Here is a 72,089-nt window from a genome sequence, read left to right as displayed (position 1 = left end):
ATGTTCATAAAATGTTTGTAGGTATGTATGAATTGACAGCGAATAAATGTTCGCAAAATGTTTGTAGGTATGTATGAATTCACAGCGAATGAATGTTCGCAAAATGTTTGTAGGTATGTATGAATTGACAATGAATGAATGTTCGTAAAATTTTTGCAGGTATCTATTAATTGACAAGGAAGGAATGTTCGTAAAATGTTTGTAAGTATGTATGAATTGACGAGAAATGAATGTTCGTAAAATGTTTGTAGGTATGTATGAATTGACAACGAATGAATGTTCGTAAAATGTTTGTAGGTATGTATGAATTGACAACGAATGAATGTTCGTAAAATGTTTGTCGGTATGTATGAATTGACAAGGAATGAATGTTCGTAAAATGTTTGTAGGTATGTATGAATTGACAAGGAATGAATGTTCGTAAAATGTTTGTAGGTATGTATGAATTGACAAGGAATGAATGTTCGTAAAATGTTTGTAGGTATGTATGAATTGACAACGAATGAATGTTCGTAAAATGTTTGTAGGTATGTATGAATTGACAAGGAATGAATGTTCGTAAAATGTTTGTAGGTATGTATGAATTGACAACGAATGAATGTTCGCAAAATGTTTGTAGGTATGTATGAATTGAAAAAGGAATGAATGTTCGCAAAATGTTTGTAGGTATGTATGAATTGACAACGAATGAATGGTCGTAAAATGTTTGTAGGTATGTATGAATTGACAAGGAATGAATGTTCGTAAAATGTTTGTAGGTATGTATGAATTGACAACGAATGAATGTTCGTAAAATGTTTGTAGGTATGTATGAATTGACAACGAATGAATGTTCGTAAAATGTTTGTAGGTATGTATGAATTGACAACGAATGAATGTTCGTAAAATGTTTGTAGGTATGTATGAATTGACAACGAATGAATGTTCGTAAAATGTTTGTAGGTATGTATGAATTGACAAGGAATGAATGTTCGTAAAATGTTTGTAGGTATGTATGAATTGACAAGGAATGAATGTTCGTAAAATATTTGTAGGTATGTATGAATTGACAACGAATGATGTTCGTAAAATGTTTGTAGGTATGTATGAATTGACAAGGAATGAATGTTCGTAAAATGTTTGTAGGTATGTATGAATTGACAAGGAATGAATGTTCGTAAAATGTTTGTAGGTATGTATGAATTGACAACGAATGAATGTTCGTAAAATGTTTGTAGGTATGTATGAATTGACAAGGAATGAATGTTCGTAAAATGTTTGTAGGTATGTATGAATTGACAGCGAATGAATGTTCGCAAAATGTTTGTAGGTATGTATGAATTGACAAGGAATGAATGTTCGTAAAATGTTTGTAGGTATGTATGAATTGACAACGAATGAATGTTCGTAAAATGTTTGTAGGTATGTATGAATTGACAACGAATGAATGTTCGTAAAATGTTTGTAGGTATGTATGAATTGACAACGAATGAATGTTCGTAAAATGTTTGTAGGTATGTATGAATTGACAACGAATGAATGTTCGTAAAATGTTTGTAGGTATGTATGAATTGACAACGAATGAATGTTCGTAAAATGTTTGTAGGTATGTATGAATTGACAAGGAATGAATGTTCGTAAATTGTTTGTAGGTATGTATGAATTGACAACGAATGAATGTTCGTAAAATGTTTGTAGGTATGTATGAATTGACAACGAATGAATGTTCGTAAAATGTTTGTAGGTATGTATGAATTGACAACGAATGAATGTTCGTAAAATGTTTGTAGGTATGTATGAATTGACAACGAATGAATGTTCGCAAAATGTTTGTAGGTATGTATGAATTGACAATGAATGAATGTTCGTAAAATGTTTGTAGTTATGTATGAATTGACAACGAATGAATGTTCGTAAAATGTTTGTAGGTATGTATGAATTGACAACGAATGAATGTTCGTAAAATATTTGTAGGTATGTATGAATTGACAACGAATGATGTTCGTAAAATGTTTGTAGATATGTATGAATTGACAACGAATGAATTTTCGTAAAATGTTTGTAGGTATGTATGAATTGACAACGAATGAATGTTCGTAAAATGTTTGTAGGTATGTATGAATTGACAACGAATGAATGTTCGTAAAATGTTTGTAGGTATGTATGAATTGACAGCGAATGAATGTTCGCAAAATGTTTGTAGGTATGTATGAATTGACAACGAATGAATGTTCGTAAAATGTTTGTAGATATGTATGAATTGACAACGAATGAATGTTCGTAAAATGTTTGTAGGTATGTATGAATTGACAGCGAATGAATGTTCGTAAAGTGTTTGTAGGTATGTATGAATTGACAACGAATGAATGTTCGTAAAATGTTTGTAGGTATGTATGAATTGACAACGAATGAATGTTCGTAAAATGTTTGTAGGTATGTATGAATTGACAACGAATGATGTTCGTAAAATGTTTGTAGGTATGTATTAATTGACAGCGAATGAATGTTCGCAAAATGTTTGTAGGTATGTATGAATTGACAACGAATGAATGTTCGCAAAATGTTTGTAGGTTTGTATGAATTGACAAGGAATGAATGTTCGTAAAATGTTTGTAGGTATGTATGAATTGACAACGAATGAATGTTCGTAAAATGTTTGTAGGTATGTATGAATTGACAAGGAATGAATGTTCGTAAAATGTTTGTAGGTATGTATGAATTGAAAAAGGAATTAATGTTCGTAAAATGTTTGTAGGTATGTATGAATTGACAAGGAATGAATGTTCGTAAAATGTTTGTAGGTATGTATGAATTGACAACGAATGAATGTTCATAAAATGTTTGTAGGTATGTATGAATTGACAGCGAATGAATGTTCGCAAAATGTTTGTAGGTATGTATGAATTGACAGCGAATGAATGTTCGCAAAATGTTTGTAGGTATGTATGAATTGACAATGAATGAATGTTCGTAAAATTTTTGCAGGTATCTATTAATTGACAAGGAAGGAATGTTCGTAAAATGTTTGTAAGTATGTATGAATTGACGAGAAATGAATGTTCGTAAAATGTTTGTAGGTATGTATGAATTGACAACGAATGAATGTTCGTAAAATGTTTGTAGGTATGTATGAATTGACAACGAATGAATGTTCGTAAAATGTTTGTCGGTATGTATGAATTGACAACGAATGAATGTTCGTAAAATGTTTGTAGGTATGTATGAATTGACAAGGAATGAATGTTCGTAAAATGTTTGTAGGTATGTATGAATTGACAACGAATGAATGTTCGTAAAATGTTTGTAGGTATGTATGAATTGACAACGAATGAATGTTCGTAAAATGTTTGTAGGTATGTATGAATTGACAACGAATGAATGTTCGTAAAATGTTTGTAGGTATGTATGAATTGACAACGAATGAATGTTCGTAAAATATTTGTAGGTATGTATGAATTGACAACGAATGATGTTCGTAAAATGTTTGTAGGTATGTATGAATTGACAAGGAATGAATGTTCGTAAAATGTTTGTAGGTATGTATGAATTGACAAGGAATGAATGTTCGTAAAATGTTTGTAGGTATGTATGAATTGACAACGAATGAATGTTCGCAAAATGTTTGTAGGTATGTATGAATTGAAAAAGGAATGAATGTTCGTAAAATGTTTGTAGGTATGTATGAATTGACAACGAATGAATGTTCGTAAAATGTTTGTAGGTATGTATGAATTGACAACGAATGAATGTTCGTAAAATGTTTGTAGGTATGTATGAATTGACAACGAATGAATGTTCGTAAAATGTTTGTAGGTATGTATGAATTGACAACGAATGAATGTTCGTAAAATGTTTGTAGGTATGTATGAATTGACAACGAATGAATGTTCGTAAAATGTTTGTAAGTATGTATGAATTGACAACGAATGAATGTTCGTAAAATGTTTGTAGGTATGTATGAATTGACAACGAATGAATGTTCGTAAAATGTTTGTAGGTATGTATGAATTGACAACGAATGAATGTTCGTAAAATATTTGTAGGTATGTATGAATTGACAACGAATGATGTTCGTAAAATGTTTGTAGGTATGTATGAATTGACAAGGAATGAATGTTCGTAAAATGTTTGTAGGTATGTATGAATTGACAAGGAATGAATGTTCGTAAAATGTTTGTAGGTATGTATGAATTGACAACGAATGAATGTTCGCAAAATGTTTGTAGGTATGTATGAATTGAAAAAGGAATGAATGTTCGTAAAATGTTTGTAGGTATGTATGAATTGACAACGAATGAATGTTCGTAAAATGTTTGTAGGTATGTATGAATTGACAAGGAATGAATGTTCGTAAAATGTTTGTAGGTATGTATGAATTGACAACGAATGAATGTTCGTAAAATGTTTGTAGGTATGTATGAATTGACAAGGAATGAATGTTCGTAAAATGTTTGTAGGTATGTATGAATTGACAGCGAATGAATGTTCGCAAAATGTTTGTAGGTATGTATGAATTGACAAGGAATGAATGTTCGTAAAATGTTTGTAGGTATGTATGAATTGACAAGAATGAATGTTCATAAAATGTTTGTAGGTATGTATGAATTGACAGCGAATAAATGTTCGCAAAATGTTTGTAGGTATGTATGAATTCACAGCGAATGAATGTTCGCAAAATGTTTGTAGGTATGTATGAATTGACAATGAATGAATGTTCGTAAAACTTTTGTAGGTATCTATTAATTGACAAGGAAGGAATGTTCGTAAAATGTTTGTAAGTATGTATGAATTGACAAGAAATGAATGTTCGTAAAATGTTTGTAGGTATGTATGAATTGACAAGGAATGAATGTTCGTAAAATGTTTGTAGGTATGTATGAATTGACAACGAATGAATGTTCGTAAAATGTTTGTCGGTATGTATGAATTGACAAGGAATGAATGTTCGTAAAATGTTTGTAGGTATGTATGAATTGACAAGGAATGAATGTTCGTAAAATGTTTGTAGGTATGTATGAATTGACAAGGAATGAATGTTCGTAAAATGTTTGTAGGTATGTATGAATTGACAACGAATGAATGTTCGTAAAATGTTTGTAGGTATGTATGAATTGACAAGGAATGAATGTTCGTAAAATGTTTGTAGGTATGTATGAATTGACAACGAATGAATGTTCGCAAAATGTTTGTAGGTATGTATGAATTGAAAAAGGAATGAATGTTCGCAAAATGTTTGTAGGTATGTATGAATTGACAACGAATGAATGGTCGTAAAATGTTTGTAGGTATGTATGAATTGACAAGGAATGAATGTTCGTAAAATGTTTGTAGGTATGTATGAATTGACAACGAATGAATGTTCGTAAAATGTTTGTAGGTATGTATGAATTGACAACGAATGAATGTTCGTAAAATGTTTGTAGGTATGTATGAATTGACAAGGAATGAATGTTCGTAAAATGTTTGTAGGTATGTATGAATTGACAAGGAATGAATGTTCGTAAAATATTTGTAGGTATGTATGAATTGACAACGAATGATGTTCGTAAAATGTTTGTAGGTATGTATGAATTGACAAGGAATGAATGTTCGTAAAATGTTTGTAGGTATGTATGAATTGACAAGGAATGAATGTTCGTAAAATGTTTGTAGGTATGTATGAATTGACAACGAATGAATGTTCGTAAAATGTTTGTAGGTATGTATGAATTGACAAGGAATTAATGTTCGTAAAATGTTTGTAGGTATGTATGAATTGACAGCGAATGAATGGTCGCAAAATGTTTGTAGGTATGTATGAATTGACAAGGAATGAATGTTCGTAAAATGTTTGTAGGTATGTATGAATTGACAACGAATGAATGTTCGTAAAATGTTTGTAGGTATGTATGAATTGACAACGAATGAATGTTCGTAAAATGTTTGTAGGTATGTATGAATTGACAACGAATGAATGTTCGTAAAATGTTTGTAGGTATGTATGAATTGACAACGAATGAATGTTCGTAAAATGTTTGTAGGTATGTATGAATTGACAACGAATGAATGTTCGTAAAATGTTTGTAGGTATGTATGAATTGACAAGGAATGAATGTTCGTAAATTGTTTGTAGGTATGTATGAATTGACAACGAATGAATGTTCGTAAAATGTTTGTAGGTATGTATGAATTGACAACGAATGAATGTTCGTAAAATGTTTGTAGGTATGTATGAATTGACAGCGAATGAATGTTCGCAAAATGTTTGTAGGTATGTATGAATTGACAACGAATGAATGTTCGTAAAATGTTTGTAGGTATGTATGAATTGACAACGAATGAATGTTCGTAAAATGTTTGTAGGTATGTATGAATTGACAACGAATGAATGTTCGCAAAATGTTTGTAGGTATGTATGAATTGACAATGAATGAATGTTCGTAAAATGTTTGTAGTTATGTATGAATTGACAACGAATGAATGTTCGTAAAATGTTTGTAGGTATGTATGAATTGACAACGAATGAATGTTCGTAAAATATTTGTAGGTATGTATGAATAGACAACGAATGATGTTCGTAAAATGTTTGTAGGTATGTATGAATTGACAACGAATGAATTTTCGTAAAATGTTTGTAGGTATGTATGAATTGACAACGAATGAATGTTCGTAAAATGTTTGTAGGTATGTATGAATTGACAACGAATGAATGTTCGTAAAATGTTTGTAGGTATGTATGAATTGACAGCGAATGAATGTTCGCAAAATGTTTGTAGGTATGTATGAATTGACAACGAATGAATGTTCGTAAAATGTTTGTAGATATGTATGAATTGACAACGAATGAATGTTCGTAAAATGTTTGTAGGTATGTATGAATTGACAGCGAATGAATGTTCGTAAAGTGTTTGTAGGTATGTATGAATTGACAACGAATGAATGTTCGTAAAATGTTTGTAGGTATGTATGAATTGACAACGAATGAATGTTCGTAAAATGTTTGTAGGTATGTATGAATTGACAACGAATGATGTTCGTAAAATGTTTGTAGGTATGTATGAATTGACAGCGAATGAATGTTCGCAAAATGTTTGTAGGTATGTATGAATTGACAACGAATGAATGTTCGCAAAATGTTTGTAGGTTTGTATGAATTGACAAGGAATGAATGTTCGTAAAATGTTTGTAGGTATGTATGAATTGACAACGAATGAATGTTCGTAAAATGTTTGTAGGTATGTATGAATTGACAAGGAATGAATGTTCGTAAAATGTTTGTAGGTATGTATGAATTGAAAAAGGAATTAATGTTCGTAAAATGTTTGTAGGTATGTATGAATTGACAAGGAATGAATGTTCGTAAAATGTTTGTAGGTATGTATGAATTGACAACGAATGAGTGTTCATAAAATGTTTGTAGGTATGTATGAATTGACAGCGAATGAATGTTCGCAAAATGTTTGTAGGTATGTATGAATTGACAGCGAATGAATGTTCGCAAAATGTTTGTAGGTATGTATGAATTGACAATGAATGAATGTTCGTAAAATTTTTGCAGGTATCTATTAATTGACAAGGAAGGAATGTTCGTAAAATGTTTGTAAGTATGTATGAATTGACGAGAAATGAATGTTCGTAAAATGTTTGTAGGTATGTATGAATTGACAACGAATGAATGTTCGTAAAATGTTTGTAGGTATGTATGAATTGACAACGAATGAATGTTCGTAAAATGTTTGTAGGTATGTATGAATTGACAACGAATGAATGTTCGTAAAATGTTTGTAGGTATGTATGAATTGACAAGGAATGAATGTTCGTAAAATGTTTGTAGGTATGTATGAATTGACAACGAATGAATGTTCGTAAAATGTTTGTAGGTATGTATGAATTGACAACGAATGAATGTTCGTAAAATGTTTGTAGGTATGTATGAATTGACAAGGAATGAATGTTCGTAAAATGTTTGTAGGTATGTATGAATTGACAACGAATGAATGTTCGTAAAATATTTGTAGGTATGTATGAATTGACAACGAATGATGTTCGTAAAATGTTTGTAGGTATGTATGAATTGACAAGGAATGAATGTTCGTAAAATGTTTGTAGGTATGTATGAATTGACAAGGAATGAATGTTCGTAAAATGTTTGTAGGTATGTATGAATTGACAACGAATGAATGTTCGCAAAATGTTTGTAGGTATGTATGAATTGAAAAAGGAATGAATGTTCGTAAAATGTTTGTAGGTATGTATGAATTGACAACGAATGAATGTTCGTAAAATGTTTGTAGGTATGTATGAATTGACAACGAATGAATGTTCGTAAAATGTTTGTAGGTATGTATGAATTGACAACGAATGAATGTTCGTAAAATGTTTGTAGGTATGTATGAATTGACAACGAATGAATGTTCGTAAAATGTTTGTAGGTATGTATGAATTGACAACGAATGAATGTTCGTAAAATGTTTGTAAGTATGTATGAATTGACAACGAATGAATGTTCGTAAAATGTTTGTAGGTATGTATGAATTGACAACGAATGAATGTTCGTAAAATGTTTGTAGGTATGTATGAATTGACAACGAATGAATGTTCGTAAAATATTTGTAGGTATGTATGAATTGACAACGAATGATGTTCGTAAAATGTTTGTAGGTATGTATGAATTGACAAGGAATGAATGTTCGTAAAATGTTTGTAGGTATGTATGAATTGACAAGGAATGAATGTTCGTAAAATGTTTGTAGGTATGTATGAATTGACAACGAATGAATGTTCGCAAAATGTTTGTAGGTATGTATGAATTGAAAAAGGAATGAATGTTCGTAAAATGTTTGTAGGTATGTATGAATTGACAACGAATGAATGTTCGTAAAATGTTTGTAGGTATGTATGAATTGACAAGGAATGAATGTTCGTAAAATGTTTGTAGGTATGTATGAATTGACAACGAATGAATGTTCATAAAATGTTTGTAGGTATGTATGAATTGACAGCGAATAAATGTTCGTAAAATGTTTGTAGGTATGTATGAATTGACAAGGAATGAATGTTCGTAAAATGTTTGTAGGTATGTATGAATTGACAACGAATGAATGTTCGCAAAATGTTTGTAGGTATGTATGAATTGAAAAAGGAATGAATGTTCGTAAAATGTTTGTAGGTATGTATGAATTGACAACGAATGAATGTTCGTAAAATGTTTGTAGGTATGTATGAATTGACAACGAATGAATGTTCGTAAAATGTTTGTAGGTATGTATGAATTGACAACGAATGAATGTTCGTAAAATGTTTGTAGGTATGTATGAATTGACAACGAATGAATGTTCGTAAAATGTTTGTAGGTATGTATGAATTGACAACGAATGAATGTTCGTAAAATGTTTGTAAGTATGTATGAATTGACAACGAATGAATGTTCGTAAAATGTTTGTAGGTATGTATGAATTGACAACGAATGAATGTTCGTAAAATGTTTGTAGGTATGTATGAATTGACAACGAATGAATGTTCGTAAAATATTTGTAGGTATGTATGAATTGACAACGAATGATGTTCGTAAAATGTTTGTAGGTATGTATGAATTGACAAGGAATGAATGTTCGTAAAATGTTTGTAGGTATGTATGAATTGACAAGGAATGAATGTTCGTAAAATGTTTGTAGGTATGTATGAATTGACAACGAATGAATGTTCGCAAAATGTTTGTAGGTATGTATGAATTGAAAAAGGAATGAATGTTCGTAAAATGTTTGTAGGTATGTATGAATTGACAACGAATGAATGTTCGTAAAATGTTTGTAGGTATGTATGAATTGACAAGGAATGAATGTTCGTAAAATGTTTGTAGGTATGTATGAATTGACAACGAATGAATGTTCGTAAAATGTTTGTAGGTATGTATGAATTGACAAGGAATGAATGTTCGTAAAATGTTTGTAGGTATGTATGAATTGACAGCGAATGAATGTTCGCAAAATGTTTGTAGGTATGTATGAATTGACAAGGAATGAATGTTCGTAAAATGTTTGTAGGTATGTATGAATTGACAACGAATGAATGTTCGTAAAATGTTTGTAGGTATGTATGAATTGACAACGAATGAATGTTCGTAAAATGTTTGTAGGTATGTATGAATTGACAACGAATGAATGTTCGTAAAATGTTTGTAGGTATGTATGAATTGACAAGGAATGAATGTTCGTAAAATGTTTGTAGGTATGTATGAATTGACAACGAATGAATGTTCGTAAAATGTTTGTAGGTATGTATGAATTGACAAGGAATGAATGTTCGTAAAATGTTTGTAGGTATGTATGAATTGACAACGAATGAATGTTCGCAAAATGTTTGTAGGTATGTATGAATTGAAAAAGGAATGAATGTTCGTAAAATGTTTGTAGGTATGTATGAATTGACAACGAATGAATGTTCGTAAAATGTTTGTAGGTATGTATGAATTGACAAGGAATGAATGTTCGTAAAATGTTTGTAGGTATGTATGAATTGACAACGAATGAATGTTCGTATAATGTGTGTAGGTATGTATGAATTGACAAGCGAATAAATGTTCGCAAAATGTTTGTAGGTATGTATGAATTGACAATGAATGAATGTTCGTATAATTTTTGTAGGTATCTATTAATTGACAAGGAATGAATGTTCGTAAAATGTTTGTAGGTATGTATGAATTGACAAGAAATGAATGTTCGTAAAATGTTTGTAGGTATGTATGAATTGACAAGGAATGAATGTTCGTAAAATGTTTGTAGGTATGTATGAATTGAAAAAGGAATTAATGTTCGTAAAATGTTTGTAGGTATGTATGAATTGACAAGGAATGAATGTTCGTAAAATGTTTGTAGGTATGTATGAATTGACAACGAATGAATGTTCATAAAATGTTTGTAGGTATGTATGAATTGACAGCGAATGAATGTTCGCAAAATGTTTGTAGGTATGTATGAATTGACAGCGAATGAATGTTCGCAAAATGTTTGTAGGTATGTATGAATTGACAATGAATGAATGTTCGTAAAATTTTTGCAGGTATCTATTAATTGACAAGGAAGGAATGTTCGTAAAATGTTTGTAAGTATGTATGAATTGACGAGAAATGAATGTTCGTAAAATGTTTGTAGGTATGTATGAATTGACAACGAATGAATGTTCGTAAAATGTTTGTAGGTATGTATGAATTGACAACGAATGAATGTTCGTAAAATGTTTGTAGGTATGTATGAATTGACAACGAATGAATGTTCGTAAAATGTTTGTAGGTATGTATGAATTGACAACGAATGAATGTTCGTAAAATGTTTGTAGGTATGAATGAATTGACAACGAATGAATGTTCGTAAAATGTTTGTAGGTATGTATGAATTGACAACGAATGAATGTTCGTAAAATGTTTGTAGGTATGTATGAATTGACAACGAATGAATGTTCGTAAAATGTTTGTAGGTATGTATGAATTGACAACGAATGAATGTTCGTAAAATATTTGTAGGTATGTATGAATTGACAACTAATGATGTTCGTAAAATGTTTGTAGGTATGTATGAATTGACAAGGAATGAATGTTCGTAAAATGTTTGTAGGTATGTATGAATTGACAAGGAATGAATGTTCGTAAAATGTTTGTAGGTATGTATGAATTGACAACGAATGAATGTTCGCAAAATGTTTGTAGGTATGTATGAATTGAAAAAGGAATGAATGTTCGTAAAATGTTTGTAGGTATGTATGAATTGACAACGAATGAATGTTCGTAAAATGTTTGTAGGTATGTATGAATTGACAACGAATGAATGTTCGTAAAATGTTTGTAGGTATGTATGAATTGACAACGAATGAATGTTCGTAAAATGTTTGTAGGTATGTATGAATTGACAACGAATGAATGTTCGTAAAATGTTTGTAGGTATGTATGAATTGACAACGAATGAATGTTCGTAAAATGTTTGTAAGTATGTATGAATTGACAACGAATGAATGTTCGTAAAATGTTTGTAGGTATGTATGAATTGACAACGAATGAATGTTCGTAAAATGTTTGTAGGTATGTATGAATTGACAACGAATGAATGTTCGTAAAATATTTGTAGGTATGTATGAATTGACAACGAATGATGTTCGTAAAATGTTTGTAGGTATGTATGAATTGACAAGGAATGAATGTTCGTAAAAGGTTTGTAGGTATGTATGAATTGACAACGAATGAATGTTCGTAAAATGTTTGTAGGTATGTATGAATTGACAACGAATGAATGTTCGCAAAATGTTTGTAGGTATGTATGAATTGAAAAAGGAATGAATGTTCGTAAAATGTTTGTAGGTATGTATGAATTGACAACGAATGAATGTTCGTAAAATGTTTGTAGGTATGTATGAATTGACAAGGAATGAATGTTCGTAAAATGTTTGTAGGTATGTATGAATTGACAACGAATGAATGTTCGTAAAATGTTTGTAGGTATGTATGAATTGACAAGGAATGAATGTTCGTAAAATGTTTGTAGGTATGTATGAATTGACAGCGAATGAATGTTCGCAAAATGTTTGTAGGTATGTATGAATTGACAAGGAATGAATGTTCGTAAAATGTTTGTAGGTATGTATGAATTGACAACGAATGAATGTTCGTAAAATGTTTGTAGGTATGTATGAATTGACAACGAATGAATGTTCGTAAAATGTTTGTAGGTATGTATGAATTGACAACGAATGAATGTTCGTAAAATGTTTGTAGGTATGTATGAATTGACAACGAATGAATGTTCGTAAAATGTTTGTAGGTATGTATGAATTGACAACGAATGAATGTTCGTAAAATGTTTGTAGGTATGTATGAATTGACAACGAATGAATGTTCGTAAAATGTTTGTAGGTATGTATGAATTGACAACGAATGAATGTTCGCAAAATGTTTGTAGGTATGTATGAATTGAAAAAGGAATGAATGTTCGTAAAATGTTTGTAGGTATGTATGAATTGACAACGAATGAATGTTCGTAAAATGTTTGTAGGTATGTATGAATTGACAAGGAATGAATGTTCGTAAAATGTTTGTAGGTATGTATGAATTGACAACGAATGAATGTTCGTAAAATGTGTGTAGGTATGTATGAATTGACAAGCGAATAAATGTTCGCAAAATGTTTGTAGGTATGTATGAATTGACAATGAATGAATGTTCGTATAATTTTTGTAGGTATCTATTAATTGACAAGGAATGAATGTTCGTAAAATGTTTGTAGGTATGTATGAATTGACAAGAAATGAATGTTCGTAAAATGTTTGTAGGTATGTATGAATTGACAAGGAATGAATGTTCGTAAAATGTTTGTAGGTATGTATGAATTTTTTTTTTTTTTTTTTTTTTTTTTTTTACAAAGGCATCACCACATTATCAAGGCCCAGAGGCCACTCAAGGATAAGGGTTAAAGAGTGTACAGTAGAAGTTGGTCAATATAGTAATCATTAGTAATGAAAATTTGGTAAATTTAATAACTTATATGGAACGGCTCATCAAGAACTTATTTACTTTAGACTTGAACAAAACCATATTGTAGTCAGCCGGAAAGCAGGAAAACGGAAGACAATTCCACAGGCGTGCAGTTCTAAGAAAGAAGCTTTGTTCATGGAATCTACGTTTAGGTTTAGGCACAGATAAAGAGTGGGGGAAATTATTGATAGTGTTTACAGCTAGACGAGTGTTTCTTGTGAAAGTTTGGCGAGGGGGGACCATAGATTGAAGCTCAGTTGAACACTTTCCATGAAAATAACGATACATCAGAGACAAACTCGCAACATCTCTTCTGTGAGATAGAGGTTGCAAGGAGGAGAAAAGGACATCTCCTACGAGGCTACGAAGTCTATTTTGAACTCTATCAAGGCAGGACAAGTTCTTTCTAGCAGCTCCTGCCCAGATGTGGCAACAGTATTCCATCCTTGGACGTACCTGGCTCTTATATAGATAGAGAATAGCATCAGCAGTGAGATATCTACTGGATCGATAGAAAGATCCCACCATTTTTCCAGCGGCCTTGGCAACAGATTTGATATACGTGTTCCATTTAAGATCAGGAGTAATGGTCAAGCCCAGAAGCTTGTCAAAACTTGAGGCCTCATGAAGACGAGAGCCATTCATTTCAATTGATGACAAATGTGGATTAGAATGTTGATGATGTAAAGAGAGAAGCTTGGTTTTAGATGCATTAAAAGTAACCAGCCACTCCTTTCCCCATTGTACTACGTGCTCAAGATCAGAGGAGAGAGAATTGGAGAGAACTTGCTCGTTTACTGTCTTAGATGTGGTACCATAAATGGTAGTGTCGTCAGCATAAATGTCTACAAATGATGTAAGGATATGATTTGGAAGATCATTAATGTAGATCAGGAAAAGAGTTGGGCCCAGGATGGATCCCTGAGGGACACCGGCATTAATATTGTGAGCTTCTGATTTTTGCCCCTCAACTACTACTCTTATGAATCTATCAGAAAGAAATGATTTAATAATTGAGAAGACTTTTCCAGCTATACCATAGCTAGCGATCTTATGAAGTAAACCTTTATGCCATACCCTATCAAAGGCTTTAGATATGTCAAGAGCAATTGCCCTAGAAAGATTGCCACCGTCGAGAGATTTGCTAATCCTATGCGATATAACTGTAAGGACATCTGCTGTAGATCTAGCAGAACGGAAACCATATTGAGTGTCACTAAGAAGGTTATTTTTGTTGAGATGTTTGATTACTTCTGTATTTAATACAGATTCTAGCAACTTACTCATGACGCACAGGAGACTTATTGGCCTGTACTGAGAGGGGGATGAGCGATCACCTGAATTCTTAAATACAGGGCATACTGATGAGATTTTCCAGGGAGATGGGAAACTATTCTCCTTAAGACAACGTTTAAACAGTTTTGTAAGTATGGGCGCTAGTTCAGGTTGAAGTTTTTTGAGTACTATAATTGGAATACCATCAGGGCCAGTTGCTTTACTGGAATCAAGGTTTTTGATTAGCTTGGCAACATCACGTACAGATATACGTATATCACATAGCGTGTTTTCTGATACAAGAGGAAATATTGGGGGTTGGCAGTCTTGGTCGCAAAGGGTAGAATTAGCTGCAAAGTTCTTGACAAAGAGTTTGGCTTTGTCTGATGCTGACGAGATTACCTCAGATCCATTGATAATAGTTGGGATGGAGCACACGCTTCTGTTCAGGATTCTGTTTGCTATTTGCCAAAACTGGTGGGAACCAAGCCGCTGCTCAGCTACTTTGGACTTGACAGATTGAGCATACAACTCTCTTGCGTTCCTTATTACTTTCTTACAATGGTTGCTGGCAGTCCTGAAAACGGCTTTAGTTTCCATACATCTATTACGTTTGAAGCAGTGGAAAAAGTGATTTCTGTGCGCAATGGCAGCAGCACATTCTGGAGAGAACCATGGCTGGCTGTTAGGTTTTTGCTGAAACTTTTTAGAGGGTATGAAATGGTCAATACCTACAATTAACCATTCAGTTAGGTCTAATACTATAGAGGACACATCCTTTTTAAACATGGAATGCAGAGGTAGATCAGATATAAATGTACGGAAGCTATCCCAGTCAGCCTTAGTGTATCGATATACTGTACGATGAAGAGGTACGTCTGGGGACTTATTACATTTCATTTTTATCTTAATTGATACAACAGAGTGGTCGGAAGATCCAAGAGGCGACAGAACAGAAACTGAACATAGTTCAGGGCAAGTTGTGAGAAAAAGGTCTAGTAGGCTCGCTTACTGGCCGTCATTATCGGGCACACGGGTAGGTTCCTGAACAATCTGAGTGAGGTCATAGGCAATGGAGAAATCATGACAGAACCTCCCCTCATAATCGGTCATGTTTGAGTGGGTCAACCATTCGACGTTGTGAACATTGAAGTCTCCACATACATGAATGTTAGCTGAAGGATAAGTAGAAAGGACTTGGTCAATTTTCTCAGATATGCTTTGAAAGATAGTAACTCCGCTGTTGTGGGGGCGATAGAGAGTAAATATAAATGCAGTAGTGTGAGCTAAAGCAACCCGGAAGCACATATAAGGTAAGTTAGGATCTTCCCTGGAGATGTCCCTCCCACATGGAAAGCTATCTTTAATATAGGCACATATTCCATGCCCATGGCGATCTTGGGGGTCAGATTTAGAAGTTAAGTTAGAGTATCCTGTAATTGCAAACTCATCAAGGGAAATAGCCTGTCCAATGCCAGTTTCACTTAAAAATAAAAGGTCTGGTTTAGTCTCCTGTAATTGGGTTTCAACCTCTGGAAGGTTAGAACGTAGACCCCTGATGTTGGAGAAGGAGACATGGTAGTAGGGGTCTACGTTGGAAGTTGGAGAACCGGGTTTAATCGAGTATTTTTTCTTGAAACTTGTCATGATGAAATTTTGGAATTTGTGGACTAGGTCGACAGATTTACTTAGAGCAGGACAGAGAGGGGAAACTAAGAGAGAAAAAGAAACGAAGAATTTTTTTTTTTTTTTTTTTTTTTTTTTTTTTTTTTTTTTTTTTTTAATGTTCGTAAAATGTTTGTAGGTATGTATGAATTGACAACGAATGAATGTTCGTAAAATGTTTGTAGGTATGTATGAATTGACAGCAAATGAATGTTCGCAAAATGTTTGTAGGTATGTATGAATTGACAACGAATGAATGTTCGTAAAATGTTTGTAGGTATGTATGAATTGACAACGAATGAATGTTCGTAAAATGTTTGTAGGTATGTATGAATTGACAACGAATGAATGTTCGTAAAATGGTTGTAGGTATGTATGAATTGACAGCAAATGAATGTTCGCAAAATGTTTGTAGGTATGTATGAATTGACAGCGAATGAATGTTCGCAAAATGTTTGTAGGTATGTATGAATTGACAACGAATGAATGTTCGTAAAATGTTTGTAGGTATGTATGAATTGACAACGAATGAATGTTCATAAAATGTTTGTAGGTATGTATGAATTGACAATGAATGAATGTTCGTAAAATGTTTGTAGGTATGTATGAATTGACAACGAATGAATGTTCGTAAAATGTTTGTAGGTATGTATGAATTGACAACGAATGAATGTTCGTAAAATGTTTGTAGGTATGTATGAATTGACAAGGAATGAATGTTCGCAAAATATTTGTAGGTATGTATGAATTGACAAGGAATGAATGTTCGTAAAATGTTTGTAGGTATGTATGAATTGACAAGAAATGAATGTTCGTAAAATGTTTGTAGGTATGTATGAATTGACAACGAATGAATGTTCGTAAAATGTTTGTAGGTATGTATGAATTGACAAGGAATGAATGTTCGTAAAATGTTTGTAGGTATGTATGAATTGACAACGAATGAATGTTCGTAAAATGTTTGTAGGTATGTATGAATTGACAACGAATGAATGTTCGCAAAATGTTTGTAGGTATGTATGAATTAAAAAAGGAATGAATGTTCGTAAAATGTATGTAGGTATGTATGAATTGACAACGAATGAATGTTCGTAAAATGTTTGTAGGTATGTATGAATTGACAAGGAATGAATGTTCGTAAAATGTTTGTAGGTATGTATGAATTGACAACGAATGAATGTTCGTAAAATGTTTGTAGGTATGTATGAATTGACAACGAATGAATGTTCGTAAAATGTTTGTAGGTATGTATGAATTGACAACGAATGAATGTTCGTAAAATGTTTGTAGGTATGTATGAATTGACAACGAATGAATGTTCGTAAAATGTTTGTAGGTATGTATGAATTGACAACGAATGAATGTTCGTAAAATGTTTGTAGGTATGTATGAATTGACAACGAATGAATGTTCGTAAAATATTTGTAGGTATGTATGAATTGACAACAGAATGATGTTCGTAAAATGTTTGTAGGTATGTATGAATTGACAAGGAATGAATGTTCGTAAAATGTTTGTAGGTATGTATGAATTGACAAGGAATGAATGTTCGTAAAATGTTTGTAGGTATGTATGAATTGACAGCAAATGAATGTTCGCAAAATGTTTGTAGGTATGTATGAATTGAAAAAGGAATGAATGTTCGTAAAATGTTTGTAGGTATGTATGAATTGACAACGAATGAATGTTCGTAAAATGTTTGTAGGTATGTATGAATTGACAAGCAATGAATGTTCGTAAAATGTTTGTAGGTATGTATGAATTGACAACGAATGAATGTTCGTAAAATGTTTGTAGGTATGTATGAATTGACAAGGAATGAATGTTCGTAAAATGTTTGTAGGTATGTATGAATTGACAGCGAATGAATGTTCGCAAAATGTTTGTAGGTATGTATGAATTGACAAGGAATGAATGTTCGTAAAATGTTTGTAGGTATGTATGAATTGACAACGAATGAATGTTCGTAAAATGTTTGTAGGTATGTATGAATTGACAACGAATGAATGTTCGTAAAATGTTTGTAGGTATGTATGAATTGACAACGAATGAATGTTCGTAAAATGTTTGTAGGTATGTATGAATTGACAACGAATGAATGTTCGTAAAATGTTTGTAGGTATGTATGAATTGACAACGAATGAATGTTCGTAAAATGTTTGTAGGTATGTATGAATTGACAAGGAATGAATGTTCGTAAAATGTTTGTAGGTATGTATGAATTGACAACGAATGAATGTTCGCAAAATGTTTGTAGGTATGTATGAATTGAAAAAGGAATGAATGTTCGTAAAATGTTTGTAGGTATGTATGAATTGACAACGAATGAATGTTCGTAAAATGTTTGTAGGTATGTATGAATTGACAAGGAATGAATGTTCGTAAAATGTTTGTAGGTATGTATGAATTGACAACGAATGAATGTTCGTAAAATGTTTGTAGGTATGTATGAATTGACAAGCGAATAAATGTTCGCAAAATGTTTGTAGGTATGTATGAATTGACAATGAATGAATGTTCGTAAAATTTTTGTAGGTATCTATTAATTGACAAGGAATGAATGTTCGTAAAATGTTTGTAGGTATGTATGAATTGACAAGAAATGAATGTTCGTAAAATGTTTGTAGGTATGTATGAATTGACAAGGAATGAATGTTCGTAAAATGTTTGTAGGTATGTATGAATTGACAACGAATGAATGTTCGTAAAATGTTTGTAGGTATGTATGAATTGACAACGAATGAATGTTCGTAAAATGTTTGTAGGTATGTATGAATTGACAGCAAATGAATGTTCGCAAAATGTTTGTAGGTATGTATGAATTGACAACGAATGAATGTTCGTAAAATTTTTGTAGGTATGTATGAATTGACAACGAATGAATGTTCGTAAAATGTTTGTAGGTATGTATGAATTGACAACGAATGAATGTTCGTAAAATGGTTGTAGGTATGTATGAATTGACAGCAAATGAATGTTCGCAAAATGTTTGTAGGTATGTATGAATTAACAGCGAATGAATGTTCGCAAAATGTTTGTAGGTATGTATGAATTGACAACGAATGAATGTTCGTAAAATGTTTGTAGGTATGTATGAATTGACAAGGAATGAATGTTCGTAAAATGTTTGTAGGTATGTATGAATTGACAAGGAATGAATGTTCGTAAAATGTTTGTAGGTATGTATGAATTGACAACGAATGAATGTTCGCAAAATGTTTGTAGGTATGTATGAATTGAAAAAGGAATGAATGTTCGTAAAATGTTTGTAGGTATGTATGAATTGACAACGAATGAATGTTCGTAAAATGTTTGTAGGTATGTATGAATTGACAAGCAATGAATGTTCGTAAAATGTTTGTAGGTATGTATGAATTGACAACGAATGAATGTTCGTAAAATGTTTGTAGGTATGTATGAATTGACAAGGAATGAATGTTCGTAAAATGTTTGTAGGTATGTATGAATTGACAGCGAATGAATGTTCGCAAAATGTTTGTAGGTATGTATGAATTGACAAGGAATGAATGTTCGTAAAATGTTTGTAGGTATGTATGAATTGACAACGAATGAATGTTCGTAAAATGTTTGTAGGTATGTATGAATTGACAACGAATGAATGTTCGTAAAATGTTTGTAGGTATGTATGAATTGACAACGAATGAATGTTCGTAAAATGTTTGTAGGTATGTATGAATTGACAACGAATGAATGTTCGTAAAATGTTTGTAGGTATGTATGAGTTGACAACGAATGAATGTTCGTAAAATGTTTGTAGGTATGTATGAATTGACAACGAATGAATGTTCGCAAAATGTTTGTAGGTATGTATGAATTGAAAAAGGAATGAATGTTCGTAAAATGTTTGTAGGTATGTATGAATTGACAACGAATGAATGTTCGTAAAATGTTTGTAGGTATGTATGAATTGACAAGGAATGAATGTTCGTAAAATGTTTGTAGGTATGTATGAATTGACAACGAATGAATGTTCGTAAAATGTTTGTAGGTATGTATGAATTGACAAGCGAATAAATGTTCGCAAAATGTTTGTAGGTATGTATGAATTGACAATGAATGAATGTTCGTAAAATTTTTGTAGGTATCTATTAATTGACAAGGAATGAATGTTCGTAAAATGTTTGTAGGTATGTATGAATTGACAAGAAATGAATGTTCGTAAAATGTTTGTAGGTATGTATGAATTGACAAGGAATGAATGTTCGTAAAATGTTTGTAGGTATGTATGAATTGACAACGAATGAATGTTCGTAAAATGTTTGTAGGTATGTATGAATTGACAACGAATGAATGTTCGTAAAATGTTTGTAGGTATGTATGAATTGACAGCAAATGAATGTTCGCAAAATGTTTGTAGGTATGTATTAATTGACAACGAATGAATGTTCGTAAAATGTTTGTAGGTATGTATGAATTGACAACGAATGAATGTTCGTAAAATGTTTGTAGGTATGTATGAATTGACAACGAATGAATGTTCGTAAAATGGTTGTAGGTATGTATGAATTGACAGCAAATGAATGTTCGCAAAATGTTTGTAGGTATGTATGAATTGACAAGGAATGAATGTTCGTAAAATGTTTGTAGGTATGTATGAATTGACAACGAATGAATGTTCGTAAAATATTTGTAGGTATGTATGAATTGACAACGAATGATGTTCGTAAAATGTTTGTAGGTATGTATGAATTGACAAGGAATGAATGTTCGTAAAATGTTTGTAGGTATGTATGAATTGACAAGGAATGAATGTTCGTAAAATGTTTGTAGGTATGTATGAATTGACAACGAATGAATGTTCGCAAAATGTTTGTAGGTATGTATGAATTTAAAAAGGAATGAATGTTCGTAAAATGTTTGTAGGTATGTATGAATTGACAACGAATGAATGTTCGTAAAATGTTTGTAGGTATGTATGAATTGACAAGGAATGAATGTTCGTAAAATGTTTGTAGGTATGTATGAATTGACAACGAATGAATGTTCGTAAAATGTTTGTAGGTATGTATGAATTGACAAGGAATGAATGTTCGTAAAATGTTTGTAGGTATGTATGAATTGACAGCGAATGAATGTTCGCAAAATGTTTGTAGGTATGTATGAATTGACAAGGAATGAATGTTCGTAAAATGTTTGTAGGTATGTATGAATTGACAACGAATGAATGTTCGTAAAATGTTTGTAGGTATGTATGAATTGACAACGAATGAATGTTCGTAAAATGTTTGTAGGTATGTATGAATTGACAACGAATGAATGTTCGTAAAATGTTTGTAGGTATGTATGAATTGACAACGAATGAATGTTCGTAAAATGTTTGTAGGTATGTATGAATTGACAACGAATGAATGTTCGTAAAATGTTTGTAGGTATGTATGAATTGACAACGAATGAATGTTCGTAAAATGTTTGTAGGTATGTATGAATTGACAACGAATGAATGTTCGCAAAATGTTTGTAGGTATGTATGAATTGAAAAAGGAATGAATGTTCGTAAAATGTTTGTAGGTATGTATGAATTGACAACGAATGAATGTTCGTAAAATGTTTGTAGGTATGTATGAATTGACAAGGAATGAATGTTCGTAAAATGTTTGTAGGTATGTATGAATTGACAACGAATGAATGTTCGTAAAATGTTTGTAGGTATGTATGAATTGACAAGCGAATAAATGTTCGCAAAATGTTTGTAGGTATGTATGAATTGACAATGAATGAATGTTCGTAAAATTTTTGTAGGTATCTATTAATTGACAAGGAATGAATGTTCGTAAAATGTTTGTAGGTATGTATGAATTGACAAGAAATGAATGTTCGTAAAATGTTTGTAGGTATGTATGAATTGACAAGGAATGAATGTTCGTAAAATGTTTGTAGGTATGTATGAATTGACAACGAATGAATGTTCGTAAAATGTTTGTAGGTATGTATGAATTGACAACGAATGAATGTTCGTAAAATGTTTGTAGGTATGTATGAATTGACAGCAAATGAATGTTCGCAAAATGTTTGTAGGTATGTATGAATTGACAACAAATGAATGTTCGTAAAATGTTTGTAGGTATGTATGAATTGACAACGAATGAATGTTCGTAAAATGTTTGTAGGTATGTATGAATTGACAACGAATGAATGTTCGTAAAATGGTTGTAGGTATGTATGAATTGACAGCAAATGAATGTTCGCAAAATGTTTGTAGGTATGTATGAATTAACAGCGAATGAATGTTCGCAAAATGTTTGTAGGTATGTATGAATTGACAACGAATGAATGTTCGTAAAATGTTTGTAGGTATGTATGAATTGACAACGAATGAATGTTCATAAAATGTTTGTAGGTATGTATGAATTGACAATGAATGAATGTTCGTAAAATGTTTGTAGGTATGTATGAATTGACAACGAATGATTGTTCGTAAAATGTTTGTAGGTATGTATGAATTGACAAGGAATGAATGTTCGTAAAATGTTTGTAGGTATGTATGAATTGACAGCTCATGAATGTTCGCAAAATGTTTGTAGGTATGTATGAATTGACAAGGAATGAATGTTCCTAATATGTTTGTAGGTATGTATGAATTGACAAGAAATGAATGTTCGTAAAATGTTTGTAGGTATGTATGAATTGACAACGAATGAATGTTCGTAAAATGTTTGTAGGTATGTATGAATTGACAAGGAATGAATGTTCGTAAAATGTTTGTAGGTATGTATGAATTGACAATGAATGAATGTTCGTAAAATGTTTGTAGGTATGTATGAATTGACAACGAATGAATGTTCGTAAAATGTTTGTAGGTATGTATGAATTGACAACGAATGAATGTTCGTAAAATGTTTGTAGGTATGTATGAATTGACAACGAATGAATGTTCGTAAAATATTTGTAGGTATGTATGAATTGACAACGAATGATGTTCGTAAAATGTTTGTAGGTATGTATGAATTGACAAGGAATGAATGTTCGTAAAATGTTTGTAGGTATGTATGAATTGACAAGGAATGAATGTTCGTAAAATGTTTGTAGGTATGTATGAATTGACAACGAATGAATGTTCGCAAAATGTTTGTAGGTATGTATGAATTGAAAAAGGAATGAATGTTCGTAAAATGTTTGTAGGTATGTATGAATTGACAACGAATGAATGTTCGTAAAATGTTTGTAGGTATGTATGAATTGACAAGGAATGAATGTTCGTAAAATGTTTGTAGGTATGTATGAATTGACAACGAATGAATGTTCGTAAAATGTTTGTAGGTATGTATGAATTGACAACGAATGAATGTTCGTAAAATGTTTGTAGGTATGTATGAATTGACAACGAATGAATGTTCGTAAAATGGTTGTAGGTATGTATGAATTGACAGCAAATGAATGTTCGCAAAATGTTTGTAGGTATGTATGAATTGACAAGGAATGAATGTTCGTAAAATGTTTGTAGGTATGTATGAATTGACAACGAATGAATGTTCGTAAAATATTTGTAGGTATGTATGAATTGACAACGAATGATGTTCGTAAAATGTTTGTAGGTATGTATGAATTGACAAGGAATGAATGTTCGTAAAATGTTTGTAGGTATGTATGAATTGACAAGGAATGAATGTTCGTAAAATGTTTGTAGGTATGTATGAATTGACAACGAATGAATGTTCGCAAAATGTTTGTAGGTATGTATGAATTTAAAAAGGAATGAATGTTCGTAAAATGTTTGTAGGTATGTATGAATTGACAACGAATGAATGTTCGTAAAATGTTTGTAGGTATGTATGAATTGACAAGGAATGAATGTTCGTAAAATGTTTGTAGGTATGTATGAATTGACAACGAATGAATGTTCGTAAAATGTTTGTAGGTATGTATGAATTGACAAGGAATGAATGTTCGTAAAATGTTTGTAGGTATGTATGAATTGACAGCGAATGAATGTTCGCAAAATGTTTGTAGGTATGTATGAATTGACAACGAATGAATGTTCGTAAAATGTTTGTAGGTATGTATGAATTGACAACGAATGAATGTTCGTAAAATGTTTGTAGGTATGTATGAATTGACAACGAATGAATGTTCGTAAAATGTTTGTAGGTATGTATGAATTGACAACGAATGAATGTTCGTAAAATGTTTGTAGGTATGTATGAATTGACAACGAATGAATGTTCGTAAAATGTTTGTAGGTATGTATGAATTGACAACGAATGAATGTTCGTAAAATGTTTGTAGGTATGTATGAATTGACAACGAATGAATGTTCGTAAAATGTTTGTAGGTATGTATGAATTGACAACGAATGAATGTTCGCAAAATGTTTGTAGGTATGTATGAATTGAAAAAGGAATGAATGTTCGTAAAATGTTTGTAGGTATGTATGAATTGACAACGAATGAATGTTCGTAAAATGTTTGTAGGTATGTATGAATTGACAAGGAATGAATGTTCGTAAAATGTTTGTAGGTATGTATGAATTGACAACGAATGAATGTTCGTAAAATGTTTGTAGGTATGTATGAATTGACAAGCGAATAAATGTTCGCAAAATGTTTGTAGGTATGTATGAATTGACAATGAATGAATGTTCGTAAAATTTTTGTAGGTATCTATTAATTGACAAGGAATGAATGTTCGTAAAATGTTTGTAGGTATGTATGAATTGACAAGAAATGAATGTTCGTAAAATGTTTGTAGGTATGTATGAATTGACAAGGAATGAATGTTCGTAAAATGTTTGTAGGTATGTATGAATTGACAACGAATGAATGTTCGTAAAATGTTTGTAGGTATGTATGAATTGACAACGAATGAATGTTCGTAAAATGTTTGTAGGTATGTATGAATTGACAGCAAATGAATGTTCGCAAAATGTTTGTAGGTATGTATGAATTGACAACGAATGAATGTTCGTAAAATGTTTGTAGGTATGTATGAATTGACAACGAATGAATGTTCGTAAAATGTTTGTAGGTATGTATGAATTGACAACGAATGAATGTTCGTAAAATGGTTGTAGGTATGTATGAATTGACAGCAAATGAATGTTCGCAAAATGTTTGTAGGTATGTATGAATTAACAGCGAATGAATGTTCGCAAAATGTTTGTAGGTATGTATGAATTGACAACGAATGAATGTTCGTAAAATGTTTGTAGGTATGTATGAATTGACAACGAATGAATGTTCATAAAATGTTTGTAGGTATGTATGAATTGACAATGAATGAATGTTCGTAAAATGTTTGTAGGTATGTATGAATTGACAACGAATGATTGTTCGTAAAATGTTTGTAGGTATGTATGAATTGACAAGGAATGAATGTTCGTAAAATGTTTGTAGGTATGTATGAATTGACAGCTCATGAATGTTCGCAAAATGTTTGTAGGTATGTATGAATTGACAAGGAATGAATGTTCGTAAAATGTTTGTAGGTATGTATGAATTGACAAGAAATGAATGTTCGTAAAATGTTTGTAGGTATGTATGAATTGACAACGAATGAATGTTCGTAAAATGTTTGTAGGTATGTATGAATTGACAAGGAATGAATGTTCGTAAAATGTTTGTAGGTATGTATGAATTGACAATGAATGAATGTTCGTAAAATGTTTGTAGGTATGTATGAATTGACAACGAATGAATGTTCGTAAAATGTTTGTAGGTATGTATGAATTGACAACGAATGAATGTTCGTAAAATGTTTGTAGGTATGTATGAATTGACAACGAATGAATGTTCGTAAAATATTTGTAGGTATGTATGAATTGACAACGAATGATGTTCGTAAAATGTTTGTAGGTATGTATGAATTGACAAGGAATGAATGTTCGTAAAATGTTTGTAGGTATGTATGAATTGACAAGGAATGAATGTTCGTAAAATGTTTGTAGGTATGTATGAATTGACAACGAATGAATGTCCGCAAAATGTTTGTAGGTATGTATGAATTGAAAAAGGAATGAATGTTCGTAAAATGTTTGTAGGTATGTATGAATTGACAACGAATGAATGTTCGTAAAATGTTTGTAGGTATGTATGAATTGACAAGGAATGAATGTTCGTAAAATGTTTGTAGGTATGTATGAATTGACAACGAATGAATGTTCGTAAAATGTTTGTAGGTATGTATGAATTGACAACGAATGAATGTTCGTAAAATGTTTGTAGGTATGTATGAATTGACAACGAATGAATGTTTGTAAAATGTTTGTAGGTATGTATGAATTGACAACGAATGAATGTTCGTAAAATGTTTGTAGGTATGTATGAATTGACAACGAATGAATGTTCGTAAAATGTTTGTAGGTATGTATGAATTGACAACGAATGAATGTTCGTCAAATATTTGTAGGTATGTATGAATTGACAACGAATGATGTTCGTAAAATGTTTGTAGGTATGTATGAATTGACAAGGAATGAATGTTCGTAAAATGTTTGTAGGTATGTATGAATTGACAAGGAATGAATGTTCGTAAAATGTTTGTAGGTATGTATGAATTGACAACGAATGAATGTTCGCAAAATGTTTGTAGGTATGTATGAATTGAAAAAGGAATGAATGTTCGTAAAATGTTTGTAGGTATGTATGAATTGACAACGAATGAATGTTCGTAAAATGTTTGTAGGTATGTATGAATTGACAAGGAATGAATGTTCGTAAAATGTTTGTAGGTATGTATGAATTGACAACGAATGAATGTTCGTAAAATGTTTGTAGGTATATATGAATTGACAAGGAATGAATGTTCGTAAAATGTTTGTAGGTATGTATGAATTGACAGCGAATGAATGTTCGCAAAATGTTTGTAGGTATGTATGAATTGACAAGGAATGAATGTTCGTAAAATGTTTGTAGGTATGTATGAATTGACAAGGAATGAATGTTCGTAAAATGTTTGTAGGTATGTATGAATTGACAACGAATGAATGTTCGTAAAATGTTTGTAGGTATGTATGAATTGACAACGAATGAATGTTCGTAAAATGTTTGTAGGTATGTATGAATTGACAACGAATGAATGTTCGTAAAATGTTTGTAGGTATGTATGAATTGACAACGAATGAATGTTCGTAAAATGTTTGTAGGTATGTATGAATTGACAACGAATGAATGTTCGTAAAATGTTTGTAGGTATGTATGAATTGACAGCGAATGAATGTTAGCAAAATGTTTGTAGGTATGTATGAATTGACAACGAATGAATGTTCGTAAAATGTTTGTAGGTATGTATGAATTGACAACGAATGAATGTTCGTAAAATGTTTGTAGGTATGTATGAATTGACAACGAATGAATGTTCGCAAAATGTTTGTAGGTATGTATGAATTGACAATAAATGAATGTTCGTAAAATGTTTGTAGGTATGTATGAATTGACAACGAATGAATGTTCGTAAAATGTTTGTAGGTATGTATGAATTGACAACGAATGAATGTTCGTAAAATATTTGTAGGTATGTATGAATTGACAAGGAATGAATGTTCGTAAAATGTTTGTAGGTATGTATGAATTGACAGCGAATGAATGTTCGCAAAATGTTTGTAGGTATGTATGAATTGACAAGGAATGAATGTTCGTAAAATGTTTGTAGGTATGTATGAATTGACAACGAATGAATGTTCGTAAAATGTTTGTAGGTATGTATGAATTGACAGCGAATGAATGTTCGCAAAATGTTTGTAGGTATGTATGAATTGACAAGGAATGAATGTTCGTAAAATGTTTGTAGGTATGTATGAATTGACAACGAATGAATGTTCGTAAAATGTTTGTAGGTATGTATGAATTGAAAACGAATGAATGTTCGTAAAATGTTTGTAGGTATGTATGAATTGACAACGAATGAATGTTCGTAAAATGTTTGTAGGTATGTATGAATTGACAACGAATGAATGTTCGCAAAATGTTTGTAGGTATGTATGAATTGAAAAAGGAATGAATGTTCGTAAAATGTTTGTAGGTATGTATGAATTGACAACGAATGAATGTTCGTAAAATGTTTGTAGGTATGTATGAATTGACAAGGAATGAATGTTCGTAAAATGTTTGTAGGTATGTATGAATTGACAACGAATGAATGTTCGTAAAATGTTTGTAGGTATGTATTAATTGACAAGCGAATAAATGTTCGCAAAATGTTTGTAGGTATGTATGAATTGACAATGAATGAATGTTCGTAAAATTTTTGTAGGTATCTATTAATTGACAAGGAATGAATGTTCGTAAAATGTTTGTAGGTATGTATGAATTGACAAGAAATGAATGTTCGTAAAATGTTTGTAGGTATGTATGAATTGACAAGGAATGAATGTTCGTAAAATGTTTGTAGGTATGTATGAATTGACAACGAATGAATGTTCGTAAAATGTTTGTAGGTATGTATGAATTGACAACGAATGAATGTTCGTAAAATGTTTGTAGGTATGTATGAATTGACAGCAAATGAATGTTCGCAAAATGTTTGTAGGTATGTATGAATTGACAACGAATGAATGTTCGTAAAATGTTTGTAGGTATGTATGAATTGACAACGAATGAATGTTCGTAAAATGTTTGTAGGTATGTATGAATTGACAACGAATGAATGTTCGTAAAATGGTTGTAGGTATGTATGAATTGACAGCAAATGAATGTTCGCAAAAGTTTTGTAGGTATGTATGAATTAACAGCGAATGAATGTTCGCAAAATGTTTGTAGGTATGTATGAATTGACAACGAATGAATGTTCGTAAAATGTTTGTAGGTATGTATGAATTGACAACGAATGAATGTTCATAAAATGTTTGTAGGTATGTATGAATTGACAATGAATGAATGTTCGTAAAATGTTTGTAGGTATGTATGAATTGACAACGAATGATTGTTCGTAAAATGTTTGTAGGTATGTATGAATTGACAAGGAATGAATGTTCGTAAAATGTTTGTAGGTATGTATGAATTGACAGCTCATGAATGTTAGCAAAATGTTTGTAGGTATGTATGAATTGACAACGAATGATGTTCGTAAAATGTTTGTAGGTATGTATGAATTGACAACGAATGAATGTTCGTAAAATGTTTGTAGGTATGTATGAATTGACAAGGAATGAATGTTCGTAAAATGTTTGTAGGTATGTATGAATTGACAATGAATTAATGTTTGTAAAATGTTTGTAGGTATGTATGAATTGACAACGAATGAATGTTCGTAAAATGTTTGTAGGTATGTATGAATTGACAACGAATGAATGTTCGTAAAATGTTTGTAGGTATGTATGAATTGACAACGAATGAATGTTCGTAAAATATTTGTAGGTATGTATGAATTGACAACGAATGAATGTTCGTAAAATGTTTGTAGGTATGTATGAATTGACAAGGAATGAATGTTCGTAAAATGTTTGTAGGTATGTATGAATTGACAGCGAATGAATGTTCGTAAAATGTTTGTAGGTATGTATGAATTGACAAGGAATGAATGTTCGTAAAATGTTTGTAGGTATGTATGAATTGACAACGAATGAATGTTCGTAAAATGTTTGTAGGTATATATGAATTGACAAGGAATGAATGTTCGTAAAATGTTTGTAGGTATGTATGAATTGACAGCGAATGAATGTTCGCAAAATGTTTGTAGGTATGTATGAATTGACAAGGAATGAATGTTCGTAAAATGTTTGTAGGTATGTATGAATTGACAACGAATGAATGTTCGTAAAATGTTTGTAGGTATGTATGAATTGACAACGAATGAATGTTCGTAAAATGTTTGTAGGTATGTATGAATTGACAACGAATGAATGTTCGTAAAATGTTTGTAGGTATGTATGAATTGACAAGGAATGAATGTTCGTAAATTGTTTGTAGGTATGTATGAATTGACAACGAATGAATGTTCGTAAAATGTTTGTAGGTATGTATGAATTGACAACGAATGAATGTTCGTAAAATGTTTGTAGGTATGTATGAATTGACAGCGAATGAATGTTCGCAAAATGTTTGTAGGTATGTATGAATTGACAACGAATGAATGTTCGTAAAATGTTTGTAGGTATGTATGAATTGACAACGAATGAATGTTCGTAAAATGTTTGTAGGTATGTATGAATTGACAACGAATGAATGTTCGCAAAATGTTTGTAGGTATGTATGAATTGACAATGAATGAATGTTCGTAAAGTGTTTGTAGGTATGTATGAATTGACAACGAATGAATGTTCGTAAAATGTTTGTAGGTATGTATGAATTTACAACGAATGAATGTTCGTAAAATATTTGTAGGTATGTATGAATTGACAACGAATGATGTTCGTAAAATGTTTGTAGGTATGTATGAATTGACAACGAATGAATTTTCGTAAAATGTTTGTAGGTATGTATGAATTGATAACGAATGAATGTTCGTAAGATGTTTGTAGGTATGTATGAATTGACAACGAATGAATGTTCGTAAAATGTTTGTAGGTATGTATGAATTGACAGCGAATGAATGTTCGCAAAATGTTTGTAGGTATGTATGAATTGACAACGAATGAATGTTCGTAAAATGTTTGTAGGTATGTATGAATTGACAACGAATGAATGTTCGTAAAATGTTTGTAGGTATGTATGAATTGACAACGAATGAATGTTCGTAAAATGTTTGTAGGTATGTATGAATTGACAACGAATGAATGTTCGTAAAATGTTTGTAGGTATGTATGAATTGACAACGAATGAATGTTCGCAAAATGTTTGTAGGTATGTATTAATTGACAAGGAATGAATGTTCGTAAAATGTTTGTAGGTATGTATGAATTGACAACGAATGAATGTTCGTAAAATGTTTGTAGGTATGTATGAATTGACAAGGAATGAATGTTCGTAAAATGTTTGTAGGTATGTATGAATTGAAAAAGGAATGAATGTTCGTAAAATGTTTGTAGGTATGTATGAATTGACAAGGAATGAATGTTCGTAAAATGTTTGTAGGTATGTATGAATTGACAACGAATGAATGTTCATAAAATGTTTGTAGGTATGTATGAATTGACAGCCAATGAATGTTCGCAAAATGTTTGTAGGTATGTATGAATTGACAGCGAATGAATGTTCGCAAAATGTTTGTAGGTATGTATGAATTTACAAGGAATGAATGTTCGTAAAATTTTTGTAGGTATCTATTAATTGACAAGGAAGGAATGTTCGTAAAATGTTTGTAAGTATGTATGAATTGACAAGAAATGAATGTTCGTAAAATGTTTGTAGGTATGTATGAATTGACAACGAATGAATGTTCGTAAAATGTTTGTAGGTATGTATGAATTGACAACGAATGAATGTTCGTAAAATGTTTGTCGGTATGTATGAATTGACAACGAATGAATGTTCGTAAAATGTTTGTAGGTATGTATGAATTGACAGGGAATGAATGTTCGTAAAATGTTTGTAGGTATGTATGAATTGACAACGAATGAATGTTCGTAAAATGTTTGTAGGTATGTATGAATTGACAACGAATAAATGTTCGTAAAATGTTTGTAGGTATGTATGAATTGACAACGAATGAATGTTCGTAAAATGTTTGTAGGTATGTATGAATTGACAACGAATGAATGTTCGTAAAATATTTGTAGGTATGTATGAATTGACAACGAATGATGTTCGTAAAATGTTTGTAGGTATGTATGAATTGACAAGGAATGAATGTTCGTAAAATGTTTGTAGGTATGTATGAATTGACAAGGAATGAATGTTCGTAAAATGTTTGTAGGTATGTATGAATTGACAAGGAATGAATGTTCGCAAAATGTTTGTAGGTATGTATGAATTGAAAAAGGAATGAATGTTCGTAAAATGTTTGTAGGTATGTATGAATTGACAACGAATGAATGTTCGTAAAATGTTTGTAGGTATGTATGAATTGACAACGAATGAATGTTCGTAAAATGTTTGTAGGTATGTATGAATTGACAACGAATGAATGTTCGTAAAATGTTTGTAGGTATGTATGAATTGACAACGAATGATGTTCGTAAAATGTTTGTAGGTATGTATGAATTGACAAGGAATGAATGTTCGTAAAATGTTTGTAGGTATGTATGAATTGACAAGGAATGAATGTTCGTAAAATGTTTGTAGGTATGTATGAATTGACAACGAATGAATGTTCGCAAAATGTTTGTAGGTATGTATGAATTGAAAAAGGAATGAATGTTCGTAAAATGTTTGTAGGTATGTATGAATTGACAACGAATGAATGTTCGTAAAATGTTTGTAGGTATGTATGAATTGACAAGGAATGAATTTTCGTAAAATGTTTGTAGGTATGTATGAATTGACAACGAATGAATGTTCGTAAAATGTTTGTAGGTATGTATGAATTGACAACGAATGAATGTTCGTAAAATGTTTGTAGGTATGTATGAATTGACAGCGAATGAATGTTCGCAAAATGTTTGTAGGTATGTATGAATTGACAACGAATGAATGTTCGTAAAATGTTTGTAGGTATGTATGAATTGACAACGAATGAATGTTCGTAAAATGTTTGTAGGTATGTATGAATTGACAACGAATGAATGTTCGCAAAATGTTTGTAGGTATGTATGAATTGACAACGAATGAATGTTCGTAAAATGTTTGTAGGTATGTATGAATTGACAACGAATGAATGTTCGTAAAATATTTGTAGGTATGTATGAATTGACAACGAATGATGTTCGTAAAATGTTTGTAGGTATGTATGAATTGACAACGAATGAATTTTCGTAAAATGTTTGTAGGTATGTATGAATTGATAACGAATGAATGTTCGTAAAATGTTTGTAGGTATGTATGAATTGACAACGAATGAATGTTCGTAAAATGTTTGTAGGTATGTATGAATTGACAGCGAATGAATGTTCGCAAAATGTTTGTAGGTATGTATGAATTGACAACGAATGAATGTTCGTAAAATGTTTGTAGGTATGTATGAATTGACAACGAATGAATGTTCGTAAAATGTTTGTAGGTATGTATGAATTGACAACGAATGAATGTTCGTAAAATGTTTGTAGGTATGTATGAATTGACAACGAATGAATGTTCGTAAAATGTTTGTAGGTATGTATGAATTGACAACGAATGAATGTTCGTAAAATGTTTGTAGGTATGTATGAATTGACAACGAATGATGTTCGTAAAATTTTTGTAGGTATGTATGAATTGACAGCGAATGAATGTTCGCAAAATGTTTGTAGGTATGTATGAATTGACAACGAATGAATGTTCGCAAAATGTTTGTAGGTATGTATGAATTGACAAGGAATGAATGTTCGTAAAATGTTTGTAGGTATGTATGAATTGACAACGAATGAATGTTCGTAAAATGTTTGTAGGTATGTATGAATTGACAAGGAATGAATGTTCGTAAAATGTTTGTAGGTATGTATGAATTGAAAAAGGAATGAATGTTCGTAAAATGTTTGTAGTTATGTATGAATTGACAAGGAATGAATGTCCGTAAAATGTTTGTAGGTATGTATGAATTGACAACGAATGAATGTTCATAAAATGTTTGTAGGTATGTATGAATTGACAGCGAATGAATGTTCGCAAAATGTTTGTAGGTATGTATGAATTGACAGCGAATGAATGTTCGCAAAATGTTTGTAGGTATGTATGAATTGACAATGAATGAATGTTCGTAAAATTTTTGTAGGTATCTATTAATTGACAAGGAAGGAATGTTCGTAAAATGTTTGTAAGTATGTATGAATTGACAAGAAATGAATGTTCGTAAAATGTTTGTAGGTATGTATGAATTGACAACGAATGAATGTTCGTAAAATGTTTGTAGGTATGTATGAATTGACAAGGAATGAATGTTCGTAAAATGTTTGTAGGTATGTATGAATTGACAGCTCATGAATGTTCGCAAAATTTTTGTAGGTATGTATGAATTGACAAGGAATGAATGTTCGTAAAATGTTTGTAGGTATGTATTAATTCACAAGAAATGAATGTTCGTAAAATGTTTGTAGGTATGTATGAATTGACAAGGAATGAATGTTCGTAAAATGTTTGTAGGTATGTATGAATTGACAAGGAATGAATGTTCGTAAAATGTTTGTAGGTATGTATGAATTGACAACGAATGAATGTTCGTAAAATGTTTGTAGGTATGTATGAATTGACAACGAATGAATGTTCGTAAAATGGTTGTAGGTATGTATGAATTGGCAGCAAATGAATGTTCGCAAAATGTTTGTAGGTATGTATGAATTGACAACGAATGAATGTTTGTAAAATGTTTGTAGGTATGTATGAATTGACAAGGAATGAATGTTCGTAAAATGTTTGTAGGTATGTATGAATTGACAACGAATGAATGTTCGTAAAATGTTTGTAGGTATGTATGAATTGACAACGAATGAATGATCGTAAAATGTTTGTAGGTATGTATGAATTGACAACGAATGAATGTTCGCAAAATGTTTGTAGGTATGTATGAATTGACAACGAATGAATGTTCGCAAAATGTTTGTAGGTATATATGAATTGACAACGAATGAATGTTCGTAAAATGTTTGTAGGTATGTATGAATTGACAAGGAATGAATGTTCGTAAAATGTTTGTAGGTATGTATGAATTGACAACGAATGAATGTTCGTAAAATGTTTGTAGGTATGTATGAATTGACAGCGAATGAATGTTCGCAAAATGTTTGTAGGTATGTATGAATTGACAATGAATGAATGTTCGTAAAATTTTTGTAGGTATCTATTAATTGACAAGGAATGAATGTTCGTAAAATGTTTGTAGGTATGTATGAATTGACAAGAAATGAATGTTCGTAAAATGTTTGTAGGTATGTATGAATTGACAACGAATGAATGTTCGTAAAATTTTTGTAGGTATGTATGAATTGACAACGAATGAATGTTCGTAAAATGTTTGTAGGTATGTATGAATTGACAACGAATGAATGTTCGTAAAATGTTTGTAGGTATGTATGAATTGACAACGAATGAATGTTCGTAAAATGTTTGTAGGTATGTATGAATTGACAACGAATGAATGTTCGTAAAATGTTTGTAGGTATGTATGAATTGACAAGGAATGAATGTTCGTAAAATGTTTGTAGGCATGTATGAATTGACGAGGAATGAATGTTCGTAAGCGTACTTATCTTTTCGGACGATGGGTGTGGTAAGTGGGTGGCCGGTCATGCTACAGTCGGTGATATGTGTCCTGGCTTTTAACTTGGAAGCGGCGACTTCTTTCATCAACAGCTAGCAGCACGGCGTCTTCGCCTCCTATTTTTTTCTCCTCTTTTCTTCTTTGGTTTCTGTGAATTAGATATTGTTTAGAATTGAAGGCGTTTTGCCCACCACATGAGAGCGTAGTCGGCTTCAATTCACTGGTGCCTTAATTCTTTTTCTTCTTCATCTCTTTAGGTCGGGTGGGAGAATCAGTCCGTGCGTTCACTGACGCAGCAGGGCGAATCTCCTCTTTTTCTTTTCTTTTGGTCCCCTCGTTTTATAGTAGCAAACCAGCTCCTAGTGACTGTGATATTTGAGGTGTTTATTTTAGGCGCGGAGCTCTGCCATTGGTCGATAATTATTTTGTGGTTATCTTATTTTTTTTCTTCCCAAGCGGAAGCGATGCGTGGAGCCATGTGCTAAAGACGATTTTTCATTTTGTCTCTCATGGTGGATGCGTTAACATCCGATTCGCTGCTAATTCTCATCATGTTCCCACAAGATCCAAAAATTACGAAAATTCATCGATTAGAAAGTTATTTATAGTTAAAAGTAATTTTTATGGAAAATTGGGTAAAATTGCATTTTTTTTCTTAGATGTTAGAAAGTAGAAGATAGAGAGTTCACACTAAAGGGATGTAACTCGAAATGGATAGTGTAATTTTCGTACCTCATAGCAGTAGATTTTTTTTTTAATATGTCGTTTTAAGCAAAAACTATATTATATTGTCATGTCGAAAATGGTAATTATGCAAAAATTACGAAAATTTATCAAGTAGAAAGTTATTTATAGTTAAAAGGAATTTTTACGGAAAATTGGGTAAAATTGCATTTTTTTCTTAGACGATAAAGAGTTCACAGACAAGGGATAAAATTGGGAATGCTTAATGTAGCAATAGTTTAATTTTCGTACCCCCATAGTGGTAGATTTCTTTTGCTAAAGACACAATAGCAGTTGTTCTACGTGATGAATTTTTGTAATTTGTGAATATATTAATATTTTCAACATAACAATATTGTTTGGCTGACATTTAAACAAAACTGTCGACTATTTTTACAAGCACCAAAAAAATAAGTGCTAAATGTTTACTTTAACTACAACAGAACATCAACCAATAAAAGTTGGCTTCATAGGGGGTTTCGGGGTTGCTGACAACAAATCTGATACCAAACCCGTTGCAAATTTACCGTTTGCATGGTATAAACCCCTTGACCCCGGGACTATTTTATGCCATTTCACCACCTTCATTAACGTTGCGCGAACACGCAACAGGATGGGTTCGCGCATGCATGTGTACGTAGTAAAATGACTTGCCACATTGTGGAGGAATCTTTAGCGAACATTTGAAAGAACAAGAAAGATTTAAAAAAGAAAAATGTGATTCATTTTTTTGTATTAAGTAGTTTTTAATATCTTTTAATTAATCTAAAAATTAAGTTTTCACGAACGAACATTTTTATATTTTTTCGTTCATTTTTTAATGTGTGTATGTGGGTGGCGGTATTCAATTATACAGGGTGACCCAAAAAAACGGGCCCCAACTCTAATTAGGCCCCGTTTCTTAATGTTTTGTCCGAATGAAATGAAACTTTGGTCATAACTAGTTTATTATATTCCAAACATCACATCAAAACATTAGGGTCTTTGGCCTTTTTTTCTCCGTTGACTGTAAAATGCCCAGAAAAACAATTGAATGTCCTCTGTTTTTTTTTTTAGGTCACCCTGTGGAACTTGTATAGTTTTGAACAGGGGCTTCTGCAGTTTAATTAACCGTTTTTGTGCAAGTAATGCGCCAACATTAACCAAGCAGAGGAATCATTTAATGTTTCACAAAAATTCTGTTTACATTGGAGGGGGGGGGCAGTGCAAAAATTTTGTTTATGCCTTATCTTTTCGTTTGAGGCATGGAGAAATAACCTTGTATATCGTCTGTCTCTTGATAGAAACTTTGCAGTATTCCTCGAGACGAACTGGGAAAAGAAGTCACACGGTCATCCACACCAGGGCTTCACATAGTTATATGGAATAAGTCAGAGAGAGAGTTGCAACCTTGGTTGAAGTAAGTGTCCTTAATTTAAACCTACGTCACTTCTGGTTTGATGGTGGTCGTAACAGCACAGACGTCACATTTTTTCCCATTCTTTTCCTCCTTCATGGTACGGGTTCGAGCCTGCCTTCCTACTACAATTTTTTTTTTTGCTCAACATACACCCCTAAACACCCGGGCAACGCCGGGTTGAAATGCTAGTGTAGATAAAAAGAGTTTCTGGTAAATATATCCAAGACTTCATTGAAATTTGAACACACAAACTCTCTTTCTCTATATATATATGTATATAGCCAAAAAGTAATCTCAGTGAGGTAGACAGTCGCCCTATCGTGTCTGCTACTAGGCCTATACTTTCTGGATGAGGTTCCATAGCCTTTTAAGGAAAACTGCAAGGCAGCATTAGGATTTGAAGTCAGAGATCTCATCTTTTAGCCTTTGCTGTGATAAGGCCCAGAAAGCAGTGGTAATCAGAGTTTTTTTTTCTGTCTGTTTCGATTTACTCAAAACCGCACACACCTCGTCTTCTCATGTATCGTTCTCTTCTTCCTCTTCTACTTCTTGCTCTTTTTCTTCTTTTTTCTTCTCAGTCGTCAGAAGCGTCGTCTTTGTCTTGACTACGTTTTTCCTTCTCCCTACTTGCTCACAGTGACCCGTTTTTATGCTAAGCTGAACTCTCGTGTGTGCGAGAGAACACGAGATTTTGCGTGATTACTTGGCAATATTAACCGGCCGCCGCCATCTTGCCATTTTTCTTTGGACGTTCCCGCTTTGCAGAGTACACACCTCGAGCGTTTGTCAGGTAAGCCCGTCTGTTCGCAATTTATTACACACTCCCCCCTGATCTCATTATCACAGAAAGAGCAGGGAGGCGGTGGCCTTTTTCTTCGAGTGCTTCTTCGGAGAGGGGGATTCGGGGCTTCATCATCGTCTGCGCTGTCTTCCGTGACACGAAGTTCGGCGAACCTAAAGCTGAGCATCGCAGTATCACTGTCCGGGTCTTCATCATCAGCAGGAGGGTCAGTACTTTGAAGGCTACCACTCTCAGTGTCGCTGTGCGTTGAAGCCGTCATGAACCAGAATGATGGGTCGCTGGTCACGGATTCAATTTCACTATCTTCGTCAAGTGGCAGCTGCGTTTGGAATACTGATCTTAAGTCTTTAATATGACGAGGTACTCCATCAACTCGCACCGCCTGCGGGCTGATCACTTCAGTGACATGACCGGTTCCATAGCGAGTCGTGCACTGGCCTCGGGGTTTTTTAACCCAGACGACATCTCCTTCTTTTATGTTCTTTTGTGGTGGCTCCGGTTCGGGTAGTGAGCTGCTCTCCAAACCTCTCACCCTGACACGGTATGTATGTAGCGCGTTGGCTGGCGCGGTGGAGGGTGAAACATCGTCCTTAGGGGTGACGTTGTACCAATAGACTGCTTCAGGTACCGTACACCCCTTCCGCGCTGCGATTGTCTTAACAGTTCTGTGATTGCGCTCAATAATCCCATTTCCACTGGGAACATGGGCACACCGAAAACGCAGATGGACACCCCAGCCATCTGCAAACTGTTTAAACGGCTCACTAACAAAAGCGGGGCCATTGTCGGTGAGTATCTCAGAAGGAGGGCCACGCTCGAGGAACACACCTTCCAACTCATGGATAATGGCAGCCGCGTCCTGCCGGCGAAGGGGCCGCCACAATGAAAACCTAGATGGTCCACAGTCGATAAGCGTCAAAAAATGCCTCCCGTTGTAGTGCGTTATGTCCATCGCAATCCTATCCCAATTACGCTTAACACTGAGTATTCCCTTCTTCCACCGGACAGGTACTGGGTCGATCGAGCGGCAGGTGTTGCAGCTTCCCACAACAGATTTCACAGCCCTCCGAGACACAGAGGGGTCAACCAATCTGGCGAAGTAAAGCGTTCGGTTTACACCGGGGTGCCCGCTTTGGCAATGGACATCATTAATATGCTCCGGGCTGAGTCTACGTCCCACTGCAGTGCAATTTACAGGTGCTGACTCGTTCACTTCTTTTGGCAGGTCTAGCCAACGGCGTGGCACTCTGGTCAGATGATCCGCCTGATTCAAACAGGACTGCACCAGTGTCACATCTATGACCAAGTTGTATTCCTTAGTGGTTTCGGTTAGGGTAGCAAGCCGCCTCCGGATCAATATTTCGGCCGACGCCTTCGTTGTCAGACATGCTTTTCCGTTCAAGGCATTGGTCATCCACCGATGCACACACGTGGAATCCGTGATGATGTGAAGGATTCTAGCCTGCCACTGAAGCGCTAGATTGACTCCTTTCAGTGTAGCATCGAGTTCAGCTAGGTTTATATGCTTGGCGTCATTCTCCGGCCGAAGCCAGCAGGCATCTTCTATTATCCTTCCGTCGACCGCCAGAGACACGCCAAGAGCAAGTGAGCTGGCGTCTTTAATCTTGCACAACCGGCAAACGCGCTCAGCCTTTTCCAGCCATTCGACCACCGAGGGACCAATGGGGGAGCCATCGAATTCCGGAATTAATCTGATGTCAAATTTCTCCATACCAAAGCTGGAATAGCTTGTAATCAGAGTTTTTTTTTTCTGTCTGTTTCGATTTACTCAAAACCGCACACACCTCGTCTTCTCATGTATCGTTCTCTTCTTCCTCTTCTACTTCTTGCTCTTTTTCTTCTTTTTTCTTCTCAGTCGTCAGAAGCGTCGTCTTTGTCTTGACTACGTTTTTCCTTCTCCCTTCTTGCTCACCGTGACCCGTTTTCATGCCAAGCTGAACTCTCGTGTGTGCAAGAGAACACGAGATTTTGCGTGATTACTTGGCAATATTAAACGTAGATTCCATGAACAAAGCTTCTTTCTTAGAACTGCACGCCTGTGGAATTGTCTTCCGTTTTCCTGCTTTCCGGCTGACTACAATATGGTTGTGTTCAAGTCTAACGTAAATAAGTTCTTGATGAGCCGTTCCATATAAGTTATCAAATTTAACAAATTTTCATTACTAATGATTATTATATTGTCCAATTTCTACGTTACACTCTTTAACCCTTACCCTTGAGTGGCCTCTTGGCCTTGATAATGTGTTGATGCCTATGTAAAAAAAAAAAAAGTCCAATGGGAACAAGTTCTAATTGAACCGTCCCCCTAAGTAATCCAAGTTACAAAATTCCCACTGTTTACTATGCTAAAATCACAATGACTAATGTATACCTATTAACCCTTATCCTCGAGTGGCCTCTGGGCCTTGATAAGAGGTGACACCCATGTAATAAAAAAAAAAAAAAACTACTTCATCCAGCCCTTCCTAAATTAGTCAAGCAACATTATGGGACAGAGTTGAGATCACGCACATTGGCATCAATCAAGCTAAAAATCTCCCTGGCATTGGATTTTTTACTTGAGAAGTTGGGATATAAGGCGTCTGTGAGCCGGACATTTACTACTTTGATGTACTAGGAAGTCTCAATCAAAGAAGACTTGTCCACTGTGTAGGCAGACTAAGAGACCCAACACAAACCATTCTTTGAATGAATACATCTACCTTCCTGAATTAAACCGTAGATATATGACCAAGGCTTGTCAGATCCTTCACATCTTTGACGATGAGGAGCCTGATTGTCCAGAGATCTTAAACAATTTACAAATAGCCAATGAAAATATGATAACCTCACAGCGAGTGGAAACTGAACAATCCCCCTACATTGACAGGTTCTCAAATCATTATCTGGTAGAGATCGTTGTGGGCAGTGGTGCCACTGGGAATATGATTCAATAGCCAAGCGCCTGGGCACTAAAATCACAAAAACTTCCCAGTCTACCAGACAAGCAAATAGATCCTCCACACTCAAAGTGGTTGGAGAGACCAGGCTTAGTCTGCAGAGAGGGGACACAATATGCTTCTTTGAAGGCCTGGTTATTGAGAATCTTGACACTGAGATACTTGGCAGTGTCCCATTCATGCATTGAGACCTGCTAGGTTTGAGGTATGGATTGGCGATACACAATTCAGATGGCTCTATTACATCCCCTCCCGACACGGGACTGGTCAGACGTGCTCATGTTTTACGTGTTCCACCCTAACAAACCACAGTGTGGCCTGATGAGTACTTGATACTGAAATACTCGGTTTGTCCCATAACGTAACGTGTGGCCACAGTCGAGATTTAACTAACTACATGAGTTTGTAGTGTAATTCAAATCTTGTCCATAGCTGAATACTAAATGCTTTGTCAGGGCTATCAAGGGTATTTTTTATTATGACGCCATCACTAAATGAGATTCCTACCATGGTTTAAGAGAGACTCATCTACCCTCGAAAGAAGGATAAACTGCACTAGTTTCCCAACCTGGTATTTTACCTCGCAGTATATACAGTGCCTTGCCTTCCCAAATGGTCACTGGACAGAATAGACGTTGCTTAACTTCGGTGATCTGGCAGGAACCCATGTGTCAACGTGATTGTGCTGTGTCCCATTTATGCACAGTAATGACCTGTCAGTGAGACCCGCAAGGTTTGAGATATGAATTGACGACACACAATTCAGATATGGCTCTATTACATCCCCTCCCGACACAAGACTGGTCAGACGTGCTTATGTTTTACGTGCGCCACCCGAACAAACCACAGTGTGGCCTGGTGAGTACTTGATACTGAAATACTTGGTTTGTCCCATAATGTAACGTAACGTGCAGCCATGAGTTTGTAGTGTAATTCAAATCTTGTCTGTAGCTGAATACTAAATGCTTTGCTAGGGCTATCAAGGGTATTTTTTTTATTATAGATGCAGTGCCTACCATGGCTTAAGAGAGACTCATCTACCCTCAAGAGAAGGATAGACTGCACTAGTTTCACAACCTGGTATTTTACCTCACAGTAAATACAGCGCCTTCCCTTCCCAAATAGTCACCAATCTGGTACTGGCCAGCCTCGATGTTGGTTAACTTGATCTGGCGGGAACCGGTGTGTCAACGTGATTGTGCCGTGTCCGATTCATGCGCAGTAATGACCTGTCAGTGAGACCCGCTTGGTTTGAGATATGGATTGGTGACACACAATTCAGGTATAGCTCCACTAAATCCTCTCCAGACACAAGACTAGTCAAATGTGCTCATATTTTACGTGCCCTGCCCCAACAAACCAGTGTGGCCTGGTGAATACTTGGAACTCTTCATGTCCGATGATGAGGATGACAAATTTGCCATTGAGCCTCGTTGGGATTCAGGCCACATAGTATCAGTTAAACCTTGGCCTTTACCCATAATCACAAGGAGTGTAGTAGGAAAAATGCGTCTTAAGGAAACAGGTTGATAGTCACATTCAATGCTTCCAAGACTAAACTTGGTACACTCCAATAGCAATGGACAATGACTCTTTATCTGAAAGTACATCTTTTAAACTCCTTGGCCTAACGTTCACAGGAAACATGAGTTGGAACAATTACATTGAAAGCATTGCCAGGACCGCTACAAAGAAGGTAGGCTCTCTCTACTAGAAAATTACTAACGCCTGAAAGTATCCTATACCTCTATAAGGCCACCATTCGCCCATGTATGGAGTATTGTTGTCATATTTGGGCTGGTGCATCTGCTACTAGTCTCTCACTCCTAGACAAGGTTCAAAAGAGAGTCGCCAATCTGATAGGTCTTGAACTGTCATCTAAGCTCTGTTCCTCTGACAAAATGTTGCATCCCTCTTCCTGTTCTACAAATACTTTAATGGTGAATGCTCTGACGAAGTGCAAGCACTTGTGCCCCCACGACGTAAACACCCTCAATAAAATTGACAGGCAGCAAAATCCCACCCCCACACAGTAGAGATCCCTAGATGTAAAAGATCTTTCTACTCCAGTAGTTTCTTCCCCAAAACCGCTAGACTTTGGAATTCCATTCCAGGTCCCTGCTTCCCCAATTGTACTGACATGCAGAAATTCAAGTGTAATGTGAACCGACATCTTGCTGCCCAACTCCCTACATAGTACCCTGATAGCTGTTGCCCCTGATAGTAGCCCCCTACACCAAAGTGGCGATGTGCCTTGTTTGGGGTGAAAATATAATAAAAAAAACAAAACAAAACAAACCCGTTAGGTTTGAGATATTGATTGGCGACACACAACTCCACTACATCCTCTCCTGACACAAGACTGGCCAGATGTGCTCGTGTTTTATGTGTCCTACTCCAACAAACCACAGTGTAGCCTGGCGAATACTTGGAACTCCGATGATGAAGATGGCAAATTTGCCATTGAGCCTTGTTGGGATTTAGGCCACATAGTATCAGTTAAACCCAAGGAGTGTAGGAGGAAAATGCGTCTTGTCAACAACACTAGTGAACCACAACAAATACGTAGGTCACAACACATTTTTTTTTACATAGGCGTCACCACTTATCAAGGCCGATAGGCCACTCAAGGATAAGGGTTAAAGAGTGTAAAGTAGTCAAAAGGACAATATAGTAATCGATAGTAATGGAAGTTTGGTAAATTTGTTAACTTAAGTGGAACAACTCATCAGAAACTTGTTCATGTTGGACTTGAAGACAACCATATTATAGACAGCTGGAAAGCAGGAAAACGGAAGACAATTCCACATGCGTGCAATTCTAAGAAAGAAGCTTTGATCATGGAATCTACATTTAGGTTTAGGCACAGATAAAGAGTGGGGGGAATTATTGATAGTGTTTTCAGCTAGATGAGCGTTTCTTGTGAAAGTTTGGCGAGGGAGGACCATAGATTGAAGCTCAGTCGAACACTTTCCATGAAAATAACGATAAAGCAGAGACAAACTCACAACATCTCTTCTGTGAGATAGAGGTTGCAGCGAAGAGAAAAGGACATCTCCAACTAGGCCACAAAGTCTATTTTGAACCCTATCAAAGCAGGACAAGTCTTTTCTAGAAGCTCCTGCCCATATGTGGCAAAAGTATTCCATATTTGGACGTATCTGGCTCTTATATAGATAGAGAATTGCATTAGCAGTGAGATTTCTACTGGATCGATAGAAGGATCCGCCCATTTTTCCAGCGGCCTTGGCAACAGATTTGATGTACGTATTCCATTTAAGATCAGGAGTAAAGGTCAAGCCCAGAAGCCTGTCCAAACTTGAGGTCTCCCCAAGACGAGAGCCATTCATTTGAATTGATGCCAGATGGGGATCAGAACGTTGATAATGTAAAGATAGAAGCTTGGTTTTAGATGCATTAAAAGTAAACAGCCATTCCTTTCCCCATTGTACCATGTGCTCAAGATCAGAGGAGAGATAATCGGAAAGAACTTGGTCGTTTACTGTCTTAGCCTGGCACATGGTAGCAAATCTATCTCCACGTTCATTCCAACAACATCTTCTAGCATGGCAAGTACCTATTTAACTTCAAGCAAACACATGACATGTTATCCTCTGCGGAAGAAACTGAAATTTCAACAGATTAATTTTGAGTCTTACTTCATTTCTTCACGTCAACTTAACATGGGTCCTACTCAGCCACCTCAAAAAACAAAAAAAAACAACAACACCAGTGAACCACAACAAATACGTAGGTCACAACACATTTGCCAGGCTATATTCTGTGGAGAAATGCGTGACTTACCTGGATAGACCACGTGCGGGTCGGTCACCAAAAATAAATAAAAAGAAAGAAAAGAAACGGTCAAGACTCTTATTTATAGAGTAGTGATCACGTGAGTTAGAAGAATATGCAAATAGAGGTGAACGATTTTGCGATATAAAAAGCCTGTGTTGTTAAGAGACTGTTGGCAGAAGTCAGTGCTGTCAGACGTGCTTTAGAGTTTTGTTATTATATGCTGTGTTCGATTGTTGGGAGAGAGAAAAGAGAAGAGGAGGAACCAAGAAGACATTCTGCAGATACTTGACTTTGTGTTGGTTTTAAGCTATTTCAGCGCTTGGTGTGCGGTTACTAACAATGGACAGATTCGACATTCGCTTAATACCCGAGTTCGACGGATCTACCACTGGACCGGCTGTCGTTGAATGGATTGAAAAGGCAGAGAAAATCTGTAAACTGTGCAAAATTAAAGAACCAGCCACAGTTATCCCTTTGAGGCTAACCGGAGGGGCCTATGCAGTCTACCAACAACTCGGGGATGAACCAGACTGGGATGAAATCAAGCAGAGCCTGTATACAGCGTTTGGTACAGATCCATTTGTTGCGTGGCAACAGTTCACGAGCCGGACACTTCAACCCAAGGAAACAGTCGACGTGTACCTAGCCGACCTGCGAAAATTATCTGTACCGTTTGGTGGGGTCAATGATAAAATATTAAGCTGTGCTTTTTTGGTAGGCCTACCCGAGGAGGTCAGTAAACTGTTGCGGGCCTCATCAAGAATCGATGAATTGTCAACTGATGAGTTATTGGCCCGAGCTCGAAACATCTGTAAGGAACAGGAACCAATTGCAGCAGCAGCTCGTTTTCGACATGGAGGCAATGTGGACTCTCTTCCAGATAGTAATAAGCATGCCACCCCAGTGTGCTATAAATGTGGGGAGGCCAATCATTTTGCTAAAGAGTGCCGGAGTGATAGGAGAGGTGTATATCCACAATCAAAGAGACCAGTGCAATGCTATCGCTGCAATAAGTTTGGGCACATATCTCGCAACTGTTCGGGAAACGAAGTTGGGGGCAAGGTACTATCGCTACCCTTGCCCCCTGCCAACCAATAAACACAGGATTGCCTGTCATTAGCGTTAAACTTGATGATGTGCAGTGTTCAGCACTTATAGACACGGGGTGTTCCCGGTCTATAGTTAGTGCCCATTGCTGTCCGGTGTGGCGGAGGAACCCAGTCGGCGTTACGACCATCAATGGCTTATCACGGGTATGTTGTGGTGAAGGGACAGTCACAATCTGCACTGAGAAGGGTGACACAGCTAAAGTTGACGTTTTGGTGATGCAGGAGAAACCCCTTGGCTACGACATGTTGCTTGGAATTGATGCAATACAAGCACTAGGAGGCGTTACAATCACAGCAGCTAGAGGTATCAGGCTTGGAGAAGGGAAAGACGTCTGTGCAGCCATGTCGATTGAAGAAAAGGACTTCTGTGCTACATTTGATGACAATGAAAGGGTGTGGACTGCAAAGTGGAAATGGGCCATGGGCCAGGAACCAGATCGGCTGTGCAACACGATTCCAGAGTATGCAGTTTCTACCAAGAATAGGGCCGCATATGAAGAAGAACTTCAGATGTGGATTGACAACGGTTGGTTAATACCATACCCACAGGAACGTCTGGGACCACCCAAGGGATTAATTCCGCTCATGGCTGTTGAACAACCTACCAAAGAAAAAAATTTGTCCCGTAATGGATTACCGAGAGTTGAATCGGCATGTTGATGCGTTTACCGGAAACGCAGATGTGTGCGCTGCTAAACTGAGAGAGTGGCGTCAAAAAGGGAGCAATGTAGCACTTCTGGATCTAAAGAGGGCCTACCTGCAGATACGTGTCCATGAGTCATTATGGCCGTTTCAGACAGTACTACTCAAGGGAAAACTATATTGTTTGACACGTTTGGGTTTTGGCCTAAACGTAGCACCCTTGATTATGACAACCATTATTAAAACTGTTTTGATGCAGGATGAGACCACAGCAAAAGCTGCTTCAGCCTACATAGATGACATCTATGTTAATGAGGACATAATGTCTGCGGATGCAGTTCGAATAAAACTGAAAGCGTTTGGGTTAATAAGCAAAGACCCTAAGCGCGTAAAGGATGGAGTGCCCGTGCTAGGCCTCGAGGTCTGGGAGGAGGGCAATACGTTGCGATGGAAACGAGTGAGCCCACTTCCAAAGTTACCCAATGTATTAACAAGACGTACTGTGTTTTCTATCTGTGGTAAATTGGTAGGACATCTACCTGTCTGTGGATGGCTCCGATCGGCAACAGGAGTGGTGAAAAGACGAGTGACTACAGTAACAAAAGGATGGGACGATGTTGCGGATGATGATTCTCTCCAACAAATGATGGCTGAAATGTTGTCCAGAGTGCATAGGAATGACCCTGCCCGGGGTGAGTGGCAAGTGTCTGGAAACGAACTAAATGCATGGGTTGACGCAAGTTCGTTGGCTACAGGTGTCGTGTTGGAGCAACTAGGTGTTGTTGTGGAAGATGCATGCTGGCTTCGTCCGAAAAATGATGCCCAACATATAAATTTGGCAGAACTTGATGCCACGTTAAAAGGTCTTAATCTCGCATTGCAATGGCAGACTAATGTTGTGCATCTCCACACTGACTCATTGTGTGTTTACCATTGGTTAACCGACACCTTGACTGGAAAGGCTCGAGTTAAGACTAGAGCTGCAAGTGAAATGCTAGTACGAAGGAGACTAGCAATAATTAAGCGTTTAGTTGACGAATACAGCTTGCAGGTAGACATTACGTTAGTCTCGTCGATGCAGAATTTGGCTGATAGCTTGACTCGAGTACCAAAGAGGTGGATCGATGCAATGAGGCAGGGATCCCATCTTCAACAACAAACATGCGCGACTGTAACGGATCAATTAACACCTGACCAGATCCGTATGATACACCAGCAGATTGGACATCCTGGAATTCAGAGGACTGCATATTTTGTCCGAAGAGTATGCCCTGCAACTACAAAAGCATCAGTGAAAGCAGCCATACGTTCGTGTGAAGAGTGTCAGAGAATTGATCCGGCACCATCCCAATGGAAAAAAGGGAAGCTCGAGGTGGAGGGCAACTGGCAGCGAGTAGGGATGGACATAACACATTATGGGGACAAACATTTTTTGACCATGACGGATTGTGGCCCGACGCGTTTCACAATATGGCGCCTGTTGACACGACAGGATGCAGCCAGCATTATACAACAGTTGAGAGCCGTCTTTTTTGAACGTGGTGCCCCGATTGAAATTCTGACTGATAATACCGCCACATTTCGATGTCAAGAATTTCAGAAATTCGTGCACGAATGGGGGATTAAAATGCATTATCGGTGTGCATATTATCCCGAGGGTAATGGTATAGCAGAACGGTGTCACCGCACCATCAAAAGAATTGCAGCCAGGACGCAGTGCTCTATTCCAGAAGCTGTGTACTGGTATAATATAACACCCAAGGACAATGCAACACCAGCAACTGCACCAGCCAATGGGATTTACCAATATGAACAGCGTGTGAAAGGAGTTGATGCCATACCATCAGTGGTGAGTGTTGTCAATACACCATATCAGGTGGGAGACCTTGTTTGGATAAAACCCCCAAATGCTGGGTGCACTACGAAATTTTTCCGGGGAAAAATAGACGAAATCATAAGTCCTCAGACCATGTTGATTGGTGGCATACCACGTCACGTAAAAGATATCCGCCCTTGTTATACCTCTTCTGATTCTGAGGACGATGAGGAGGATCACACACCGTTCAGAGATGATCCTGATCACTTACTGCCCCTTCAGGTGAGCATAGAAACACCACCAACAGAACCAGATGAGGGAATGATGGGACATACTGATGACAATAGTGAGGAGAGCGATGGACACAAGGAAGTAATGCCTCATCGAAATACTCGACAGAGACGAATACTGCCCACCCCCCGTGATTGCGAAACCCCGCGAGAAGGGATGATGGAGCATACCGAGGAGATGACGCCTCCGATTCTTCGGAGAAGTACCCGACAAAGATGGATACTGCCCCCCTGCCCTGATTGTGAGACACCGCCTATGGAACCACGAGACGGGATAATGGAACAGACTGGTAGTAATGATGGTGGTAATGAAGAAAACAGCAATGAGGAAGTGCTGCCCCCAATTCTTCGAAGGAGTACCCGCCAACAACGATTGCCCGCATGTCCTGTTTGTGATCATGAGATCAGGGGGGAGTGTGGAGAAATGCGTGACTTACCTGGATAGACCACGTGCGGGTCGGTCACCAAAAATAAATAAAAAGAAAGAAAAGAAACGGTCAAGACTCTTATTTATAGAGTAGTGATCACGTGAGTTAGAAGAATATGCAAATAGAGGTGAACGATTTTGCGATATAAAAAGCCTGTGTTGTTAAGAGGAGGGGCACACTGTTGGCAGAAGTCAGTGCTGTCAGACGTGCTTTAGAGTTTTGTTATTATATGCTGTGTTCGATTGTTGGGAGAGAGAAAAGAGAAGAGGAACCAAGAAGACATTCTGCAGATACTTGACTTTGACATCTTTTAGCATGGCAAGTACCTACCTAACTTCAAGCAAACACCATGACAACATTGCTTCCTGTGTGGTCATCGACCCAGATTACATGTTATCCTCTGCAGAGAAGCTGAAATTTCAACAGATTAATTCCGAGTCTTACTTCACTTTAAAGCTTCCATTAACATGGGTTCTACTCAGCCACCCCAGCTTCGAGGTCGATTTCCCCAATACAGTGAATTACAGACTCTAAGAGCTGCAACTTAAGTTCGATGAGTTAGAACACATTGGTGTGTTTTCCCATCCAGAAGATATCAAAGTAGCAGTGGAGTATGTGAGCCCATCCTTTTTTGTCAAAAAGCCTAATGGAGGACATCGCCTGGTTACTGCATTTTCCACAGCTTAATTCTGAGTATTATGAAGTTTTTGGAAAGGATCTACTTGGGTATAGCGGCTCATTTGGTCACTTCAAAGCTTCCATTAACATGGGTCCTATTCAACCACCCCAGCTTCAAGGTCGATTTTCCCTATGTCATGAAAACAGACTCTGAGAACTGCAACTTAAGTTCGATGAGTAAGAACATTGACTCCACTCTAAGGAAGATAGGTCAGTGGTGACGGATTATCAAAACCGACTTCACTAGCACCTTCTATCAGATGCCTTTAGCAAAGGGACCATGCAATATAGTGTTGTGATCCCTTTCAGAGGTATGCATGTCTATACAAAATGTGCAATGGGTATGCCAGGATCAGAAAGAGCTCTGGAGGAACTAGTGTGTAGAGTACTAGGTGACTTGTTGGTGGAGGGATATGTGGCGAAACTTGCTGATGATTTTTACTGTGGAGGGAACAGCATTGAGGACACATTATCAGTTTGGCGTAGAGTCCGCGCAACTCTATAGCTGCTAATTTAAGACTCTCTGCCAGTAAACCATAATATGTTCTAATCAAACAAGCATGCTTGGATTGATATGGTCAGAGGGATCCTTGTAAGCTGGGTCACACAGTATCGCTACACTTAGCTCCTGTCAACCCCTAAGAATTGTGAAGGATCAACAATCATTCGTAGGACCCTACAAATTCTTAAACCGTGTCATTCCTAAATATTTGCATTTTCTTAGCCCTTTAGATGAAGCTATTGCATCCTTTATAAATAAACCATCATTTAGATGGAGCTATTGCATCCTTTATAAATAAACCATCCTTTAGATGGAGCTATTCCATCCTTTATAAATAAACCATCCTTTAGATGAAGCTATTCCATCCTTTATAAATAAACCATCCTTTAGATGAAGCTATTGCATCCTTTATAAATAAACCAACCTTTAGATGGAGCTATTGCATCCTTTATAAATAAACCATCCTTTAGATGGAGCTATTGCATCCTTTATAGATAAACCATCCTTTAGATGAAGCTATTGCATCCTTTATAAATAAACCATCCTTTAGATGGAGCTATTCCATCCTTTATAAATAAACCATCCTTTAGATGGAGCTATTGCACTATTTATAAATAAACCATCCTTTAGATGAAGCTATTCCATCCTTTATAAATAAACCATCCTTTAGATGAAGCTATTCCATCCTTTATTAATAAACCATCCTTTAGATGAAGCTATTGCATCCTTTATAAATAAACCATCCTTTAGATGAAGCTATTCCATCCTTTATAAATAAACCATCCTTTAGATGGAGCTATTCCATCCTTTATAAATAAACCATCCTTTAGATGAAGCTATTCCATCCTTTATAAATAAACCATCCTTTAGATGAAGCTATTGCATCCTTTATAAATAAACCATCCTTTAGATGAAGCTATTCCATCCTTTATAAATAAACCATCCTTTAGATAAAGCTATTCCATCCTTTATAAATAAACCATCCTTTAGATGAAGCTATTCCATCCTTTATAAATAAACCATCCTTTAGATGAAGCTATTCCATCCTTTATAAATAAACCATCCTTTAGATGAAGCTATTGCATCCTTTATAAATAAACCATCCTTTAGATGAAGCTATTCCATCCTTTATAAATAAACCATCCTTTAGATGGAGCTATTCCATCCTTTATAAATAAACCATCCTTTAGATGAAGCTATTGCATCCTTTATGAATAAACCATCCTTTAGATGGAGCTATTCCATCCTTTATAAATAAACCATCCTTTAGATGAAGCTATTCCATCCTTTATAAATAAACCATCCTTTAGATGAAGCTATTCCATCCTTTATAGATAAACCATCCTTTAGATGGAGCTATTGCATCCTTTATAAATAAACCATCCTTTAGATGGAGCTATTGCATCCTTTATAGATAAACCATCCTTTAGATGAAGCTATTGCATCCTTTATAAATAAACCATCCTTTAGATGGAGCTATTCCATCCTTTATAAATAAACCATCCTTTAGATGAAGCTACTCCATCCTTTATAAAGAAACCATCCTTTAGATGAAGCTATTCCATCCTTTATAAATAAACCATCCTTTAGATGGAGCTATTGCATCCTTTATAAATAAACCATCCTTTAGATGGAGCTATTGCATCCTTTATAGATAAACCATCCTTTAGATGAAGCTATTGCATCCTTTATAAATAAACCATCCTTTAGATGGAGCTATTCAATACTTTATAAATAAACCATCCTTTAGATGAAGCTATTGCATCCTTTATAAATAAACCATCCTTTAGATGGAGCTATTGCATCCTTTATAAATAAACCATCCTTTAGATGGAGCTATTGCATCCTTTATAGATAAACCATCCTTTAGATGAAGCTATTGCATCCTTTATAAATAAACCATCCTTTAGATGGAGCTCTTGCATCCTTTATAAATAAACCATCCTTTAGATGGAGCTATTGCATCCTTTATAAATAAACCATCCTTTAGATGGAGCTATTGCATCCTTTATAAATAAACCATCCTTTAGATGGAGCTATTCCATCCTTTATAAATAAACCATCCTTTAGATGAAGCTATTCCATCCTTTATAAATAAACCATCCTTTAGATGGAGCTATTGCATCCTTTATAGATAAACCATCCTTTAGATGAAGCTATTGCATCCTTTATAAATAAACCATCCTTTAGATGGAGCTATTGCATCCTTTATAAATAAACAATCCTTTAGATGGAGCTATTGCATCCTTTATAAATAAACTATCCTTTAGATGGAGCTATTGCATCCTTTATAGATAAACCATCCTTTAGATGAAGCTATTGCATCCTTTATAAATAAACCATCCTTTAGATGGAGCTATTCAATCCTTTATAAATAAACCATCCTTTAGATGAAGCTATTCCATCCTTTATAAATAAACCATCCTTTAGATGGAGCTATTGCATCCTTTATAAATAAACCATCCTTTAGATGGAGCTATTGTATCCTTTACAGATAAACCATCCTTTAGATGAAGCTATTGCATCCTTTATAAATAAACCATCCTTTAGATGGAGCTATTCCATCCTTTATAAATAAACCATCCTTTAGATGAAGCTATTCCATCCTTTATAAATAAACCATCCTTTAGATGAAGCTATTCCATCCTTTATAAATAAACCATCCTTTATATGAAGCTATTCCATCCTTTATAAATAAACCATCCTTTAGATGAAGCTATTGCATCCTTTATAAATAAACCATCCTTTAGATGAAGCTATTCCATCCTTTATAAATAAACCATCCTTTAGATGGAGCTATTGCATCCTTTATAAATAAACCATCCTTTATATGAAGCTATTCCATCCTTTATAAATAAACCATCCTTTAGATGAAGCTATTCCATCCTTTATAAATAAACCATCCTTTAGATGGAGCTATTGCATCCTTTATAAATAAACCATCCTTTAGATGAAGCTATTCCATCCTTTATAAATAAACCATCCTTTAGATGGAGCTATTGCATCCTTTATAAATAAACCATCCTTTAGATGGAGCTATTGCATCCTTTATAGATAAACCATCCTTTAGATGAAGCTATTGCATCCTTTATAAATAAACCATCCTTTAGATGGAGCTATTCCATCCTTTATAAATAAACCATCCTTTAGATGAAGCTATTCCATCCTTTATAAATAAACCATCCTTTAGATGAAGCTATTGCATCCTTTATAAATAAACCATCCTTTAGATGGAGCTATTGCATCCTTTATAAATAAACCATCCTTTAGATGGAGCTATTGCATCCTTTATAAATAAACCATCCTTTAGATGGAGCTATTGCATCCTTTATAAATAAACCATCCTTTAGATGGAGCTATTCCATCCTTTATAAATAAACCATCCTTTAGATGAAGCTATTGCATCCTTTATAAATAAACCATCCTTTAGATGAAGCTATTGCATCCTTTATAAATAAACCATCCTTTAGATGGAGCTATTGCATCCTTTATAAATAAACCATCCTTTAGATGTCGCTATTGCATCCTTTATTAATAAACCATCCTTTAGATGGAGCTATTGTATCCTTTATAAATAAACCATCCTTTAGATGGAGCTATTGCATCCTTTATAAATAAACCATCCTTTAGATGAAGCTATTGCATCCTTTATAAATAAACCATCCTTTAGATGAAGCTATTGCATCCTTTATAAATAAACCATCCTTTAGATGGAGCTATTGCATCCTTTATAAATAAACCATCCTTTAGATGGAGCTTTTCCATCCTTTATAAATAAACCATCCTTTAGATGAAGCTATTGCATCCTTTATAGATAAACCATCCTTTAGATGGAGCTATTGCATCCTTTATAAATAAACCATCCTTTAGATGGAGCTATTGCATCCTTTATAAATAAACCATCCTTTAGATGAAGCTATTGCATCCTTTATAGATAAACCATCCTTTAGATGGAGCTATTGCATCCTTTATAAATAAACCATCCTTTAGATGGAGCTATTCCATCCTTTATAAATAAACCATCCTTTAGATGGAGCTATTCCACTATTTATAAATAAACCATCCTTTAGATGGAGCTATTGCATCCTTTATAAATAAACCATCCTTTAGATGAAGCTATTGCATCCTTTATAAATAAACCATCCTTTAGATGGAGCTATTCCATCCTTTATAAATAAACCATCCTTTAGATGGAGCTATTCAACTATTTATAAATAAACCATCCTTTAGATGGAGCTATTGCATCCTTTATAAATAACCCATCCTTTAGATGACGCTATTGCATCCTTTATAAATAAACCATCCTTTAGATGGAGCTATTGCATCCTTTATAAATAAACCATCCTTTAGATGGAGCTATTCCACTATTTATAAATAAACCATCCTTTAGATGGAGCTATTGCATCCTTTATAAATAAACCATCCTTTAGATGAAGCTATTGCATCCTTTATAAATAAACCATCCTTTAGATGGAGCTATTGCATCCTTTATGAATAAACCTTCATTTAGATGGAGCTATTGCATCCTTTATAAATAAACCATCCTTTAGATGGAGCTATTGCATCCTTTATAAATAGACCATCCTTTATATGAAGCTATTCCATCCTTTATAAATAAACCATCCTTTAGATAAAGCTATTCCATCCTTTATAAATAAACCATCCTTTAGATGAAGCTATTGCATCCTTTATAAATAAACCATCCTTTAGATGAAGCTATTCCATCCTTTATAAATAAACCATCCTTTAGATGGAGCTATTGCATCCTTTATAAATAAACCATCCTTTAGATGGAGCTATTGCATCCTTTATAGATAAACCATCCTTTAGATGAAGCTATTGCATCCTTTATAAATAAACCATCCTTTAGATGGAGCTATTCCATCCTTTATAAATAAACCATCCTTTAGATGAAGCTATTCCATCCTTTATAAATAAACCATCCTTTAGATGAAGCTATTGCATCCTTTATAAATAAACTATCCTTTAGATGGAGCTATTGCATCCTTTATAAATAAACCATCCTTTAGATGGAGCTATTGCATCCTTTATAAATAAACCATCCTTTAGATGGAGCTATTGCATCCTTTATAAATAAACCATCCTTTAGATGGAGCTATTCCATCCTTTATAAATAAACCATCCTTTAGATGAAGCTATTGCATCCTTTATAAATAAACCATCCTTTAGATGAAGCTATTGCATCCTTTATAAATAAACCATCCTTTAGATGGAGCTATTGCATCCTTTATAAATAAACCATCCTTTAGATGGAGCTATTGCATCCTTTATTAATAAACCATCCTTTAGATGGAGCTATTGTATCCTTTATAAATAAACCATCCTTTAGATGGAGCTATTGCATCCTTTATAAATAAACCATCCTTTAGATGAAGCTATTGCATCCTTTATAAATAAACCATCCTTTAGATGGAGCTATTGCATCCTTTATAAATAAACCATCCTTTAGATGGAGCTATTGCATCCTTTATAAATAAACCCTCCTTTAGATGGAGCTATTCCATCCTTTATAAATAAACCATCCTTTAGATGAAGCTATTGCATCCTTTATAGATAAACCATCCTTTAGATGGAGCTATTGCATCCTTTATAAATAAACCATCCTTTAGATGGAGCTATTGCATCCTTTATAAATAAACCATCCTTTAGATGAAGCTATTGCATCCTTTATAGATAAACCATCCTTTAGATGGAGCTATTGCATCCTTTATAAATAAACCATCCTTTAGATGGAGCTATTCCATCCTTTATAAATAAACCATCCTTTAGATGGAGCTATTCCACTATTTATAAATAAACCATCCTTTAGATGGAGCTATTGCATCCTTTATAAATAACCCATCCTTTAGATGACGCTATTCAATCCTTTATAAATAAACCATCCTTTAGATGAAGCTATTGCATCCTTTATAGATAAACCATCCTTTAGATGGAGCTATTGCATCCTTTATAAATAAACCATCCTTTAGATGGAGCTATTCCATCCTTTATAAATAAACCATCCTTTAGATGGAGCTATTCCACTATTTATAAATAAACCATCCTTTAGATGGAGCTATTGCATCCTTTATAAATAACCCATCCTTTAGATGACGCTATTCAATCCTTTATAAATAAACCATCCTTTAGATGGAGCTATTCCACTATTTATAAATAAACCATCCTTTAGATGGAGCTATTGCATCCTTTATAAATAAACCATCCTTTAGATGAAGCTATTGCATCCTTTATAAATAAACCATCCTTTAGATGGAGCTATTCCATCCTTTATAAATAAACCATCCTTTAGATGGAGCTATTCCACTATTTATAAATAAACCATCCTTTAGATGGAGCTATTGCATCCTTTATAAATAACCCATCCTTTAGATGACGCTATTGCATCCTTTATAAATAAACCATCCTTTAGATGGAGCTATTGCATCTTTTATAAATAAACCATCCTTTAGATGGAGCTATTCCACTATTTATAAATAAACCATCCTTTAGATGGAGCTATTGCATCCTTTATAAATAAACCATCCTTTAGATGAAGCTATTGCATCCTTTATAAATAAACCATCCTTTAGATGGAGCTATTGCATCCTTTATAAATAAACCTTCATTTAGATGGAGCTATTGCATCCTTTATAAATAAACCATCCTTTAGATGGAGCTATTGTATCCTTTATAAATAAACCATCCTTTAGATGGAGCTATTCCATCCTTTATAAATAAACCATCCTTTAGATTAAGCTATTGCATCCTTTATAAATAAACCATCCTTTAGATGGAGCTATTGCATCCTTTATAAATAAACCATCCTTTAGATGAAGCTATTGCATCCTTTATAAATAAACCATCTTTTAGATGGAGCTATTCCATCCTTTATAAATAAACCATCCTTTAGATGGAGCTATTCCATCCTTTATAAATAAACTATCCTTTAGATGAAGCTATTCCATCCTTTATAAATAAACCATCCTTTAGATGAAGCTATTGCATCCATTATAAATAAACCATCCTTTAGATGGAGCTATTCCATCCTTTATAAATAAACCATCCTTTAGATGGAGCTATTCAATCCTTTATAAATAACCCATCCTTTAGATGACGCTAATGCATCCTTTATAAATAAACCATCCTTTAGATGGAGCTATTGCATCCTTTATAAATAAACCATCCTTTAGATGGAGCTATTGCATCCTTTATAAATAAACCATCCTTTAGATGAAGCTATTGCATCCTTTATAAATAAACCATCCTTTAGATGGAGCTATTGCATCCTTTATAAATAAACCATCCTTTAGATGGAGCTATTGCATCCTTTATAAATAAACCATCCTTTAGATGGAGCTATTGTATCCTTTATAAATAAACCATCCTTTAGATGGAGCTATTCCATCCTTTATAAATAAACCATCCTTTAGATGAAGCTATTGCATCCTTTATAAAAAAACCATTCTTTAGATGGAGCTATTGCATCCTTTATAAATAAACCATCCTTTAGATGGAGCTATTGTATCCTTTATAAATAAACCATCCTTTAGATGGAGCTATTCCATCCTTTATAAATAAACCATCCTTTTGATGGAGCTATTCCATCCTTTATAAATAAACCATCCTTTAGATGAAGCTATTGCATCCTTTATAAATAAACCATCCTTTAGATGGAGCTATTCCACTATTTATAAATAAACCATCCTTTAGATGGAGCTATTGCATCCTTTATAAACAAACCATCCTTTAGATGAAGCTATTGCATCCTTTATAAATAACCCATCCTTTAGATGAAGCTATTGCATCCTTTATAAATAAACCATCCTTTAGATGGAGCTATTGCATCCTTTATAAATAAACCATCCTTTAGATGAAGCTATTGCATCCTTTATAAATAAACCATCCTTTAGATGGAGCTATTCCACTATTTATAAATAAACCATCCTTTAGATGGAGCTATTGCATCCTTTATAAATAAACCATCCTTTAGATGAAGCTATTGCATCCTTTATAAATAAACCATCCTTTAGATGAAGCTATTGAATCCTTTATAAATAAACCATCCTTTAGATGAAGCTATTGCATCCTTTATAAATAAACCATCCTTTAGATGAAGCTATTGCATCCTTTATAAATAAACCATCCTTTAGATGGAGCTATTCCACTATTTATAAATTAACCATCCTTTAGATGGAGCTATTGCATCCTTTATAAATAAACCATCCTTTAGATTAAGCTATTGCATCCTTTATAAATAAACCATCCTTTAGATGGAGCTATTCCACTATTTATAAATAAACCATCCTTTAGATGGAGCTATTGCATCCTTTATAAATAAACCAACCTTTAGATGAAGCTATTGCATCCTTTATAAATAACCCATCCTTTAGATGAAGCTATTGCATCCTTTATAAATAAACCATTCTTTAGATGGAGCTATTGCATCCTTTATAAATAAACCATCCTTTAGATGAAGCTATTGCATCCTTTATAAATAAACCATCCTTTAGATGAAGCTATTGCATCCTTTATAAATAAACCATCCTTTAGATGAAGCTATTGCATCCTTTATAAATAAACCATCCTTTAGATGGAGCTATTGCATCCTTTATAAATAAACCATCCTTTAGATGGAGCTATTGCATCCTTTATTAATAAACCATCCGTTAGATGGAGCTATTGCATCCTTTATAAATAAACCATCCTTTAGATGGAGCTATTGCATCCTTTATAAATAAACCATCCTTTAGATGGAGCTATTGCATCCTTTATAAATAAACCATCCTTTAGATGAAGCTATTGCATCCTTTATAAATAAACCATCCTTTAGATGAAGCTATTGCATCCTTTATAAATAAACCATCCTTTAGATGAAGCTATTCCATCCTTTATAAATAAACCATCCTTTAGATGAAGCTATTGCATCCTTTATAAATAAACCATCCTTTAGATGAAGCTATTGCATCCTTTATAAATAAACCATCCTTTAGATATAGCTATTGCATCCTTTATAAATAAACCATCCTTTAGATGAAGCTATTGCATCCTTTATAAATAAACCATCCTTTAGATGGAGCTATTGCATCCTTTATAAATAAACCATCCTTTAGATGAAGCTATTGCATCCTTTATAAATAAACCATCCTTTAGATGGAGCTATTGCATCCTTTATAAATAAACCATCCTTTAGATGAAGCTATTGCATCCTTTATAAATAAACCATCCTTTAGATGAAGCTTTTGCATCCTTTATAAATAAACCATCCTTTAGATGAAGCTATTGCATCCTTTATAAATAAACCATCCTTTAGATGAAGCTATTGCATCCTTTATAAATAAACCATCCTTTAGATGAAGCTATTGCATCCTTTATAAATAAACTATCCTTTAGATGGAGCTATTGCATCCTTTATAAATAAACCATCCTTTAGATGGAGCTATTGCATCCTTTATAAATAAACCATCCTTTAGATGGAGCTATTTCATCCTTTATAAATAAACCATCCTTTAGATGAAGCTATTGCATCCTTTATAAATAAACCATCCTTTAGATGGAGCTATTCCACTATTTATAAATAAACCATCCTTTAGATGGAGCTATTGCATCCTTTATAAATAAACCATCCTTTAGATGAAGCTATTGCATCCTTTATAAATAAACCATCCTTTAGATGAAGCTATTGAATCCTTTATAAATAAACCATCCTTTAGATGAAGCTATTGCATCCTTTATAAATAAACCATCCTTTAGATGAAGCTATTGCATCCTTTATAAATAAACCATCCTTTAGATGGAGCTATTCCACTATTTATAAATTAACCATCCTTTAGATGGAGCTATTGCATCCTTTATAAATAAACCATCCTTTAGATGAAGCTATTGCATCCTTTATAAATAAACCATCCTTTAGATGGAGCTATTCCACTATTTATAAATAAACCATCCTTTAGATGGAGCTATTGCATCCTTTATAAATAAACCAACCTTTAGATGAAGCTATTGCATCCTTTATAAATAACCCATCCTTTAGATGAAGCTATTGCATCCTTTATAAATAAACCATTCTTTAGATGGAGCTATTGCATCCTTTATAAATAAACCATCCTTTAGATGAAGCTATTGCATCCTTTATAAATAAACCATCCTTTAGATGAAGCTATTCCATCCTTTATAAATAAACCATCCTTTAGATGAAGCTATTGCATCCTTTATAAATAAACCATCCTTTAGATGGAGCTATTGCATCCTTTATAAATAAACCATCCTTTAGATGGAGCTATTGCATCCTTTATTAATAAACCATCCGTTAGATGGAGCTATTGCATCCTTTATAAATAAACCATCCTTTAGATGGAGCTATTGCATCCTTTATAAATAAACCATCCTTTAGATGGAGCTATTGCATCCTTTATAAATAAACCATCCTTTAGATGAAGCTATTGCATCCTTTATAAATAAACCATCCTTTAGATGAAGCTATTGCATCCTTTATAAAAAAACCATCCTTTAGATGAAGCTATTCCATCCTTTATAAATAAACCATCCTTTAGATAAAGCTATTGCATCCTTTATAAATAAACCATCCTTTAGATGAAGCTATTGCATCCTTTATAAATAAACCATCCTTTAGATGGAGCTATTGCATCCTTTATAAATAAACCATCCTTTAGATGAAGCTATTGCATCCTTTATAAATAAACCATCCTTTAGATGGAGCTATTGCATCCTTTATAAATAAACCATCCTTTAGATGAAGCTATTGCATCCTTTATAAATAAACCATCCTTTAGATGGAGCTATTGCATCCTTTATAAATAAACCATCCTTTAGATGAAGCTATTGCATCCTTTATAAATAAACCATCCTTTAGATGAAGCTATTGCATCCTTTATAAATAAACCATCCTTTAGATGAAGCTATTGCATCCTTTATAAATAAACCATCCTTTAGATGAAGCTATTGCATCCTTTATAAATAAACCATCCTTTAGATGAAGCTATTGCATCCTTTATAAATAAACTATCCTTTAGATGGAGCTATTGCATCCTTTATAAATAAACCATCCTTTAGATGGAGCTATTGCATCCTTTATAAATAAACCATCCTTTAGATGGAGCTATTGTATCCTTTATAAATAAACCATCCTTTAGATGGAGCTATTCCATCCTTTATAAAAAAACCATCCTTTAAATGAAGCTATTGCATCCATTATAAATAAACCATCCTTTAGATGAAGCTATTGCATCCTTTATAAATAAACCATCCTTTAGATGAAGCTGTTCCATCCTTTATAAATAAACCATCCTTTAGATGGAGCTATTGTATCCTTTATAAATAAACCATCCTTTAGATGAAGCTATTCCATCCTTTATAAATAAATCATCCTTTAGATGAAGCTATTGCATCCTTTATAAATAAACCATCCTTTAGATGGAGCTATTGTATCCTTTATAAATAAACCATCTTTAAGATGAAGCTATTGCATCCTTTATAAATAAACCATCCTTTAGATGGAGCTATTCCATCCTTTATAAATAAACCATCCTTTAGATGGAGCTATTGTATCCTTTATAAATCAACCATCCTTTAGATTGAGCTATTGTATCCTTTATAAATAAACCATCCTTTAGATGAAGCTATTCCATCCTTTATAAATAAACCATCCTTTACATGGAGCTATTGCATCCTTTATAAATAAACCATCCTTTAGATGGAGCTATAGCATCCTTTATAAATAAACCATCCTTTACATGGAGCTATTCCATCCTTTATAGATAAACCATCCTTTAGATGGAGCTATTCCATCCTTTATAAATAAACCATCCTTTAGATGAAGCTATTCCATCCTTTATAAATAAACCATCCTTTAGATGAAGCTATTCCATCGTTTATAAATAAACCATCCTTTAGATGGAGCTATTGCATCCTTTATAAATAAACCATCCTTTAGATGAAGCTATTGCATCCTTTATAAATAAACCATCCTTTAGATGAAGCTATTGCATCCTTTATAAATAAACCATCCTTTAGATGGAGCTATTCCATCCTTTATAAATAAACCATCCTTTAGATGGAGCTATTGCATCCTTTATAAATAAACCATCCTTTAGATGAAGCTATTCCATCCTTTATAAATAAACCATCCTTTAGATGGAGCTATTCCATCCTTTATAAATAAACCATCCTTTAGATGAAGCTATTGCATCCTTTATAAATAAACCATCCTTTAGATGGAGCTATTCCATCCTTTATAAATAAACCATCCTTTAGATGGAGCTATTCCATCCTTTATAAATAAACCATCCTTTAGATGAAGCTATTGCATCCTTTATAAATAAACCATCCTTTAGATGAAGCTATTGCATCCTTTATAAATAAACCATCCTTTAGATGAAGCTATTCAATCCTTTATAAATAAACCATCCTTTAGATGAAGCTATTCCATCCTTTATAAATAAACCATCCTTTAGATGAAGCTATTGCATCCTTTATAAATAAACCATCCTTTAGATGGAGCTATTCCATCCTTTATAAATAAACAATCCTTTAGATGGAGCTATTCCATCCTTTATAAATAAACCATCCTTTAGATGGAGCTATTCCATCGTTTATAAATAAACCATCCTTTAGATGGAGCTATTCCATCCTTTATAAATAAACCATCCTTTAGATGAAGCTATTGCATCCTTTATAAATAAACCATCCTTTAGATAGAGCTATTCCATCCTTTATAAATAAACCATCCTTTAGATGGAGCTATTCCATCCTTTATAAATAAACCATCCTTTAGATGGAGCTATTCCATCCTTTATAAATAAACCATCCTTTAGATGAAGCTATTGCATCCTTTATAAATAACCCATCCTTTAGATGGAGCTATTCCATCCTTTATAAATAAACCATCCTTTAGATGGAGCTATTCCATCCTTTATAAATAAACCATCCTTTAGATGGAGCTATTCCATCCTTTACAAATAAACCATCCTTTAGATGGAGCTATTGCATCCTTTATAAATAAACCATCCTTTAGATGAAGCTATTGCATCCTTTATAAATAAACCATCCTTTAGATGGAGCTATTCCATCCTTTATAAATAAACCATCATTTAGATGAAGCTATTGCATCCTTTATAGATAAACCATCCTTTAGATGGAGCTATTGCATCCTTTATAAATAAACCATCCTTTAGATGAAGCTATTGCATCCTTTATAAATAAACCATCCTTTAGATAGAGCTATTCCATCCTTTATAAATAAACCATCCTTTAGATCGAGCTATTCCATCCTTTATAAATAAACCATCCTTTAGATGGAGCTATTCCATCCTTTATAAATAAACCATCCTTTAGATGAAGCTATTGCATCCTTTATAAATAACCCATCCTTTAGATGGAGCTATTCCATCATTTATAAAAAAACCATCCTTTAGATGGAGCTATTCCATCCTTTATAAATAAACCATCCTTTAGATGGAGCTATTCCATCCTTTACAAATAAACCATCCTTTAGATGGAGCTATTGCATCCTTTATAAATAAACCATCCTTTAGATGAAGCTATTGCATCCTTTATAAATAAACCATCCTTTAGATGGAGCTATTCCATCCTTTATAAATAAACCATCATTTAGATGAAGCTATTGCATCCTTTATAGATAAACCATCCTTTAGATGGAGCTATTGCATCCTTTATAAATAAACCATCCTTTAGATGAAGCTATTGCATCCTTTATAAATAAACCATCCTTTAGATGGAGCTATTGTATCCTTTATAAATAAACCATCCTTTAGATGAAGCTATTGCATCCTTTATAAATAAACCATCCTTTAGATGAAGCTATTCCATCCTTTATAAATAAACCATCCTTTAGATGAAGCTATTGTATCCTTTATAAATAAACCATCCTTTAGATTAAGCTATTGTATCCTTTATAAATAAACCATCCTTTAGATGAAGCTATTGCATCCTTTATAAATAAACCATCCTTTAGATGAAGCTATTGTATCCTTTATAAATAAACCATCCTTTAGATGAAGCTATTGTATCCTTTATAAATAAACCATCCTTTAGATGGAGCTATTCCATCCTTTATAAATAAACCATCCTTTAGATGAAGCTATTGCATCCTTTATAAATAAACCATCCTTTAGATGAAGCTATTGCATCCTTTATAAATAAACCATCCTTTAGATGGAGCTATTGTATCCTTTATAAATAAACCATCCTTTAGATGAAGCTATTGCATTCTTTTATAAATAAACCATCCTTTAGATGAAGCTATTGCATCCTTTATAAATAAACCATCCTTTAGATGGAGCTATTCCATCCTTTATAAATAAACCATCCTTTAGATGAAGCTATTGCATCCTTTATAAATAAACCATCCTTTAGATGAAGCTATTGTATCCTTTATAAATAAACCATCCTTTAGATGAAGCTATTGCATCCTTTATAAATAAACCATCCTTTAGATGAAGCTATTGCATCCTTTATAAATAAACCATCCTTTAGATGGAGCTATTGTATCCTTTATAAATAAACCATCCTTTAGATGAAGCTATTGAATCCTTTATAAATAAACCATCCTATAGATGAAGCTATTGCATCCTTTATAAATAAACCATCTTTTAGATGAAGCTATTGCATCCTTTATAAATAAACCATCCTTTAGATGAAGCTATTGTATCCTTTATAAATAAACCATCCTTTAGATGAAGCTATTACATCCTTTATAAATAAACCATCCTTTAGATGAAGCTATTGCATCCTTTATAAATAAACCATCCTTTAGATGAAGCTATTGCATCCTTTATAAATAAACCATCCTTTAGATGAAGCTATTGCATCCTTTATAAATAAACCATCCTTTAGATGAAGCTATTCCATCCTTTATAAATAAACCATCCTTTAGATGGAGCTATTGCATCCTTTATAAATAAACCATCCTTTAGATGAAGCTATTGTATCATTTATAAATAAACCATCCTTTAGATAGAGCTATTCCATCCTTTATAAATAAACCATCCTTTAGATGGAGCTATTCCATCCTTTATAAATAAACCATCTTTTAGATGAAGCTATTGCATCCTTTATAAATAACCCATCCTTTAGATGGAGCTATTCCATCCTTTATAAATAAACCATCCTTTAGATGGAGCTATTCCATCCTTTATAAATAAACCATCCTTTAGATGAAGCTATTGTATCCTTTATAAATAAACCATCCTTTAGATGAAGCTATTGTATCCTTTAAAAATAAACCATCCTTTAGATGAAGCTATTGCATCCTTTATAAATAAACCATCCTTTAGATGAAGCTATTGCATCCTTTATAAATAAACCATCCTTTAGATGAAGCTATTGTATCCTTTATAAATAAACCATCCTTTAGATGAAGCTATTGTATCCTTTATAAATAAACCATCCTTTAGATGAAGCTATTCCATCCTTTATAAATAAACCATCCTTTACATGGAGCTATTCCATCCTTTATAAATAAACCATTCTTTAGATTGAGCTATTCCACTATTTATAAATAAACCATCCTTTAGATGGAGCTATTCCATCCTTTATAAATAAACCATCCTTTAGATGACGCTATTGCATCCTTTATAAATAAACCATCCTTTAGATGAAGCTATTGCATCCTTTATAAATAAACCATCCTTTAGATGGAGCTATTTCATCCTTTATAAATAAACCATCCTTTAGATGAAGCTATTGCATCCTTTATAAAAAAAACATCCTCTAGATGAAGCTATTGCATCCTTTATAAATAAACCATCCTTTAGATGGAGCTATTCCATCCTTTATAAATAAACCATCCTTTAGATGAAGCTATTGCATCCTTTATAAATAAACCATCCTTTAGATGGAGCTATTCCATCCTTTATAAATAAACCATCCTTAAGATGGAGCTATTCCACTATTTATAAATAAACCATCCTTTAGATGGAGCTATTCCATCCTTTATAAATAAACCATCCTTTAGATGAAGCTATTGCATCCTTTATAAATAAACCATCCTTTAGATGGAGCTATTCCATCCTTTATAAATAAACCATCCTTTAGATGAAGCTATTGCATCCTTTATTAATAAACAATCCTTTAGATGAAGCTATTGCATACTTTATAAATAAACCATCCTTTAGATGAAGCTATTGCATCCTTTATAAATAAACCATCCTTTAGGTGGAGCTATTCCATCCTTTATAAATAAACCATCCTTTAAATGAAGCTATTGCATCCATTATAAATAAACCATCCTTTAGATGAAGCTATTGCATCCTTTATAAATAAACCATCCTTTAGATGGAGCTATTGCATCCTTTATAAATAAACCATCCTTTAGATGGAGCTATTGTATCCTTTATAAATAAACCATCCTTTAGATGGAGCTATTCCATCCTTTATAAAAAAACCATCCTTTAGATGAAGCTATTGCATCCATTATAAATAAACCATCCTTTAGATGAAGCTATTGCATCTTTTATAAATAAACCATCCTTTAGATGAAGCTATTCCATCCTTTAGAAATAAACCATCCTTTACATGGAGCTATTGCATCCTTTATAAATAAACCATCCTTTAGATGGAGCTATAGCATCCTTTATAAATAAACCATCCTTTACATGGAGCTATTCCATCCTTTATAAATAAACCATCCTTTAGATGGAGCTATTCCATCCTTTATAAATAAACCATCCTTTAGATGAAGCTATTCCATCCTTTATAAATAAACCATCCTTTAGATGAAGCTATTCCATCCTTTATAAATAAACCATCCTTTAGATGAAGCTATTCCATCCTTTATAAATAAACCATCCTTTAGATGAAGCTAATCCATCCTTTATAAATAACCCATCCTTTAGATGGAGCTATTGCATCCTTTATAAATAAACCATCCTTTAGATGCAGCTATTCCATCCTTTATAAATAAACCATCCTTTAGATGAAGCTATTGCATCCTTTATAAATAAACCATCCTTTAGATGGAGCTATTCCATCCTTTATAAATAAACCATCCTTTAGATGGAGCTATTGCATCCTTTATAAATAAACCATCCTTTAGATGAAGCTATTCCATCCTTTATAAATAAACCATCCTTTAGATGAGGCTATTGCATCCTTTATAAATAAACCATCCTTTAGATGAAGGTATTCCATCCTTTATAAATAAACCATCCTTTAGATGAAGCTATTGCATCCTTTATAAATAAACCATCCTTTAGATGAAGCTATTCCATCCTTTATAAATAAACCATCCTTTAGATGAAGCTATTGCATCCTTTATAAATAAACCATCCTTTAGATGAAGCTATTCCATCCTTTATAAATAAACCATCCTTTAGATGGAGCTATTGCATCCTTTATAAATAAACCATCCTTTAGATGGAGCTATTCCATCTTTTATAAATAAACCATCCTTTAGATGGAGCTATTCCATCCTTTATAAATAAACCATCCTTTAGATGGAGCTATTGCATCCTTTATAAATAAACCATCCTTTAGATGAAGCTATTGCATCCTTTATAAATAAACCATCCTTTAGATGAAGCTATCGCATCCTTTATAAATAAACCATCCTTTAGATGAAGCTATTCCATCCTTTATAAATAAACCATCCTTTAGATGAAGCTATTCCATCCTTTATAAATAAACCATCCTTTAGATGAAGCTACTCCATCCTTTATAAATAAACCATCCTTTAGATGGAGCTATTGCATCCTTTATAAATAAACCATCCTTTAGATGGAGCTATTCCATCCTTTATAAATAAACCATCCTTTAGATGAAGCTATTGCATCCTTTATAAATAAACCATCCTTTAGATGGAGCTATTCCATCCTTTATAAATAAACAATCCTTTAGATGGAGCTATTGCATCCTTTATAAATAAACCATCCTTTAGATGAAGCTATTCCATCCTTTAAAAATAAACCATCCTTTAGATGAGGCTATTGCATCCTTTATAAATAAACCATCCTTTAGATGAAGCTATTCCATCCTTTATAAATAAACCATCCTTTAGATGAAGCTATTGCATCCTTTATAAATAAACCATCCTTTAGATGAAGCTATTCCATCCTTTATAAATAAACCATCCTTTAGATGAAGCTATTGCATCCTTTATAAATAAACCATCCTTTAGATGAAGCTATTCCATCCTTTATAAATAAACCATCCTTTAGATGGAGCTATTCCATCCTTTATAAATAAACCATCCTTTAGATGGAGCTATTCCATCCTTTATAAATAAACCATCCTTTAGATGGAGCTATTCCATCTTTTATAAATAAACCATCCTTTAGATGAAGCTATTGCATCCTTTATAAATAAACCATCCTTTAGATGAAGCTATTGCATCCTTTATAAATAAACCATCCTTTAGATGAAGCTATTCCATCCTTTATAAATAAACCATCCTTTAGATGAAGCTATTCCATCCTTTATAAATAAACCATCCTTTAGATGAAGCTATTGCATCCTTTATAAATAAACCATCCTTTAGATTAAGCTATTCCATCCTTTATAAATAAACCATCCTTTAGATGGAGCTATTCCATCCTTTATAAATAAACCATCCTTTAGATGGAGCTATTCCATCCTTTATAAATAAACCATCCTTTAGATGAAGCTATTGCATCCTTTATAAATAAACAATCCTTTAGATGGAGCTATTGCATCCTTTATAAATAAACCATCCTTTAGATGAAGCTATTGCATCCTTTATAAATAAACCATCCTTTAGATGGAGCTATTGCATCCTTTATAAATAAACCATCATTTAGATGGAGCTATTCCATCCTTTATAAATAAACCATCCTTTAGATGGAGCTATTCCATCCTTTATAAATAAACCATCCTTTAGATGGAGCTATTCCATCCTTTATAAATAAACCATCCTTTAGATGAAGCTATTCCATCCTTTATAAATAAACCATCCTTTAGATGAAGCTATTCCATCCTTTATAACTAAACCATCCTTTAGATGGAGCTATTCCATCCTTTATAAATAAACCATCCTTTAGATGAAGCTATTGCATCCTTTATAAATAAACCATCCTTTAGATGAAGCTATTGCATCCTTTATAAATAAACCATCCTTTAGATGAAGCTATTCCATCCTTTATAAATAAACCATCCTTTAGATGAAGCTATTCCATCCTTTATAAATAAACCATCCTTTAGATGAAGCTATTGCATCCTTTATAAATAAACCATCCTTTAGATGAAGCTATTCCATCCTTTATAAATAAACCATCCTTTAGATGGAGCTATTCCATCCTTTATAAATAAACCATCCTTTAGATGGAGCTATTCAATCCTTTATAAATAAACCATCCTTTAGATGAAGCTATTGCATCCTTTATAAATAAACCATCCTTTAGATGGAGCTATTGCATCCTTTATAAATAAACCATCCTTTAGATAGAGCTATTCCATCCTTTATAAATAAACCATCCTTTAGATGGAGCTATTCCATCCTTTCTAAATAAACCATCCTTTAGATGGAGCTATTCCATCCTTTATAAATAAACCATCCTTTAGATGAAGCTATTGCATCCTTTATAAATAAACCATCCTTTAGATGGAGCTATTCCATCCTTTATAAATAAACCATCCTTTAGATGGAGCTATTCCATCCTTTATAAATAAACCATCCTTTAGATGGAGCTATTCCATCCTTTATAAATAAACCATCCTTTAGATGAAGCTATTGCATCCTTTATAAATAAACCATCCTTTAGATGGAGCTATTGCATCCTTTATAAATAAACCATCTTTTAGATGGAGCTATTGCATCCTTTATTAATAAACCATCCTTTAGATGGAGCTATTGCATCCTTTATAAATAAACCATCCTTTAGATGGAGCTATTGCATCCTTTATAAATAAACCATCCTTTAGATGGAGCTATTGCATCCTTTATAAATAAACCATCCTTTAGATGAAGCTATTCCATCCTTTATAAATAAACCATCCTTTAGATGAAGCTATTCCATCCTTTATAAATAAACCATCCTTTAGATGGAGCTATTGCATCCTTTATAAATAAACCATCCTTTAGATGGAGCTATTCCATCCTTTATAAATAAACCATCCTTTAGATGGAGCTATTCCATCCTTTATAAATAAACCATCCTATAGATGAAGCTATTGCATCCTTTATAAATAAACCATCCTTTAGATGAAGCTATTGCATCCTTTATAAATAAACCATCCTTTAGATGAAGCTATTCCATCCTTTATAAATAAACCATCCTTTAGATGAAGCTATTCCATCCTTTATAAATAAACCATCCTTTAGATGAAGCTATTCCATCCTTTATAAATAAACCATCCTTTAGATGAAGCTATTGCATCCTTTATAAATAAACCATCCTTTAGATGGAGCTATTCCATCCTTTATAAATAAACAATCCTTTAGATGGAGCTATTCCATCATTTATAAATAAACCATCCTTTAGATGGAGCTATTCCATCGTTTATAAATAAACCATCCTTTAGATGGAGCTATTCCATCCTTTATAAATAAACCATCCTTTAGATGAAGCTATTGCATCCTTTATAAATAAACCATCCTTTAGATAGAGCTATTTCATCCTTTATAAATAAACCATCCTTTAGATGGAGCTATTCCATCCTTTATAAATAAACTATCCTTTAGATGGAGCTATTCCATCCTTTATAAATAAACCATCCTTTAGATGAAGCTATTGCATCCTTTATAAATAACCCATCCTTTAGATGGAGCTATTCCATCCTTTATAAATAAACCATCCTTTAGATGGAGCTATTCCATCCTTTATAAATAAACAATCCTTTAGATGGAGCTATTCCATCCTTTACAAATAAACCATCCTTTAGATGGAGCTATTGCATCCTTTATAAAAAAACCATCCTTTAGATGAAGCTATTGCATCCTTTATAAATAAACCATCCTTTAGATGGAGCTATTCCATCCTTTATAAATAAACCATCATTTAGATGAAGCTATTGCATCCTTTATAGATAAACCATCCTTTAGATGGAGCTATTGCATCCTTTATAAATAAACCATCCTTTAGATGAAGCTATTGCATCCTTTATAAATAAACCATCCTTTAGATAGAGCTATTCCATCCTTTATAAATAAACCATCCTTTAGATGGAGCTATTCCATCCTTTATAAATAAACCATCCTTTAGATGGAGCTATTCCATCCTTTATAAATAAACCATCCTTTAGATGAAGCTATTGCATCCTTTATAAATAACCCATCCTTTAGATGGAGCTATTCCATCCTTTATAAATAAACCATCCTTTAGATGGAGCTATTCCATCCTTTATAAATAAACCATCCTTTAGATGGAGCTATTCCATCTTT

The sequence above is a fragment of the Euprymna scolopes genome, chromosome 46 (genome assembly GCF_053919585.1).
Source record: "Euprymna scolopes isolate OS-2025 chromosome 46, ASM5391958v1, whole genome shotgun sequence".
Classification (NCBI taxonomy): domain Eukaryota; kingdom Metazoa; phylum Mollusca; class Cephalopoda; order Sepiida; family Sepiolidae; genus Euprymna; species Euprymna scolopes.
This window is presented reverse-complemented; position numbering follows the sequence as displayed.